General features: G+C 43.4%; 1 protein-coding gene across 1 annotated transcript; it reads left to right on the plus strand.

Moving 5' to 3' along the window:
* Positions 1–2,785: 2,785 nt before the first annotated feature.
* Positions 2,786–56,637, plus strand: LOC311103178 (rho GTPase-activating protein 5-like). The gene is made up of 7 exons (XM_084144728.1): positions 2,786–3,041; positions 4,976–8,865; positions 11,801–11,951; positions 40,536–40,613; positions 44,007–44,138; positions 55,150–55,255; positions 56,113–56,637. Exons 2-7 carry the CDS (start codon positions 5,167–5,169, stop codon positions 56,438–56,440), a joined length of 4,494 nt encoding a protein of 1,497 aa, XP_084000854.1. The 5' UTR covers positions 2,786–3,041; positions 4,976–5,166; the 3' UTR covers positions 56,441–56,637.
* Positions 56,638–72,089: the final 15,452 nt, after the last annotated feature.

Below are 72,089 nucleotides of genomic sequence, written 5' to 3' on the forward strand. Positions count from 1 at the left end.
TTAGTATCTCCCATAGCCAGCTGTTTCACGCCTTATGAAGGGCACCCTGTTTGCGCATGGAAAACCTCTCTCACACTGTGACCAACTAGTTTTCGCTCAAAGAGGAATTCATTCTTATGGTTCCTTATGATAACACCACTCTGCATCATTGACTTGAAGAGGGCCAAAAGCAGAATTAATGGTTATTTAAAGGGTATAGGACTTCATACATTTATAACCCACCATACCACATTCATAAGCAGTACATGAGCGTTTCATAACAACCACAAGACAACGAAAATGTTCACTTACTTATACAGTGCCTTCGGAAAGTATCCATACCCCTTGACTTATTCCACATTTTGTTGTGTTACAGCCTGAATTCAAAATGGATTAAATAGATTTTTTTCTACACACAATACCCCATAATGACAAAGTGAAAACATGTTTTTAGAATCTTTAGCAAATTTATTGAAAATGAAATACAGAAATATCTCATTTCCATAAGTATTCACAGCCCTTAGTCAGGGCGGCAGGCAGACTCAGACTGTATTGATTGTGCAGGGTAGCTGAAAGAGAAGGATATTCCCTTATTGCTCTAAGGAGAAGGAGGGTGTAAGGACCAATAGTTGAGATTCTCAACCAACACTTACATCAGATGAGAACACACTACTTGTCACTGTGCTTCTATGGCTATATGCACCATGCCACTGCCTACTTAATTTGTTCATTTAGCAAACAAGACAGCTCATAATCCAGTGCCTTTATCACAGTCATACTGGCTGTTGCTAGGAATCATCACATCTATTTCCAGGTTGTTCTTGTTTCATCACGAGCTTCACACTTACATGGCATGGCGACCTCACACATAGTCTGCTCTTGGAACTGATTTTTAATTAAACCATTGGCTAATAAATACGTTCCCTCCTCCTCTTTTTACTACATCACTTGTGACAACAATGACACTGATGACACTGTGTGAAAGTTATATTGATTGACCTTTGACATGTAAGCTGCAAAGCACTAAGAGAGAGAACGAGAGAGAGAAAAGAGAGAGAGAGAGAGAGAGAGAGAGAGAGAGAGAGAGAGAGAGAGAGAGAGAGAGAGAGAGAGAGAGAGAGAGAGAGAGAGAGAGAGGAGAGAGAGAGAGAGAGAGAGAGAGAGAGAGAGAGAGAGAGAGAGAGAGAGAAGCAGTGAGCCTTTTGGCTCTGAGTGTGTTAAGTTTGTAACTAAGGCTCTGATTCCAATGCCTTGTTCCTGTTCATATTGACAGATGGCAAAGTGCCAACCCAGAACACTGGGATCCTGTGTGAAACAACTCCCACTTTCTCTCCACCATTCAGCATTGGTTGGGAGAGAATGCCCACTCTTACTAGAATATCTACACTCTGTTTCAGTGTGCAATCATCACAACAACGGTGCATAGAACTATTAAAAACACAATTGTAGTTTGAAGGATAACATGAAAATATGAACACTAAAGCGACATAAACAATTGGACAAAGCTCCCTCAGCCTTCCTGCTGGTCCCTGGTGTTTTGTGTCGCAACAATTGCAGAGGAACAGCTGAGCCTGAGCCCAAAACAGACCCAGACAATGGAATTTAGACTCTCAGCTTCACTGTTAAAGGCTATTGCATTATGATGACTGACAATAAAACAACACAGCGATGGCTGGATTTCCAATTCAATGTAGAAAAGGCTTGTATAAAAGGGTTGATAACTTTGTGTCTGTCAGTTGTGAGGGACACACGTTCTTTGATACAATGATCAGTCTACTCATAAATGTACTTCCTATCACATTTTTGCATAAGATGCTTGATGCAGATATTTTACATGTACATTACAACATGTAAGTTGACCATCATCATGTACCATGACTGCTTATGCATAGTTTATCTACTAGGGCTCCGTCAATCCTCCTGGATAGAACCAAATCAGGTTGAAATGAATTCTACCTCCTGGATAGAACCAAATCAGGTTGAAATGAATTCTACCTCCTGGATAGAACCAAATCAGGTTGAAATGAATTCTACAATGAATTTCCACTTCAATGACAAATGAATCATCAACAGAAGACGTGTATAGAACAGTGTAAAAAATGTATAGTAATGTAGGCTATTATTGAGTGAGAGACAAGCTGTGGTGGATTCCCCCTCCCCTCCAAGTCAAGATAAAAGCAAGAGCTTAACAAATAAGGTTTTGCAAATCTGCTTAAAATCCACTAGCGGAGCATTGAAAGTAAAGGATTTAGGGTAAGCAGCATATTGCATAGTATTAAAAACCTGCCATTGCATTGCTCCAGATAGCTGTACACTATCCTTGAAAAAAAAAAAAACTAGCTTTGTCTGTAATATAAAACCCTCATGGAATATTATTGTAATTCACATGAATGTTATTGAAATTCTTCAGATTGCCTCTTTCAGATGTGCATATCCCTGTAAAGATCTTGTTATAACCATGTAATACCTTGGTTTGGCTCCACACTACAACATAACCACAAAGATGTGTCAGTAGCCTACTGTATTTGCAGAATCAGATTGGTTCAAGCTGATGCACTATTGAACAATGTAGGTTATTACATTCTCTATGTAGATGTTTATTCTGGTTGACAATGTGCCATCTCCTGGACATGATCCCTAGTCACTGGTCTCTAATCACTATCACAAAAATAAGCACACCAAATATTCAGGCATTAGCTAATACTATTTCAGACATATTAATTCACACAATTACATAGCAACCATGCACGAGCGTCGCGCCCCTGCTTTGAGCCCTAATGGAAAAGTTACTGGAGAGAGAGTGAGTGAGAGCAGGATGGATCAGTCGCCATTACTGACTGGGATGAGAGAGAGAGGGGGAGCAGGTCTCGGATTACACGCATTCCACCAATTAAACAAAATATATGAAAACAATCAAATGTGGAATAGAAAGAGGATACACGGAACGTTCCCCGTGAATTGAAGGGCACGAGCCGTTGAAAAATCGAATTTGCTGGAGTAAAATAATACACTTGGAATGCTACCTTTTTTCGTGGTCTCGGCGCTGGGAGCGACCATGTTAGGTAGGGGAATGTATTTGGAATGGACTGCATCTAATTTTTCATTAGCTACACTCTGGATAAAATTGTCTGTGTCAAATAAATTCAAATTATTTCAATTCAGGATCAAGGGAAGTAACGAAATATTCCGGCAAGGTCATTCGTTTGTATTTTGCGCTGAGTGAAATGTATTATTGTTCGACTCGCTACCACTATTTTGCTATATAACTAGGCAGCGTTAGCTACAGCTAGCTAGCAGGCTAAGCTCAGCCAGAGATGACTCTGGAAGCAAGCGATTTTAGCTTAGTGTCGGGGCAAGGCCCCTGAGCTGGCTGTACAAGTCATTCTTCCAACCAAATGCCATTGATGATTGTCAAGTTTCTGATTACAATTGCATAGCCAGACGTAACCTTTTATTGCATGGGTTATTATAATTGTAACCATATGCAGATAAAGCAAACCACGTTTGCTAGCAACCTAATTGGAAGTGTGACAGTTTAACTTGCTGGACGTTTCTTGGTTGTTAGTTCGCTAGCAGCTAATGTTAGCTAGCTAGGACAGGTCAATTAGCTAGTTAACTAATGAACCTCGGATTGTTGCAAAATGACAATTGTTACTGACAAGTTGTCCAGAACACCGTCCTGCTTTTCAATAACCTCTACATCTCCTGGTAGAGGATTGCTTTTTAGTTTTCATTGGTGTGCCTCCCTGGCTATGACATTCTTGGTTGCATGCCATTATCATTAATCAATGACTGGGGTTTAGAATGGCGCACCGTTCAGAACGTAGCACACCGGAAAGAAATGTAGCCACTGCCAGGTACTACAATGGTTTGCTAGTGATAGGCTACCTTCTCACATGGGCACTACTAGTTACACATCTCGATAATATCAAAAAATTGCAGTAGATAAGCAATAGCTAAATTCCTGTTTAATACTAGAAGCGTGGGACCGGTGTAATTACAGTATTATAAGTCAGACGTCAAAACCTGACTGAATTGCTAGTCTGTTTGCTTTGTAACATGTCATGATGGGGTGTGTTGCATGATTCTTAGGTGACGATCATGCAAAGCGCAACAAATATTAGCCAGTATTGTTGTCAAAGGGTTCAATAGATGGCAGGTGCAATAGTTCTCTAGTAACTTCTGCAACAATAGTGTTATTGGAGTAAACTGAAATGTAATCCATATTGAATGATGATGAATAGCAGGTTACTGGGATTTGATAAATAACTAAATGATGGTCTTGTGTCATTACTCTTTTTCATTATTTCTAGATCACTGCCTCCAAGTCTGAAGTTGCATAACATTTTTTATCTTCTGCACAAATTGGATGAAAGGAGTAAAAAAAAAAATTGAATGGCAAATGAAAAGAGTCACTGACACTGAAGGAGGAATTTAGTTGTTACACTCCTACAGACAGTACAGGGTTTTATCAACATTTACATTTCTACTGTAGCTGTTCATATTTTATCATTAGTCATGTGGACCTTGACAATGACTCACTGCAATTTTATTTTATTTTTATTTATTTTATTTCACCTTTATTTAACCAGGTAAGCCAGTTGAGAACAAGTTCTCATTTACAACTGCGACCTGGCCAAGATAAAGCAAAGCAGTGCGATAAAAACAACAACAACACAGAGTTACATATGGAATAAACAAAAACGTACAGTCAATAACACAATAGAAAATAGAAAATCTATATACAGTGTGTGCAAATGTAGTAAGTTATGGAGGTAAGGCAATAAATAGGCCATAGTGCAAGATAATTACAATGTAGTATTAATAACAACATCATGGCATCCCAAATGTCACCCTTTTCCCTTTATAGTGCAAAAGTTGTTCACTATATAGGGAATAGGGTGCCATTTGGTACGGAGACCATATTAGGCCTATACGATCTGTTGTTTGTGTTCCTATGTGTGTGTAGTTCAATTATACACTCTTTCTTTTTCAGGGAGGTCATAATAATGGAGAACCAGCTGCCCTATCCCAGCTCGAGGATCTAGGAGGATAGAGGGATTCACCACTAAAGGGAGAAATCCAGGAACGTGCACCACCACCCTATCTAACCAATTGGAGTGGAATGATAGCTGTGCTGGTGGAAACCTTTCCTGAAAGTGACAAAGCAATGAAAGGGGGAATATAATGGCCAAGAACAAGGAGGCACGCCCCCCAACATATGCTGTCAGTGTTGTCGGCCTCTCAGGGACAGAGAAGGAGAAGGGCAACTGTGGCGTGGGCAAGTCCTGCCTATGCAACAGATATGTGCGTTCCAACGCTGACGGCTACTACACTGAGCACACTTCTGTGTTGAGCACAATTGACTTTGGAGGTCGCGTGGTGAACAATGATCACTTCCTCTACTGGGGTGAAGTGCCACACCGAAGTGATGACGGGCTCGAGTGTAAAATTCAAATCATTGAACAAACAGAGTTCATTGATGATCAGACTTTCTTGCCCCATCGCAGCACAAACCTGCAGCCCTATAGTAAAAGGGCTGCATCCTCCAAGCTACAGTCTGCTGAGAAGCTGATGTACATTTGCACCGACCAGCTTGGGCTGGAACAGGATTTTGATCAGAAGCAGATGGCCGATGGGAAACTGAACATTGACGGTTTTTTATTGTGCATAGATGTGAGCAAAGGCTGTAATAGGAAATTTGAGGATCAGATGAAATTTGTCAACAGTCTCTATTCTCAAATGGTCAAATCGAAAAAGCCCATCGTCATTGCTGCAACTAAATGTGACGAGTGCATGGAGCAGTATCTAAGGGACCTTCAGGTGTTCGCTGCAAGCAAAAAGAACCTCCTGGTGGTAGAAACATCAGCTCGATCTAACGTAAATGTAGACCTCTGTTTTAACGCGTTGACCCAGCAGATGGACAAAACACGAGGCAAACCCAAAATCATTCCTTATTTGGAGGCCTACAAAGTTCAGAGACAGTTAGTAGCCACAGTGTCTGACAAGTTTGAAAAGAGGATTGTACAAACTGTCAGAGATTATCACACGAGTTGGAAAACAGTGAGTAACATGTTGAAAAACCACCCAGACTATGAGGAATACATAAACTTGGAAGGCACCCGAAAAGCTAGAAACACCCTCAACAAGCACATCGAACAGCTGAAGCAGGAACATATCAGGAAAAGGAGGGAAGAATACTTCTCGAGCCTGCCAAAAATTCTCAATAGCTTGCTCAACAACTTGGAAGAACTCGAGAACCTGAGCTGGTCAGAGGCTCAAAGTATCTTGAAGAGCAGGGCTGAGTTTCATTTCTGGTTTGTGGTGCTGGAGCACACCCCGTGGGATGAGACGGACCAAATTGACAAAGTCAACGACAGAAGAGTGCCCTTTGATCTCCTCAAAACGTCGGAAGGGGAAAATATTTTTCAGAACCATGTCCAGCATCTGTTCTCAGAGAAAATGCGGTTAGAAATGAAGGATAAATTCAAGAAGACGTTGGATCGAGTCCATTTCATCAGCCCTGGACAATCCTGGGAAGAGGTCATGTGTTTTGTCATGGAGGACGAGGCCTACAAGTATATCAGTGAATCTGATCACAGGGATGTTTATAGCCAACATCAGCAGGAAATAGTTGAAAGGGCCAAAGAGGAATTTCAGGAAATGCTTTTTGAACATGCAGAGCTGTTTTATGACCTTGATTTAAACGCCACCCCAAGCTGTGACAAAATGAGCGAGATCCACACTGTGCTCAACGAGGAGCCCAGATACAGAGCCCTGCAGAAACTGGCCCCGGACAGGGAGTCACTTCTTCTCAAGCACATCGGGTTCGTCTACCACCCCACGAAGGAGACGTGTCTGAGCGGACAGAGCTGCGTTGATATGAATGTCGAGCAAGTACTGGCTAACAGACTAGTTCAGCTGGACCATGGTCGCTCTAATCTGTACTATAACAGTGCCAACATTGATAAAGTCAATTTGTGTCTCTTGGGAAGGGAGGGTCTCGCACAAGAACTTGCAAATGAAATCCGAGCCCAGTCCACAGATGACGAGTACACCCTTGACGGGAAAATCTATGAACTGGAGCTTCTGCCTGTTGATGTCAACTCAACGTTGCTCTTCAGCCATACGTGGGCGTCGACCTTCAAACCTCACGGAATCTTCTGTGTTTTCAGCTCCATAGAGTCGCTAAATTGTGTTGGCGACTGCGTAGGGCGAATCAGGGCAGAGATTGCACAGAACAGGAGGGAGAGATACGCTCCGCCATTGCCATTCATTCTAATTCTAGCAAACCAGAGAGACATCGTTTGCAAAAATATGCCTATCTTGAGGCATCAAGGCCAACAGCTTGCAAATAAGCTACAGTGCACCTTTGTAGATATACCTTCTGCTACCTTTCCACGGAAGTTTAACGAGTTCCAAATTAAACAGGCACTCAGAGGAGTATTAGAAGGACTAAAGCACAACTTTGATGTGATGAGCCCTCTGCCGTCAATCAAAGACATGTCAGAGACCGACTTGAGGATCGTTATGTGTGCCATGTGTGGGGATCCATTTAGCGTGGACCTCATCCTCTCACCTTTCCTGGATTCACATTCCTGCAGCGCTGGGCAACCTGGCCAAAGTAACACTCTGATCCTCAACAAAATCATTGGCGACAGTCGCAGAAGAATACAGGTCACTGTCCTTTCCTACCACTCCTCCATTGGAATCAGGAAGGACGAGCTCGTCCATGGATACATCCTGGTCTACTCAGCAAAACGCAAGTCCTCCATGGCGATGCTCAGAGCTTTCCTGGCGGAGGTCCAAGATGTCATCCCTGTTCAAATGGTGGCCATTACAGACAGTCAAGCAGACTTCTTTGAGAATGATGCAATCAAAGAGCTCATGACTGAAGGGGAGCACATCGCTACAGAGATAACCGCCAAATTCACAGCTCTCTACTCTCTGTCTCAGTACCATCGTCAGACGGAAGTCTTCACACCGTTCTTCAACGAGGTGCTAGTGAAGAAGAGCAGCATCGAGAGTGCCTTCATGTTCGACAGCTCTCGAGACTGCACGGGTGCGAGTGAAGATGTCTTCCCCCAGTCTCCCCACAGCCATTCCCCTGCTTACAGTTACTACCCTGACTCAGAGGACGACACCGAGGCTCCTCCGCCTTACAGCCCCATCGGGGACGACGTGCAACTTCTTCCAACGAAGTGCAGGATCGATCTGGAGGGGAACGAGTACCCTGTCCATAGCACACTTATCGGTGACCAAGAGCGCAACCACAGAGTGCCTCCCCCTGTTAGGCCCAAGCCTATACTATCCAAGCCCAACGTCAAGAAGCTGGACCCCAATCTCCTGAAGACCATCGAGGCTGGGATGAGAAGCAACAGACGACAACGCGGCCCCATGGCCCACGGTGAGGACGTCGAGGCGTCCGACAATTACGCAGACCCCGTAGACACTCTCCTGAAATCAAAGGGCTTTACCGACAACATCTACGCTGTCCCGGAGGACACCCACAGCAGGATCATCAAAATGCGTAACTCGTTTGAGGGGCTTCACGTCTTACACGGTGAGGAGGAGAACGGCTTCGACCGCCATGCGCAGGCCAGCAGGAGGCCCTCCAAGTATAAGCACCGCTCAAAAATACTCTTCAGCAAAACCAAGATGTACCACAGACGTGTCCACTCCGACGTCAGCGATGATGAGTCTGGGCCGGCCATGCAGAGGAAGAAGAAGGGCAGGGCCCATCGGGGCAGTGAGGAGGACCCCCTGCTGTCCCCTGCTGACCCCTGGAAGGGAGGGATAGACAACCCTGCTATCACCTCCGATCCAGAGCAGGATGACATGAAGAAGAAAAAGAAGAAAACGCCAAAGACAAAGGAACCTAAAAAGGTAGGCGTTCTGATTCCTCATCTCCTGTGTAATAATGCGAGCTCTAGAATGCCAATCAGAAACGAGTATTCAACAATGCCATGGTATTATTTATTTTATAAACTCGGTGGTTCGAGCCCTGAATGCTGATTGACGAAACATTTATTTTTACTGCTCTAATTACGTTGGGAACCAGTTTATAATAGCAATAAGGCACCTCAGGGGTTTGTGGTATATGGCCAATATACCACGGCTAAGGGCTGTGTCCAGGCACTCCACGATGTGTTGTGCCTAAGAACAGCCCTCAGCCGTGGGATATTGGCCATATACCACACCCCCTCGTGCCGTATTGCTTAAATATTATTCTTTAATGTGGTTTTAATGCTGTACACAGAAATCAAATACACTGCTCAAAAAAATAAAGGGAACACTTAAACAACACAATGTAACTCCAAGTCAATCACACTTCTGTGAAATCAAGCTGTCCACTTAGGAAGCAACACTGATTATGTGTTATTATGTGTAATTACTAAATTTCACATGCTGTTGTGCAAATGGAATAGACAACAGGTGGAAATTATAGGCAATTAGCAAGACACCCCCAATAAAGGACTGGTTTTGCAGGTGGTGACCACAGACCACTTCTCAGTTCCTATGCTTCCTGGCTGATGTTTTGGTCACTTTTGAATGCTGGTGGTGCTTTCACTCTAGTGGTAGCATGAGACGGAGTCTACAACCCACACAAGTGGCTCAGGTAGTGCAGCTCATCCAGGATGGCACATCAATGCGAGCTGTGGCAAGAAGGTTTGCTGTGTCTGTCAGCGTAGTGTCCAGAGCATGGAGGCGCTACCAGGAGACAGGCCAGTACATCAGGAGACGTGGAGGAGGCCGTAGGAGGGCAACAACCCAGCAGCAGGACTGCTACCTCCACCTTTGTGCAAGGAGGAGCAGGAGGAGCACTGCCAGAGCCCTGCAAAATGACCTCCAGCAGGCCACAAATGTGCATGTGTCTGCTCAAACGGTCAGAAACAGACTCCATGAGGGTGGTATGAGGGCCCGACGTCCACAGGTGGGGGTTGTGCTTACAGCCCAACACCGTGCAGGACGTTTGGCATTTCGCCACTGGCGCCCTGTGCTCTTCACAGATGAAAGCAGGTTCACACTGAGCACATGTGACAGACGTGACAGAGTCTGGAGACGCCGTGGAGAACGTTCTGCTGCCTGCAACATCCTCCAGCATGACCGGTTTGGCGGTGGGTCAGTCATGGTGTGGGGTGGCATTTCTTTGGGGGGCCGCACAGCCCTCCATGTGCTCGCCAGAGGTAGCCTGACTGCCATTAGGTACCGAGATGAGATCCTCAGACCCCTTGTGAGACCATATGCTGGTGCGGTTGGCCCTGGGTTCCTCCTAATGCAAGACAATGCTAGACCTCATGTGGCTGGAGTGTGTCAGCAGTTCCTGCAAGAGGAAGGCATTGATGCTATGGACTGGCCCGCCCGTTCCCCAGACCTGAATCCAATTGAGCACATCTGGGACATCATGTCTCGTTCCATCCACCAACGCCACGTTGCACCACAGACTGTCCAGGAGTTGGCGGATGCTTTAATCCAGGTCTGGGAGGAGATCCCTCAGAAGACCATCCGCCACCTCATCAGGAGCATGCCCAGGCGTTGTAGGGAGGTCATACAGGCACGTGGAGGCCACACACTACTGAGCCTCATTTTGACTTGTTTTAAGGACATTACATCAAAGTTGGATCAGCCTGTAGTGTGGTTTTCCACTTTAATTTTGAGGGTGACTCCAAATCCAGACCTCCATGGGTTGATAAATTTGATTTCCATTGATAATTTTTGTGTGATTTTGTTGTCAGCACATTCAACTATGTAAAGAAAAAAGTATTTAATACGATTATTTCATTCATTCAGATCTAGGATGTGTTATTTTAGTGTTCCCGTTATTTTTTTGAGCAGTGTATATTATATGTAATTGCACATTGTCTAACAAGCTGGTCATACAATCCAGTGATATCAAGCATGATTACTATGACACAGATTCAGAATGGTCTGCTCTCGTACAGTGGAGAAAATCAATGTTTGGTCTATCACACTGAGAGAAAACGTGACTTGCAATTTCTGTTGAATATTGCAACATCACATACTCCTGGCCAAGCATGCACTCCCATTCCTTAGCAATTAAGACGGGATATAACACAAGCAATGACAACATAATCATGGTTAAATATGACCGCCATAGCTGATGAGTTAGAGGAGAATTTCTGGGCATCCCACTGTATTGTAGTCTGGTCTGTTAAAGGCATTTTGAGGCAGGCAGGGTTCCCAGGGTGTGGAGGAAGTGCACTGAGGCATGAATCAGTGGACAGCGTTTATGTCCCAAATGGCACCCTATTCCCAATATAGTGCACTACATTTGACCAAAGCCCTATGGTCCCTGGTCAAAAGTAGTACACTATATAGGAAATAGGGTGACATTTGGGACATAAACGCTGTCCACTTCATATTTTCACAACAATACTGTACAGTAGGTCCACACTCACAATGACGTTTCAAGGAGCTTGCTTCATTCTTCATTTTATAAAATGATTTTGTCTACACATAATAGGACAATCATATACAAATGTTTTGGCTAAAAGCCAAACTTCATATATTAGAATCATGAATTGATGACACTACAGTAGCACCACTGACATTAAGAATACTCTAATTGTTTCAACATTTTGCTGTCTTTGATAATCAGGCAACAGAACATTAACAAAAAAAACCTGAGAACAAAATGTTAGTTCTTGCAAGGTGTTTTACACTTTTCTTTTTCAATTAGAGCTTAACTATTGTGGGGGATGACAACTCTTTTGAAGAATTGAAATTGAAAGGATGAACTTTTTTGTTTTATGTAGTTTGTCTTGAAAACGATGCTATAATGTTTTCCTTCACTTCACAGCCAAAATCCAAGCCCACAAAGCCTTTGTACCCTCCCACACGGAGGAATTGGGAGAGCCACTACTTTGGTGTTCCCCTACAGAACCTGGTGACCATGGACCGGCCAATCCCCTTGTTCATTGAGAAGTGTGTGGACTACATTGAACGCACTGGTAGGTTTTTAAAAAAATCAGTTCTCCCTCATCCCTGATTTGAGTTGTTGTTACCATTTGACTGTGTGAGCATGATCCTGTAGTAGTGTGTGTGTGTGTGTGGGGGGGGGTTACGCACCTTCCATCTCTCTCTTGAACATAGGTTACCCCAAATATGTTTGCTATTTGGTCGGAATTCATTCATGATTTCAGTTGTGTGATAAAATGATAACCCCTCTGCTCCAACTGACTGGCATGACCTTTATGACAGAACATCATTGTGGTTTAGTTTACTGTAATTGCATTACAAATCACTGATTTCCAGAAAGAAGAGAGGATGTATGTATTACAGCTATAGTATGGGTCCTTTTTAGATTCCCCTCCTGTTTGTATCCACTTAACTTGCTTAAGCTCTTACTTAGCGCACTTGATCCTTTTAATTGTTGGATCTCATATAATGTTAGCGGTTAATCTAGTGATTAATTAATTCGGCACATGGGTTTTAAACAAGGTTATTCACTGAGATGCCCAGCAACATTTGTTCACAATCCTTTAGTAGTGAAATGTAGCATTGTAGCAAGATTGTTGCCCTTTGCAGTGAATCAAAGGGCTTGACTCGCCTTCATTTCTGCAAAGTGCATCAGTCGCCAGATGCAAGCCATGACTGGGGAGAGAAGACTCCGCTAACTGCTTACACACTCAATTGAGGATTTCATTAAACGTTTCCTTTTCCCCCAGTAATAAATTGTGTTTCAAGGGGGGCAGAAGAGGGGAGGGCGATGACTGGGCATGGTGAATGATTAAATGGAATTTGATGTTGATGCATTTGGAAATCTCATTGGCTATTATTCTCTCAGCACTTAGCCTAATGCTAACGCCGGGAAATATTTTGAATGAAGCTGCAGAAATCTCCCTCTAGGTTATTCGTAATGATATCTGATTTGTAAATATGCAGTTTACAGTAGTGTCTGAAACTGGAAATGATATCATCTCCGACTGCAGTGAACCCTCCATGCAGCATTATCTTTATGTATTTTCAAAAATCATTTTCAAAAAATGGGTTTTCCATTAATTTTTTGGGGGTTGAAAGTAATCTCAGAACATATGTTAAACCAAGCTGGGTAAAAAAGCAGATTATTTTTGTTTGCTTTGAAGTCAGTGGAATAGAGTAAAAATCGGAATGAATTCCAGTAGTAGTCATTGGAAAGCTCCTGCTTGCTAGGCTATTGGTATCAGGGGCATCGTGCCCTCCCCCCCTTCCACCCCTTCCCCTGCTTTGTAGTAGACCGCCATATTAATATTTTATTACTCTTTTATTCACTTACCTAGTTCGAGAGGTGAGCCTGCAAGTAAGCATTTCATTTCACTGTGTACCCCATGTATATCATGTGTATATATATATATATATATATATATGACAAATAAACAAACTTGAACATAACCGCCATGTTCAATGGAAACATTGACTGGTAGGCCTACTCATCAATACCCAGTGAGTGAGCAGCCTGAGCCTAGTAGTCGGTCTCAAACAAGCCAACGTGGTGAATTTCAAAGTGGTGAATTTCACACGGATCTGAGTAGCCTAGTTTGTGGCAGGTTTACATGCCTTTGAAGCAGTAGGCTGTGTGGCAATGAGACAAGCCCAGCACACTGCTGTGTGGTTGGAGGAAATAGTTCCTTTTTGTGGTGCCTGTGGTTGTTTGGAGATGGAAGTAGGGCACATTCTGGTGATGGGGAAATGGTACCAGACTGTAACCTGTGGTTATGTGGGATGTAGCTCAGTTGGTAGAGCATGGCGTTTGCAACCCCAGGGTTGTGGGTTCGATTCCCACGGGGGGCCAGTATGAAAAATAAATAATGTATGCACTCACTAACTGTAAGTCGCTCTGGATAAGAGCGTCTACTAAATGACTAAAATGTAAATGTAAATGTTATGTGGGATGGTGGGAGCCTATTTCTGTACTCAACGATTGGGGTCTGGTGTTCTGTGGTGGCGATGGTTATAGACTGGTGTGTGTGTTCTGTAGTGGCGATGGTTATAGACTGGTGTGTGTGTTCTGTGGTGGCGATGGCTATAGACTGGTGTGTGTGTTCTGTGGTGGCGATGGTTATAGACTGGTGTGTGTGTTCTGTAGTGGCGATGGTTATAGACTGGTGTGTGTGTTCTGTGGTGGCGATGGCTATAGACTGGTGTGTTTGTTCTGTGGTGGCAATGTTTATAGACTGGTGTGTGTGTTCTGTGGTGGCGATGGTTATAGACTGGTGTGTGTGTTCTGTGGTGGCGATGGTTATAGACTGGTGTGTGTGTTCTGTAGTGGCAATGGCTATAGACTGGTGTGTTTGTTCTGTGGTGGCAATGTTTATAGACTGGTGTGTGTGTTCTGTGGTGGCGATGGTTATAGACTGGTGTGTGTGTTCTGTAGTGGCAATGGCTATAGACTGGTGTGTGTGTTCTGTGGTGGCGATGGCTATAGACTGGTGTGTGTGTTCTGTGGTGGCAATGGTTATAGACTGGTGTGTGTGTTCTGTGGTGGCAATGGTTATAGACTGGTGTGTGTGTTCTGTAGTGGCAATGGTTATAGACTGGTGTGTGTGTTCTGTAGTGGCGATGGTTATAGACTGGTGTGTGTGTTCTGTGGTGGCGATGGTTATAGACTGGTGTGTGTGTTCTGTAGTGGCGATGGTTATAGACTGGTGTGTGTGTTCTGTGGTGGCAATGGTTATAGACTGGTGTGTGTGTTCTGTGGTGGCGATGGTTATAGACTGGTGTGTGTGTTCTGTAGTGGCGATGGTTATAGACTGGTGTGTGTGTTCTGTGGTGGCGATGGCTATAGACTGGTGTGTGTATGTGTGTTTCTCTCTTTTGACCATGTTGTGTGTGTGTATTTTTTCTTTGACCATGTGTGTACGTGTGCATGTGCGTGTGTGTTGAACCACAGAGTAGTTAACGGGTCATTTGCTCTGGGAGCCAGTTGTATCTGCCTGGGAGAGATTGCTGGCCACACCGTGTGTAGTTGCAAGCCAGGTCAGGGCTCCATGTTGCCCTTTGTGCATGCAGGGCTGTGCCAACAACCATCATGCGTCTCCGTCAGCCTTCAGAAATCATTACCATGCTTATCATCATCATCATCATACCAGTGTTGTTCACAAGCACATGGAGTACCCAGCCTAATAGAAAAAGTAGAGCCAGCCAGTTAAGATTTCTTTGCCGAACAAGCTCTATTTTGGTGGTCTCTGGTACGTTCTATTGCTTTGATTCCATCCGAAATAGAATGGAAAAATGTGTTGTGGTATTGTGTTTACAATTGAAATGACTGAAAATGTATGAATTCTGTGTATTGTTAGTTTTTTTTTTATATCATCTTGAACTAGGCCTATATGATCAGTACTATTTTCTAAGTAAGAGAACATTAAACCTTTAACATTTAACCCGTCTTCTCTTTAGATCAGGGGTGTCAAACTCGTTTTAGCTCAGGGGCCACATGGAGGAAAATCTATTCCCAAGTGGGCCGGACCGGAAAAATCATGGTATATATAACTTAAAAACAACAACTTCAGATTGTTTTCTTTGTTTTAATACGATCAACATACAACATAAAGCTGGAGCCTGAGGACAGTGTGTCCAAAATAGTACAAGCACAACATCACTATTAATCATAAAACACGTCAAGTTTATTTGAAAATTCTAAAGAAAAAGAACACACAAACACACAATGCCTCAGTGATTAACAGAACTGTTTCACAGATCACAGAACTATATCAGGGTGTCATTTCTCAGGCAGAAATGTAGATAAAAATAATGAAATCCTGTTCCCAAAACAAGTGCAAGAACCACAGAGTCAAGAATAGGTTAAATATACAAATAAAATAAAAACAATTAAAAACAATAGCACATCAACATAAAAACATATACATAAATCTGAAAGCGTTGCTCAAACTCCCGTAACAGTCCCGTTATTTTATCTTTGAACCGCTTCATGTCTGCCACATGTTGGGTCGCACACACATTTTTCAGACAGGGGAAGTGAGCTGCATCACCACCGGCAAGTTGCGTCTCCCACAATGACAGCTTCAACTTGAAAGAACGTATGCTGTCATAATACCGCGTGACAACTTTGTTGCGCCCTTGCAGCTGTTTGTTCAAGTTATTCAGGTGCTCTGTAACATCCACCATAAATGCAAGGTCCGGCATCCATTCTGCGGAAAGAAATTCTAACACTGGTTTGCCCTTTTCTTCCATGAACTGTTCAATTTCTTCTCGTAAATCAAAGAAATGACTCAGCACAGCACCTCAGCACAGCAACCATCTTACCTCAGTGTGGTATGGCAGGCCATAGATGTGGTCTTTCTCTCTGAGAAGGCTGTCAAACTGACGGTGATTCAGGCTTCTGGATCGGATGAAATTAACAGTTTGGATGACCACCTTCATGACGTTATCCATCTTTAATGACTTGCAACACAAAGCCTCCTGGTGCAAAATACAGTGAAAAGTCAAAAAATCACGTCCTCCATTTGCAGATTGCACTTTCTCTCTGAACTTTGTCACAACGCCTGCTTTTTTCCCGATCATTGAGGGCGCACCATCTGTAGCTAGGCTGACAGCGCGGGACCAGTCCACTCCGACCCTGTCCAGCGCGCCGACGAGTGCGGTAAAAATATCAGCTGCTGTCGTTGTATCTGTCATCGGCACCAACTCCACGAACTCCTCGGTGACGGTCAATGTGTCATCAACTCCGCGGATGAAAAAATTGCCAGTTGTGCAACATCTGTAATGTCCGTGCTTTCATCAATTGCAACCGAAAACGCAATAAATGACTTTACTTTTTGCTTTAACTGGCTGTCCAAATCCACTGAAAGATCGGAAATCCTGTCTGCAACTGTGTTTCTTGTCAGGCTGATATTTGCAAAAGCCTGCCGCTTTTCAGGGCACACAATCTCCGCTGCCTTCATCATGCATGTTTTTACAAATTCACCCTCACTAAATGGTTTTGAAGCCACTGCGATTTCATTAGCAATGAGGTAGCTAGCTTTCACTGCAGCGTCACTGATGTCTCGGCTGTGAGTAAACACAGACTGCTGTTTCTTCAGACCCGCCAACAGTTCATTCACCTTCTCTCATCTCCGCTGTCCTTGAAAGTTGTCATATTTGTCGGCATGAAGACTCACATAGTGGCGACGAAGGTTATATTCTTTCAGCACTGCAACATGCTCTGAACACACCAAACATACAGCTTTCCCATTCAATTCCGTGATTAAATAGGATGACCATTTTTCTTGGAACACTCTGCACTCTGTGTCCACTTTTCTCTTTTTTGACAGAGACATATTGGGGCAATGAGGGTGCCAAAGCACATAATGTTAAAAGTAGAAGCCGTAATAAATATTGCGGGCAAAACAAAGTAGCTCATTGGCTGCACGTGCTTGACCTACTTGCTCTGCCCCGGTATAAACAGTTTGCTTGCTTAACACAATTGCTATTGCGCTATCCAGTGGACGCAATTGGAACAGCAGTTTATTTTATTGAATAAAAAATAAAAAAATAAAAAATCTTTTTTTTTCTTTTTTTCTTTCAAAATCATCTCGCGGGCCGGATTAAACCCGTTTGCGGGCCTGATCCGGCCCGCGGGCCGTATGTTTGATACCCCTGCTTTAGATTAATGTATTTTACTGTAAGATATGAATTATGTTTGTTCTTCAAATTATGTTTTTTATTAAAACAGAAACATGTAAATAGCCCAAATGATCTTGAATAAATAAATACAAGGTTACATTTAAAATAAAACAAGTTGTGTGATGGGCACTTTTTCAAATAAAAAAATGTGTCTCTAAAATAACCGTTACAGATGCTCAATTAAGTTCCATACGTGTTAAGAGAAGATAGAACAATATCAGTTACATTAGTGAAAAAATTTCAACAAGGGTTTGCAACTCTCTTTGTGAATTGCAGTATGTCATTTATTCCAAAAAATACTTGTTTAACAACTGATCCACAGGTAACTTCTTAAAGAATATTGTAAGAGTCTGCTGACTTCCACAGGCTTCAAGCTTTCTTTGAAGAGGCATTTTCTCAGCTATCTGCAATACAGGTATGATTGAAGAATGAAGCAGGTGTTAATCATGGGCTTTGCTACACAGAAAGCAGCAGTTGACTACTCCATTGTCAACACTTTGATTAAATCAGTAGACCTACTTTATATCAATATCTTTGAAAAGACCATAGAAGTAACATTAACTTTTAATCAGTTTTATTTGATCATATTTTGGACCATAGTGAGGCTCTCTCCACTAGCCTACCCTTTGTTCCTGCAGTGAGGAGGATTCACCATCTTTATCCAATGTTTTCATCATTTATCTGCAGACAATCACCAAAAAGCCTACCAGTATGCAAATTAGGGAGCCAAATAAACGTCTCTCTTACCGATGCGATTCGGTAGACTACTGACGAGTCACTCACTTTAACGTCACTGTCTGGCAAGCAAACGAGGTCTTTAGTTCACTTGTCCCGATGCCATTCCATGGACATATAACTACGTTGTATGATTTATGAATGGCAAGGATATATGAGATCAACTTTATTCAGTCAGTTCGACACCATTTATAAACTAGTCAAGCTTACTGTTCGTCAATCAAAACACAGTAAGCCTACGTGCCAGCACATCGTGGCTACATATGAAACACGCGAAAGAAAATAAATGAATGTGCCAGAAAACAATAGGCTAAGTGGATTTCGACATTAAATGGGACATGCAAATTGACTCACATAGACGATGAAGGAGCATCATGCTCTCTCCCGCCGTGTAAAGACATGTGACTGCAACCACAGCATACACAACACACACTCCCAGGTACCGGGAGGCGGGACAGATGGCAGACTGTCAAACCAGCAGTGCTTTCCTGTCATCGCTCACTTTGTGACTGACAGACACCTGTCCTATCAATAGATCGCTAGAAGATGCATATCGTTCATTCTAGCGGGAGAGGGCTGTCTTTTTTTCTGACTTGTGAATTGTAAAAAAGTAACCTAGTTAATTTAAGTGAGAAAAGTACCCGGCTGAAAATGAGTGTGTAACCGGCGCTAGTGGAAAACACTGTCATACATTTTCACGTGTCAGTCATTGTGTCTAGCTTCTACATTTTTTATTTCTCAACCTGAAGATACTACTCATTCAACAAGTTTGCTTGTTTCTTGGTGTCTGTGTGACCCTGACCAGATTGTAGTGACTGGGGGATGAGGGGCTTTGCATGGTGTTGTGGACACTAGAACTGGTAGAATGGGGATGGAGACCTGAGAGAGAGGTCCTGCTGCTGCATCAATGTTTGTTTCCCTTCAGACAAGGCTCACCCAAAGAGTGGCTTCTATTAGTTTTAAATGACAAGGGCCTGGATTTAGCGCTGGGGGCCTTAGTTTCAACTGGACTGGAAGTTCTGTGCTATTATAAAATAGTTCTAATAGGTATCAGGCTATCATCGGATCACTGAACATAACATACAACAGCACAGTGCTGCAGAGTGCAGGAAGAGTGCTGGCTTCATCAAGAGCCTGAGGAATGCTGAAACAAAATGAGCGATCACATTCAATTAACAGACACCCATGGCAGCCCATTTTGTCTCTCCATGTCTCTCTCTTGCGCTTTCTCTTCTCCTGCCGCTATGGACTTTCTCATCTCTCCACATCACAAAATGGAGGAAAGGAAAAGAGAATGAAAGAATGACTGACTGCACATATGTGTGTAAAGAAGCATGTTCAGACTGGCACGCAGACTAGTAGTTAGGCTTGGGTCACACACACACAGACAGACAGAGAGAGAGAGAGAGAGAGAGAGAGAGAGAGAGAGAGAGAGAGAGAGAGAGAGAGATGCCAAAGGACGATTTCTTTCCCCAGGGATTCACATCAAAATACTAAGGAAGGAGAAAGAATAGCCTTCTGCCTTGATGCACTTTTTCATCTGTGAGGTCGTTGAAAGGAAGGGAGCTGAGGCTTTCAAAGGGGCTGGTTAGTGGTAATGGAGTGGTAATGGAGTGGTTATGTAGTGGCAATGTAATGGTAATTGGATAGTAATGGAGGCCTGGTTAGTGGTTATGTAGTGGTTATGGAGGCCTGGTTAGTAGTAATGTAGTGGTTATGTAGTGCTAATGGCGGTTTGGTCAGTGGTAATGTAGTGGTAATGGAGGCCTAGTTACTGGCAATGCTGTGGTAATGTAGTGGTAATGGAGGTCTGGTTCGTGGTTATGTAGAGGTAATGTAGTGATAATGGAGTAGTAATGGAGGCCTGGTTAGTGGTAATGGAGTGGTGATTGAGGCCTGGTTAGTGGTAATGTAGTGGTAATGCAGTAGTGATGGAGGCCTGGTTAGTGGTAATGGAGGCCTGCGATGCTCACAAACAGTCATGGGCAGATGAAGACATCTCCCCGGATCACAGAGGAAGTCAACGGTAAAGTCAAGTTAAAGGACTATTTTACCCATGTAATCCAGTGGTTTTGTTGTTTTCAGTAGTCCATAGTAGTAACATTCACAAAATATCTAATTTCAAAATGATGTCTGAGTCTAGATATCTAGGTTTGAATGTCCTGATCAGTCCCGGTGTTCCCAATTGCACGTTTGAGTCAATTCCTTCAACTCCAAAGATTCCCCTCTCTAACTGGGTGGAGTGGGCGGGGTGTGGGTTGAACGTGTGTCAAAAGGGCTTCAACCTCGTGAAATCAAATAAAAAACAAATAACATTTTATTGGTCGCATTCACATACAGTACCAGTCAAAAGTTTGGACACACCTACTCATTCCATGGTTTTTCTTTATTTTTACTATTTTCTACAATGTAGAATAATAGTGAAGACATCAAAACAATGAAATAACACATATGGAATCATGTAGTAACCAAAAAAGTGTTAAACAAATCAAAAGATATATTTGAAATTCTTCAAAGTAGCCACCCTTTGCCGTGATGACAGCTTTGCACACTCTTGGCATTCTCTCAACCAGCTTCATGAGGTAGTCACCTGGAATACATTTCAATTAACAGGTGTGCCTTGTTAAAAGTTAATTTGTGGAATGTCTTTCCTACTTAATGTGTTTGAGCCAATCAGTTGTGTTGTGACAAGGTAGGGGTGGTATACAGAAGATAGCCCTATTTGGTAAAATACCAAGTCCATATTATGGCAAGAACAGCTCAAATAAGCAAAGAAAAACGACAGTCCATCATTACTTTAAGAGATGAAGGTCAGTCAAGCCGGAAAATTTGAAGAACTGTGAAAGTTTCTTCAAGTGCAGTCGCAAAAACCATAAAGCGCTATGATGAAACTGGCTCTCATGAGGACCGCCACAGGAATGGAAGACCCAGAGTTACCTCTGCTGCAGAGGATAAGTTCATTAGAGTTAACTGCACCTCAGATTGCAGCCCAAATAAATGCTTAACGAAGTTCAAGTAACAGACACATCTCAACATCAACTATTCAGAGGAGACTGCGTGAATCAGGCCTTCATGGTCAAATTGCTGCAAAGAAACCACCACTAAAGGACACCAATAAGAAGAAGAGACTTGCTTGGGCCAAGAAACACGAGCAATGGACATTAGACTGATGGAAATCTGTTCTTTGGTTGGATGTGTCAAAATCTGAGATTTTTGGTTCCAACCGCCGTGTCTTTGTGAGACGCAGAGTAGGTGAACGGATGATCTCTGCATGTGTGGTTCCCACTGTGAAGCATGGAGGAGGAGGTGTGATGGTGTGGGGGTGCTTTGCTGGTGACACTGTCTGTGATTTATTTAGAATTCAAGGCACACTTAACCAGCATGGCTACCACAGCATTCCCATCTGGTTTGCACTTAGTGGGACTATCATTTGTTTTTCAACAGGACAATGACCCAAAACACACCTCCAGGCTGTGTAAGGGCTATTTTACCAAGGAGAGTGATGGAGTACTGCATCAGATGACCTGGCCTCCACAATCAGCTGGTTGAGAGAATGCCAAGAGTATGGAAAAGCTGTCATCAAGGCAAAGGGTGGCTACTTTGAAGAATCTCAAATATAAAAAAAAAAACTTGAATGAGTAGGTGTGTCCAAACCTTTGACTTGTACTGTAATTTTCCAAGCTGTTTAAAGGCACAGTCAACTTAGTGTATGTAAACTTCTGACCCACTGGAATTGTGATACAGTGAATTATAAGTGAAAAAATCTGTCTGTAAACAATTGTTGAAGAATTACTTGTGTCATGCACAAAGTAGATGTCCTAACCGACTTGCCAAAACTATAGATTGTTAACAAGAAATTTGTGGAGTGGTTGAAAAACGAGTTTTAATGACTCCAACCTAAGTTGTATGTAAACTTCCGACTTCAACTTCGAAAGTATTTGAAAGCCAAGTTAACAAACAGATCACCGACCATTTCGAATACCACCGTACCTTCTCCGCTATGCAATCCGGTTTCCGAGCTGGTCACGGGTGCACTTCAGCCACGCTCAAGGTCCTAAACGATATTATAACCGCGATTGATAATAGACAGTACTGTGCAGCCGTCTTCATCGACCTGGCCAAGGCTTTCGACTCTGTCAACCACCGCATTCTTATTGGCAGACTAAATAGCCTTGGTTTCTCAAATGACTGCCTCGCCTGGTTCACCAACTACTTCTCAGATAGAGTTCAGTGTGTCAAATCGGAGGGCCTGTTGTCTGGACCTATGGCAGTCTCTATGGGGGTGCCACAGGGTTCAATTCTTGGGCTGACACTTTTCTCCGTGTATATCAATGATGTCGCTCTTGCTGCTGGTGACTCTCAGATCCACCTCTACGCAGACGACACCATTTTGTATACATCTGGCCCTTCATTGGACACTGTGTTAACAAACCTCCAAACGAGCTTCAATGCCATACAACAATCCTTCAGTAGCCTCCAACTGCTCTTAAACACTAGTAAAACTAAATGCATGCTTTTCAATCGAACGCTGCTGGCACCCGCCCACCCGACTAGAATCACCACTCTCGACGGGTCTGACCTAGAGTATGTGGACAACTACAAATACCTAGGTGTTTGGTTAGACTGTAAACTCAACTTCCAGACTCACATAAAGAATCTCCAATCCAAAGATAAATCTAGAATCGGCTTCCTATTTCGCAACAAAGCCTCCTTCACTCATGCTGCCAAACATGCCCTCATAAAACTGACTATCCTACCGATCCTTGACTTCGGCGATGTCATTTACAAAATAGCCTCCAACACTCTACTCAGCAAATTGGATGTAGTCTATCACAGTGCCATCCGTTTTGTCTCCAAAGCCCCATACACTACCCACCACTGTGACCTGTACGCTCTTGTTGGCTGGTCCTCACTACATGTTCGTCGTCAAACCCACTGGCTCCAGGCCATCTATAAATCACTGCTAGGCAAATCCCCGCCTTATCTTAGCTCATTGGTCACCATAGCAGCACCCACCCGTAGTCTGCGCTCCAGCAGGTATATCTCACTGGTCATTCCCAAAGCCAACACCTCCTTTGGCCGCCATTCCTTCCAGTTCTCTGCTGCCAATGACTGGAACGAATTGCAAAAATCTCTGAAGCTGGAGACTCTTATCTCCCTCAATAACTTTAAGCATCAGTTGTCAGAGCACCTTACCGATCACTGCACCTGTACACAGCCCATCTGAAATTAGCCCACCCAACTACCTCATCCCTATATTGTTATTTATTTTGCTCTTTTGCACCCCAGTATCTCTATTTGCACATAATCTCTTGCACATCTAGCATTCCAGTGTTAATACTATTGTAATTCTTCTGCACTATAGCCTATTTATTGCCTTACCTCCATAACTTGCTACATTTGCACACACTGTATATATATTTTCTGTTGTATTTTTGACTTTATGTTTTTTACCCCATATGTAACTCTGTGTTGTTTTTATTGCACTGCTTTGCTTTATCTTGGCCAGGTCGCAGTTGTAAATGAGAACCTGTTCTCAACTGGCTTACCTGGTTAAATAAAGGTGAAATAAAAAAAATAAAAAAATATATATATGTGATGGGATGTATAGACATTATAGACATTATGGACAGTATGTGGATAGACCGCACCACCCTCTGGAGAGCTTTGCTGTTGCGGGCGGTGCAGTTGCCGTACCAGGCGGTGATACAGCCCGACAGGATGCTCTCAATGGTGCATCTGTAAAAGTTTTTGAGGGTCTTAGGGGGCCAAGCTGAATTTCTTCAGCCTCCTGACGTTGAAGAGGCGCTGTTGCACCTTCTTTACCACACTATCTGTGTGGGTGGGCCATTTCAGAATATCAGTGATGTGTACGCTGAGAAACTTGAAGCTTTTCACATTCTCCACTGCGGCCCCGTCGAAGTGGATGGGGCGTGCTCCCACCGCTGTCTCCTGAAGTCCACGATCAGCGCCTTCATTTTGTTGACGTGTAGGGAGAAGTTCTTTTTCTGGCACCACTCTGTCAGGGCCCTCACCTCCTCCCTGTAGGCTGTCTCGCCATTGTTGGTAATCAGGCCTACTGCTGTTGTGTCGTCTGCAAACTTGATGATTATGTTGGAGGCGTTCTTGGCCACGCGTTCATGGGTGAACAGGGAATACAGGAGGGGGTTGAGCACCCACCGGTGCTATAACGTTACTAACAGACACCAGGCAAGATGCTGATCAGTAGGGTCTCAGATTGGTCCACCGGTGCTGTAACGTTACTAACAGACACCAGGCAAGATGCTGATCAGTAGGGTCTCAGAATGGACCACCGGTGCTGTAACGTTACTAACAGACACCAGGCAAGATGCTGAGCAGAGAGAGGACACAGAGAAACTCACGGATAAATTATTAGACTGTAGTAGTGATTTAAATACATGGATGGCTCACAACTTCCTCCAGATAAATTTGACAAGACCGAGGTACTTATTGTTGGAGCCAAAGCATAGAGAGAGAATCTGCTGCACATTATACATTTCGAATCACACATTAGGAATGTGACCAAAATAGCTTTTAACCACCTGAGGAACATTGCCAAGGTGCAGCCGTTTCTCTCTCAGGCTGATACAGAGAGACTCATTTATGCTTTTATTACAAGCAGGCTTGACTACTGTAACGCTCTCCTGTCTGGTCTACTCAAGAAAGCCATTGGTCAACTGCAAAGCATACAGAATGCTGCAGCACCGGTACTGACTAAGACCAGATGGTGAGCACACATTGCACCATTTTAAGGTCTCTGCACTGGCAGCCTTTGAGTTTTAGAATTCATTTTAAGATTATTCTATTGGTTTTTAAATCAATCCACGGTTTTAGGCTGGGTTTCTGTACAGCACTTCGAGATATTAGCTGATGTAAGAAGGGCTATATAAAATAAAATTGATTGATTGATTGATTGCACTCCAATAAATTTTTTTATTTTTTTATTTAACCTTTATTTAACCAGGTAAGCCAGTTGAGAACAAGTTCTCATTTACAACTGCGACCTGGCCAAGATAAAGCAAAGCAGTGCGATAAAAACAACAACACAGAGTTACATATGGGGTAAAAAAACATATAGTCAAAAAATACAACAGAAAATATATATACAGTGTGTGCAAATGTAGCAAGTTATGGAGGTAAGGCAATAAATAGGCTATATAGTGCAACATAATTACAATTAGTATTAACACTGGAATGCTAGATGTGCAAGAGATTATGTGCAAATAGAGATACTGGGGTGCAAAAGAGCAAAATAAATAACAATACAGGGATGAGGTAGTTGGGTGGGCTAATTTCAGATGGGCTGTGTACAGGTGCAGTGATCGGTAAGGTGCTCTGACAACTGATGCTTAAAGTTAGTGAGGGAGATAAGAGTCTCCAGCTTCAGAGATTTTTGCAATTCGTTCCAGTCATTGGCAGCAGAGAACTGGAAGGAATGGCGGCCAAAGGAGGTGTTGGCTTTGGGGATGACCAGTGAGATATACCTGCTGGAGCGCAGAGTACGGGTGGGTGCTGCTATGGTGACCAATGAGCTAAGATAAGGCAGGGATTTGCCTAGCAGTGATTTATAGATGGCCTGGAGCCAGTGGGTTTGACGACGAACATGTAGTGAGGACCAGCCAACAAGAGCGTACAGGTCACAGTGGTGGGTAGTGTATGGGGCTTTGGAGACAAAACGGATGGCACTGTGATAGACTACATCCAATTTGCTGAGTAGAGTGTTGGAGGCTATTTTGTAAATGACATCGCCAAAGTCAAGGATCGGTAGGATAGTCAGTTTTACGAGGGCATGCTTTTAAGTTATGTACCCAGTAGGTCCCTCAGGTCCTCTGGCACTGGCCTTTTAACTATCCCAAAGCCTAGGACCAAGAGGCATGGAGAGACAGCCTTTAGTTATTATGCCCCCAGCCTCTGGAATAGCCTGCCAGAGGACCTGAGGGGGGACGAAACTGTGGACATATTTAAAAGAGATCTTAAAACACATCTTTTTAGCTTTGCTTTTCCTCAGGGGGCTTTTTAGTCGTTCATTTTGTGTCATTCTTTTGTTTTTTATCGTATGTTTGTTGTGTAGTAAATATTTCAGCTTTTATTTTCATAGTTTTTTATTTGCGTTGCATTCCATTTCTGAAATGTGCTGTATAAATAAAGCTTGATTTTATTTGATGCAGTTAAAATGACCATAAGTGACTTTATGCTGAGTGGAAAAGCATCAGTCAGCTCTTTCACAATAGTGTATGCATGAGTGCGTGCACGCTTAGCCCCTGGATCTGAAGATGGGGGGTGGCGACTGGGCTGCGGCCTCCTGTTTAGCATTCTCCTCAGCCTCAGGGATTACTCTGCTCCACAATGGGCCAATGATTGTCAGGCTAGCCTCTGAGTTACTCACGCTAGCCGTCAATGTCAAACAAGACAAGAGGGAAGAGATTTCGCCATCAAGATTACTCACTGTACACAATATTGAATTGGAAATAGTAAAATCTTTAAAATATATATTCTAACTTTCATTATTCTTATCTAGGTTTATTATATTTGTTTTGTTAGTTTTCTTCTGTCTCTCTCTCTCTCTCAATTCAATTCAAGGGCATGTGAAACGTATGTTAACCTCTCTCTCTCTCTCTCTCTCTCTCTCTCTCTCTCTCTCTCTCTCTCTCTCTCTCTCTCTCTCTCTCTCTCTCTCTCTCTCTCTCTCTCTCTCTCTCTCTCTCTCTCTCTCTCTCTCTCTCTCTCTCTCTCTCTCTCTCTCTATCTATCTATCTATCTATAATGCCCTGCAGCGCGTTGCCGTTGCGCCTCTGTGGAATTACATGTTCAGGTGATTTGTTACGGCCCATCCAGGCAGGAGTTTTCAGGCAGGGCCTCAGTAAGCCAGGCCCAGGGGGAGAGCTCAGAGCTGGGGAGAGGGAGGAGCTGTAGAGCCATATTTCCTGGTTGGTGGTGAGCCAGGCCCAGGGGGAGAGAGCTGGGTGGAGGGAGGAGCACTAGTAGGGCCCTGATCAGATCTATTAGCCAAGCCTCCCTTCGATCCAGCTCCAGCAGTAGCCTCTGGGGCTTGTTGAGCGTCATTGCAGGCCTCTGTACTACTGGTACTGAGGCTGGGCTCTGCTCTGTGGGGCTGGTCTCTGCTCTGTGGGGCTGGTCCCTTCTCTTTCGGGCTGGTCCCTGCTCTGTGGGGCTGGTCTCTGCTCTGTGGGGCTGGTCTCTGCTCTGTGGGGCTGGTCCCTGCTGTGTGGGGCTGGTCCCTGCTCTGTGGGGCTGGTCTCTGCTCTGTGGGGCTGGTCTCTGCTCTGTGGGGCTGGTCCCTGCTGTGTGGGGCTGGTCCCTGCTCTGTGGGGCTGGTCTCTGCTCTGTGGGGCTGGTCCCTCCCTCCCTCCCTCCCTCCCTCCCTCCCTCCCTCCCTCCCTCCTGACCTCTGCTTTGCTGCTGTTGTGTTGTCTCTTCTCTTCCCCTGACGGTTGTGACTCAAGCACCTTGCTGCAGGCCAGCTGCAGCTGTAGAAGTTTGTGATGACGCGGCAGTCTGCTTTATCAAGGTCTTGGCGGACAGGGCGAACGCTTAGCAGTCCATGTTGAACAAGACAATCTCCTGTTATTCCCTTTGGCAGCGTACTCTGCTCTGCTCTGCTTTCTCCCCTCAGTGTGGGGCCAGGGGATGTCACAGAGGGAACTTGAGTGAGTTGGATATGACAGAGCTGTCAACTCGACACACATCAGGTCTTGTTCTTCTCTAGCTGTGGCTGCAAGCAGGCTGGGCTGGCTGGTGATAAGCACTCTTCCACCTCCTCCTGCACCTCTTGCTCTTCCTCTCCTCCTCTTCCTCCTCCTCATCCTCCTCCACCTCCTCTAGCCTGGTGCTGGCCCTAGGATGCCCCGGTGTATAACAGCAGGCATGGGTCTTGTTCAGTAGAACACACAACGCAAAACAAAAATCTGTATTCTTTTTGGACAAGATCAAGTGGTGCCTCCCAGTTTCACTCCCATTCAAAACATTTTCTCCCTACGGAACACGACCCTGTTCTGTTCTAAGTTGCCTGCCAGTGCCACGACCCTCCCTAGTCAGTCCCCACCACAGGCACCGGGGGGCCTCCGCTGCCTCTTCTGCTGCACGTTACGTCAGCCTCACAATAGCAGAACAACACAATACTGCCTGAACAAAATACTCCCTGCCAACAGGCGCTAAACACGGAATGTGTCCCAAAATGGCACCATATTCCCTACATAGTGTACTAATTTTAAAAGTAGTGCACTACATATGGAATAGGGTGCCATTTGGGACGCAATCACTGTTCTGTAGTGGCTCCATCAGCCATCGGCCAGCCCTACCCACCCCATAGCACAGAGTTCAGTAGAGTTCCAGTTCTCTGTTCTTCAACACTCAACTGTTGGTATGTCAGCCAGGGCCAAATAACCCTGAGCAATGTACTGACATGCGCGCCCACACACTGTTACACCATAGAACATTTATTTTAAGTAACAGTTTTCATGGCTCTATGCTTGTAGTTGAGGGGCCCTGGCATAGTGGCTTGACTTGTAGTCGTCCCCATATCACACAGTTAGCCAGCATAGCTACTGCATCCCAGGTATGAATGCTTCTATGGGCTGCTGGAGTGAAGGGTTTGAATGTGCGGATCATTGTGTTATACGCCTCTCTAACACTCCTAGCGTGATTAGCGTTAGACCTCTGTGTGTGTGTGTGTGTGTGTGTGTGAGAGAGAGAGTGTGTGTGTGTGTGTGTGTGTGTGTGTGTGTGTGTGTGTGTGTGTGAGTGTGTGTGTGTGTGTGTGTGTGTGTGTGTGTGTGTGTGTGTGAGAGAGAGAGAGTGTGTGTGTGTGTGTGTGTGTGTGTGTGTGTGTGTGAGTGAGTGATTGAGTGAGTGACTGAGTGAGTGAGTGAGTGAAAACATTTGGCACTTTTCAAACAAATCCACCCAAACTCCTCTTACTTTCTAGGCTGCCAGCAAAAAAAAAAAGTATTGAGAAAGTTTAATGAATCAAAAGAATGTACCTAGCTGTTGATCGGAAAGTCATTCTGTCAATGTGCCGTCACCATCAATATCTATGGCTAATGTCATCAAAGCGTGAAAAAATATATTCCCAAGTAGATTATCAGCAAGGCCTTATCATACACTGTGTTCCTATTAGTTCAACTTGAATAAACTGAACTGTTTAGAAGAATTTTGATTTTTCTTATTACAAGCCTTTTTTGTTGCTAGCAAAATCCATCACATTTTATCTAATTATATCTAGGACAGGATTTTTAATGGGCCATACAGCTGTTAAGCTTTTACATTAAGACAACTAATGTAGCTTTGCTCTGCTACTGCTGGTCCCTGGTGAGAGAAGAGAGGGAGAGAGAGAGAGAGAGAGAGAGAGAGAGTGAGAGAGAGAGAGAGAGTGAGAGAGAGAGAGAGAGAGAGAGGGAGAGAGAGAGAGAGAGAGAGAGAGAGAGAGAGAGAGAGAGAGAGAGAGAGAGAGAGAGAGAGATAGAGAGAGGGAGAGAGAGAGAGATAGAGAGAGGGAGAGAGAGAGAGAGAGAGGGAGAGAGGGAAGGGAGAGAGAGAGAGAGAGAGAGGGAAGGGAGAGAGAGAGAGAGAGAGAGAGAGAGGGAGAGAGAGAGAGGGAGAGAGGGAGAGAGGGAAGGGAGAGAGAGAGAGGGAAGAGAGAGAGGGGAGAGAGAGAGAGAGAGGGAGAGAGGGAAGGGAGAGAGAGAGAGGGAGAGAGGGAAGGGAGAGAGAGAGAGAGGGAGAGAGGGAAGGGAGAGAGAGAGAGAGGGAAAGAGAGGGAGAGAGCGGGAGAGAGAGAGAGAGAGGGAAGGGAGAGAGAGAGAGAGGAAAGAGAGGGAGAGAGAGGGAAGGGAGAGAGAGAGAGTGAGAGAGAGCGAGAAAGAGAGAGAGAGAGGGAGAGAGAAAGAGAGAGAGGGAGAGGGGGGTGTAAGGAAAGTGGAACAGTGATGTACATCTTTCTCATTTACTGTCACACGCACAGAGACACATATAGTTGAGCGTACACACACACACACACACACAAATTATTATGCAATTGCTACAGTTTGAGAGGTAAAGGTTCTATTTTAAAAATGTGTCCCATCTGTTCATGATACATTTGAGATTAGTTGAATCAAATGATGCGATGGTGGTTGTGTCAGTGTGGCTCAGAGAGGGACAGATGTCCACCACTACACAGTCTGTGACAGTGTGACAGGAGGAGCAGGAGCTGTCTGACTGGATACATCTTAAATGGCACCCTATTCCCTACATAGTGCACTCATTACTTTTGACCATAATCAAAAGTAGTGCACTATGTAGGGAATAGGGTGCCGTTTGGGACGGACACTCTGACTGACCATAGTCTCACTTGAGGATTGGTCCCAGGCTAACACCTTAGACAAGCTCCAGTGATCACAACAACAACACACACACAACAAGCCACCGGAAAACTCAATGAACACTTAGCTGTATATTAGGCTTTGTGGTAGAGATCATTTTGCCATCAATATCAGTCTTGACAATTTGTGGTTATTATGGCTCTGTTAATACTAAGGGTTTTAGTTGATTGAAAGACTATGCATTAATCCCAAATGGCACCCTATACTCTACATCAGGGCTGCCCAACCCAGTTCCTGGAGAGCTACCGTCCTGTAGGTTTTCGCTCCAACCCTAATCTAGCACACTTGATGCTAATAATTAGCTGGTTGATAAACTGAATCATGTTAGTTACAACTGGGGTTGGAGCGAAAACCTACAGGATGGTATCTCTCCAGGAACAGGGTTGGAGAACCCGGCCCTACATAGGACACTAGCCCTATGACTCAGCCTGTATAGCAACTAGAAGATGATTGGACACTGACGGCAGGCTTGGAGCTCAACAGTTCTCTCAGTTCTTTACCCTGTTCACTGTACGTCAGTGGTGGCCTTAGGTAACATGGTCAGGTTGCCAAACTTGTCATTATGGATTCCAATACCCATCTCTCTTCCTTCCTCTCATGTTTAGCCAGTCTCTGCCCAGGTTTCCTGTATAGCTGAGTCAGTCCAGACAGCCCTGTATCATCCCTGACTGAGAGAGGGAGGGAGAGAGAGAAAAAGAGGGAGGAGGAGAGAGAGAGAGAGACAAGTAGAGGTAGAGGGATAGAGGGAGAGAGAAACAGAGAGAGGGAGGGAGAGAGAAAGGGAGACAGGGTGAGAGAGATGAAGAGAGGATGGGGGAGAGAGGGAGAGAGAAGAAGTTGATGATAATGACTGCCTCCTCTCCTCTAGTTGGAGCAGTAGCAGCATGAGGGACAGCACTGTGCTGCAGGCCCCAGATAAGAGCTGCTGTGCCTCCTCTCCTCCCTCCATCCCTCCCTCTGCTTAATCTTCTCCAGTGCCAGTGGAGCTGCTTTTGTAAAGTCTGCTCTGCTGTAGCTGTACACATTCCTGTGTGATAACACCTTACGTCCACAGACAGACAGACAGCGCTCTGCTCCACTCTGGCAACTGGGCTTGACGTCTATGAGCTCATCCTTCACTCTTTTACTCTGGTGCTGCCTCCCAAATGGCTCTGGACATAAGTAGTGCACTATATAGGGAATAGGGTGCCATATGGGATGCAAACTGGATCAGGGAGCGCTCACTCAGCCCCAGCAAGGAGAAGAGCAGTCATGTGTCTTGTCTATCCAAGATTGTGGTCCAAGTTTATAATTGTTTCAACCCTGGCCTGCTGGGTTATTTGACCATTTTACTACAAACGGTAGAGACCAAATTACATTTGATAAGGGAATCAATGATGAGGTAATCTTGTTCAATCTTACCTCACTCGAATGACAACAAGGCCTAGTTTAATCAAAAAAGACTCCAGGTAGGCCGCTTAGTTCTAATTGTGCCTACAAGAAGCGTCCTAGAAGGCGTATTGTCTGGCTGATCCTGGATATTGAGTCAGTGTGGCTTTAGTGGAGTTGAAGGCTTATTTACATTTACATTTACGTCATTTAGCAGACGCTCTTATCCAGAGCGACTTACAAATTGGTGCATTCACCTTATAGCCAGTGGGATAACCACTTTACAATATGTCTTTTTATTTTATTTATTTTTTTAAAGAGGGTGGGGTAAGGGGGGGTAGAAGGATTACTTTATCCTATCCCAGGTATTCCTTAAAGAGGTGGGGTTTCAAGTGTCTCCGGAAGGTGGTGAGTGACTCCGCTGTCCTGGCGTCGTATTGTCTGGCTGGTCCTGGATATTGAGTCAGTGTGGCTTTAGTGGAGTTGAAGGCGTATTGTCTGGCTGATCCTGGCTATTGAGTCAGTGTGGCTTTAGTGAAGTTGGAAGCCAACTGTATGGATATGTCCCAAATGGCACCCTATTCCCTTTAAAATGCACTACTTTTGACCAAAGCCCTAGTACTACGTTTGCCCAGGGCCCATAGGGCTGTGGTCAAAAGTAGTGCTCTATATAGGGAATAGGGTGCCATTTGGGACACAGATTAGTTCTCCCCCTACATTCCATCTTGGGCTGATGATTTATGGGCACAGAGGGCTGCAAGGAAGGACAATTATTAACGCACTAGGCTGGAAATTGATGAGTCGGCTAGGACACTCTGGTCTCTTGACACAGCGCAGTTACTGTTACTGCTGTTGGAGGATGGGCTACTACTGTAATTATGTCTGCCAGCTCCATTGGTCCTGGTCAAAAGTAGTGCACTATATATGAAATAGGGTGCCATTTAGGATGCATCCAAGCCTGGGCCTCTCAGTAGGATAGATGACAGAGTAGATACTAGCTACAAACGACCAGAGAATGGCAGTAGATTTGGCTGTGGTGGTTGGGTTCAGTCACCACCACAACAGTCAAGGTCATTTGGGTGATAGTAGCTTCCTTGTTTTATTTCTCTGACTGAATTAGTTGAGGCCTTGTGATGAATGGGTTTAATAAAACACTGTTTATTTTTTCAACCTTTTTCCTGTGGAATGTGGATGGGAATCTGTGGCCTGCTGTAGCTGCTGGTGTAGGATAGCATTAGATCAGGAGGATAGGGAAGGTGGGCAGTGATAGTGAAGACCCCAATTTGCTCAGCCCTGCCTCTGACTGGTTTAACACAGCATATTTCTCATACCATTGTTGCCTAGAAGAGTTTGGCTTCTATTTGGTTTCAATTTACAGTTTAGATTCCAGAGGGGCCACACTGTTGTTTGGCCTGAAATTTAAACTAGGGGAATTATTCATGATACATTTGAGATTAGTTGAATCAAATGATGCGATGGTGGTTGTGTCAGTGTGGCTCAGAGAGGGACAGATGTCCACCACTACACAGTCTGTGACAGTGTGACAGGAGGAGCAGGAGCTGTCTGACTGGATACATCTTAAATGGCACCCTATTCCCTACATAGTGCACTCATTACTTTTGACCATAATCAAAAGTAGTGCACTATGTAGGGAATAGGGTGCCGTTTGGGACGGACACTCTGACTGACCATAGTCTCACTTGAGGATTGGTCCCAGGCTAACACCTTAGACAAGCTCCAGTGATCACAACAACAACACACACACAACAAGCCACCGGAAAACTCAATGAACACTTAGCTGTATATTAGGCTTTGTGGTAGAGATCATTTTGCCATCAATATCAGTCTTGACAATTTGTGGTTATTATGGCTCTGTTAATACTAAGGGTTTTAGTTGATTGAAAGACTATGCATTAATCCCAAATGGCACCCTATACTCTACATCAGGGCTGCCCAACCCAGTTCCTGGAGAGCTACCGTCCTGTAGGTTTTCGCTCCAACCCTAATCTAGCACACTTGATGCTAATAATTAGCTGGTTGATAAACTGAATCATGTTAGTTACAACTGGGGTTGGAGCGAAAACCTACAGGATGGTATCTCTCCAGGAACAGGGTTGGAGAACCCGGCCCTACATAGGACACTAGCCCTATGACTCAGCCTGTATAGCAACTAGAAGATGATTGGACACTGACGGCAGGCTTGGAGCTCAACAGTTCTCTCAGTTCTTTACCCTGTTCACTGTACGTCAGTGGTGGCCTTAGGTAACATGGTCAGGTTGCCAAACTTGTCATTATGGATTCCAATACCCATCTCTCTTCCTTCCTCTCATGTTTAGCCAGTCTCTGCCCAGGTTTCCTGTATAGCTGAGTCAGTCCAGACAGCCCTGTATCATCCCTGACTGAGAGAGGGAGGGAGAGAGAGAAAAAGAGGGAGGAGGAGAGAGAGAGAGAGACAAGTAGAGGTAGAGGGATAGAGGGAGAGAGAAACAGAGAGAGGGAGGGAGAGAGAAAGGGAGACAGGGTGAGAGAGATGAAGAGAGGATGGGGGAGAGAGGGAGAGAGAAGAAGTTGATGATAATGACTGCCTCCTCTCCTCTAGTTGGAGCAGTAGCAGCATGAGGGACAGCACTGTGCTGCAGGCCCCAGATAAGAGCTGCTGTGCCTCCTCTCCTCCCTCCATCCCTCCCTCTGCTTAATCTTCTCCAGTGCCAGTGGAGCTGCTTTTGTAAAGTCTGCTCTGCTGTAGCTGTACACATTCCTGTGTGATAACACCTTACGTCCACAGACAGACAGACAGCGCTCTGCTCCACTCTGGCAACTGGGCTTGACGTCTATGAGCTCATCCTTCACTCTTTTACTCTGGTGCTGCCTCCCAAATGGCTCTGGACATAAGTAGTGCACTATATAGGGAATAGGGTGCCATATGGGATGCAAACTGGATCAGGGAGCGCTCACTCAGCCCCAGCAAGGAGAAGAGCAGTCATGTGTCTTGTCTATCCAAGATTGTGGTCCAAGTTTATAATTGTTTCAACCCTGGCCTGCTGGGTTATTTGACCATTTTACTACAAACGGTAGAGACCAAATTACATTTGATAAGGGAATCAATGATGAGGTAATCTTGTTCAATCTTACCTCACTCGAATGACAACAAGGCCTAGTTTAATCAAAAAAGACTCCAGGTAGGCCGCTTAGTTCTAATTGTGCCTACAAGAAGCGTCCTAGAAGGCGTATTGTCTGGCTGATCCTGGATATTGAGTCAGTGTGGCTTTAGTGGAGTTGAAGGCTTATTTACATTTACATTTACGTCATTTAGCAGACGCTCTTATCCAGAGCGACTTACAAATTGGTGCATTCACCTTATAGCCAGTGGGATAACCACTTTACAATATGTCTTTTTATTTTATTTATTTTTTTAAAGAGGGTGGGGTAAGGGGGGGTAGAAGGATTACTTTATCCTATCCCAGGTATTCCTTAAAGAGGTGGGGTTTCAAGTGTCTCCGGAAGGTGGTGAGTGACTCCGCTGTCCTGGCGTCGTATTGTCTGGCTGGTCCTGGATATTGAGTCAGTGTGGCTTTAGTGGAGTTGAAGGCGTATTGTCTGGCTGATCCTGGCTATTGAGTCAGTGTGGCTTTAGTGAAGTTGGAAGCCAACTGTATGGATATGTCCCAAATGGCACCCTATTCCCTTTAAAATGCACTACTTTTGACCAAAGCCCTAGTACTACGTTTGCCCAGGGCCCATAGGGCTGTGGTCAAAAGTAGTGCTCTATATAGGGAATAGGGTGCCATTTGGGACACAGATTAGTTCTCCCCCTACATTCCATCTTGGGCTGATGATTTATGGGCACAGAGGGCTGCAAGGAAGGACAATTATTAACGCACTAGGCTGGAAATTGATGAGTCGGCTAGGACACTCTGGTCTCTTGACACAGCGCAGTTACTGTTACTGCTGTTGGAGGATGGGCTACTACTGTAATTATGTCTGCCAGCTCCATTGGTCCTGGTCAAAAGTAGTGCACTATATATGAAATAGGGTGCCATTTAGGATGCATCCAAGCCTGGGCCTCTCAGTAGGATAGATGACAGAGTAGATACTAGCTACAAACGACCAGAGAATGGCAGTAGATTTGGCTGTGGTGGTTGGGTTCAGTCACCACCACAACAGTCAAGGTCATTTGGGTGATAGTAGCTTCCTTGTTTTATTTCTCTGACTGAATTAGTTGAGGCCTTGTGATGAATGGGTTTAATAAAACACTGTTTATTTTTTCAACCTTTTTCCTGTGGAATGTGGATGGGAATCTGTGGCCTGCTGTAGCTGCTGGTGTAGGATAGCATTAGATCAGGAGGATAGGGAAGGTGGGCAGTGATAGTGAAGACCCCAATTTGCTCAGCCCTGCCTCTGACTGGTTTAACACAGCATATTTCTCATACCATTGTTGCCTAGAAGAGTTTGGCTTCTATTTGGTTTCAATTTACAGTTTAGATTCCAGAGGGGCCACACTGTTGTTTGGCCTGAAATTTAAACTAGGGGAATTACTGACTGCCTACAGGCTACAATATCTAAGCCTAAACTCTATATATATATTTGTGTTCAACAACATTGTGGAAGCAGTGGTAGTGTACATCTGATAACTCTAGCTAACTGCTGACCTTTTGTACTATCATCATATGACAAGCAGAGGCCAGGTTTAAAAAGGTTTTTATTCAGTTAGTGGATTTTATTGTTTCTGTTGCAGCAGATCAAAGTTAGTCATAAAACGATCCAGGCAGCCGCCGGCAGTTAAACTAAACGCTTTAGTGGATTGTTCCACTGTTTCTACGACGATATGACGTCGTGAGGAACTACCGGTCACACCCATCCAAAAGGATATCAGAAGTTTATCTACTGCTGGAGGTCAGATTTAGTCTGAGTTTGAAATGCAAAGATTCTAGAGCTGCGGTCTGTCTGCTAGACTATTTCTGGAAGTTGTACTTGTAAAGAGAGATTATGTTCTGTACTAACCTGGTCCCAGATCTGTTTGTGCTGTCTTGCACCTGCCAGCTCCTGACAATGACCATAGGAGTTGGCATTGGTAAGATGGCAAAAACAGATCTGTGACCAGGCTAGCTTTGCATAGTGATATGTAGAACATGATGCTAATCACGTTATCAAGTTCTCTTACTCCCAGACACAGACAGAATGGGAGTAGTAGTATTGGTAGTGGTAGTGGTAGTGGTGGAGGTGGAGTTGGTGTTGAGTTAATGTGTAGTTAGGGAGGAGGACAATGGAACATCCGGCTTGTAGAACACGTCTAAATTCGGATCACTTCCCTATAGCGCTTCCCTCCCTCAGTGGAGTTCATTTTGTTCTTGATGTCTTTGGCTGCAACCTTCTTCCCAGTTATTTGACTAAAGTGCAGGCAGGGTCACTTCCAGTCAAAAACCTCGGCCCATCGGCATCAACACACACACACACACAAAATAAACGGTTTTGTTTCAGCAATGTCATGACAACGGTCGGAGAAGTCATGATGTGGGGTGGAACTAACAGGTGCTGTGACCATAGAAATAGAATGAGTGGAACAAGATTAGGCTAGATATATTCTATGGCTGTGACCTGCATGTCTGTATGTAGAGTAAGTCGTTAGACTGGGGTATTTAGACTGGGGTATTTAGCCCTAGCGCTGTCTTAGTATGGTGCCTTCGGTCGCTTCTCAGAGTAGACCCTAACAAACATTGAATGGCTTTTTAGTTGCTTCTAATGAAATAGTGGTTACAGGAAACATAGCTTAACTGGCTTCTAATGAAATAGTGGTTACAGGAAATATGAACAGAAGTCATGAATGATGGCATTAAGAGTGAGTCAGTGTTAAAAAAGTAGAAGCTCTTATGTCTATCTTATCATGCCATGGAAATTTCCCCAGTGCCTCTCGTAAAGCAGCTGCTCTTGTGTTTTCTGTGTGTCAGGAGGGGCCTAACACCACACACACACTTTCAAACAAATTGCACAAGGGCCATTTGGGAAAGGAAATGTACGCTTCCCCTTCCCATGAGACACTGCTGTTCATTTCATAACTAAGCTAGGGTTGTTTCCCAAATGATCAAAAGTAGTGCACTATATAGAGAACAGGGAGTGTGTGATTCACCTGGATTACCACCTGCCATTTATCTACCTGTACCTCTGTTCTTCAGTATATATTACATTCATCTCTACCTGTACCTCTGTTCTTCAGTATATATTACATTCATCTCTACCTGTACCCCTGTTCTTCAGTATATATTACATTCATCTCTACCTGTACCCCTGTTCTTCAGTATATATTACATTCATCTCTACCTGTACCCCTGTTCTTCAGTATATATTACATTCATCTCTACCTGTACCCCTGTTCTTCAGTATATATTACATTCATCTCTACCTGTACCCCTGTTCTTCAGTATATATTACATTCATCTCTACCTGTACCCCTGTTCTTCAGTATATATTACATTCATCTCTACCTGTACCCCTGTTCTTCAGTATATATTACATTCATCTCTACCTGTACCCCTGTTCTTCATATATATTACATTCATCTCTACCTGTACCCCTGTTCTTCAGTATATATTACATTCATCTCTACCTGTACCCCTGTTCTTCAGTATATATTACATTCATTTCTACCTGTACCTCTGTTCTTCAGTATATATTACATTCATCTCTACCTGTACCCCTGTTCTTCAGTATATATTACATTCATCTCTACCTGTACCCCTGTTCTTCAGTATATATTACATTCATCTCTACCTTTACCCCTGTTCTTCAGTATATATTACATTCATCTCTACCTGTACCCCTGTTCTTCAGTATATATTACATTCATCTCTACCTGTACCCCTGTTCTTCAGTATATATTACATTCATCTCTACCTGTACCCCTGTTCTTCAGTATATATTACATTCATCTCTACCTGTACCCCTGTTCTTCAGTATATATTACATTCATCTCTACCTGTACCCCTGTTCTTCAGTATATATTACATTCATCTCTACCTGTACCCCTGTTCTTCAGTATATATTACATTCATCTCTATTATATAAACACACTGTGCCATCACATCAGTGCTCTAAGAGAGGACCTGCTCTGACATGTTACAGCATCTCAGGAATGTGTACTGTAGCTAGCTAGTCCCACACTGTGTATGTATGTGTGTGTGTGTGTGTGTGTGTGTGTGTGTGTGTGTGTGTGTGTGTGTGTGTGTGTGTGTGTGTGTGTGTGTGCACTATAAAATGCTCAGCTCTGTGTCTGTGCTGCAAAGTCACACACACTGCAGTCTGTCATTACAGCGGGCCCAAACAGACAGAGCTCACCCCCGACCACAAACACACTGTGCCTGCATTATTTTGCTGGTTAGATGCTCCCCAAGCGCTGTCCCCAGATCAGCTGGTGTGACTGACAACCATCCAACCGGCAAACTGATTAGGCTAACCACTAGGCCGCTCACTGCTGCGTGTGGTGTGTGTGTGTGTGTGTGTGTGTGTGTGTGTGTGTGTGTGTGTCAACATGGTGGGAGAAGTCTGTCAGTGTCCCTCAACTGAGATGTTCAGAGATTCTATTGTGTCTCGTCATGCAATGATGAATAGAAACATGAACCATGAATATATTGTCTATGGACAATGTGAGGGGAGCTCAGATTGTATAGACAGGGTAGCTGACAACGTCACGAAAACCATGTGCACGCTTAAGTGGGGCAGAAGGCTGTGTGTTGTTGTGATTCTGGATGGCCAGATAGCTAGCAACAAAGACAAGAAGCTGCCATGTGGGGAATCGTAAGTGGCTCTTTTCAGTTAGTTTTATCTTGTTCTTGATTCATTGTCTTGTTTACAATAAACGTTGGAGACTAAATATAATTTACATGTCAACAATCTAAGCCAACCCCTTCTGTTTTGCCCCATATTTGCGCATGCGTCGGTTTTGTTGCTAACCAACCAACCAACCTGTCTCTAAATGATGCAAGGACAATGCCTCATCATGTTTAATAAGAATAATATTCTAAACAGGCCTGGCTATTGGGATGGTTTGTAAGTAGGTTAGGTTAGGTTGAGGTAGTGCTTACTGTATCCCAGAGCCAGGGCCTGTTTTTCCTCTACCTCTCAACACTCACAGCCTCTTCCTCCACCTCCTCCACACTGTGTGTGTGTGTGTGTGTGTGTGTGTGTGTGTGTGTGTGTGTGTGTGTGTGTGTGTGAGAGAGTGTGTAAAAGATGGCCTGGCCATGCTTAATGTCACTGTGGCTGTGTCTGTGTTTTATTTTTCTCTGATCTGAAATTATTGCAAAATGGAAAACTGGCTTTAAACTTCTCCTACCCTTTTCACAGTGGAAATCAAACCATGTTAATAGCAGGTCAAGTAGTAGATTCGCACTGCCTGTACTTATGCTCTAAATATATGTCTGTTCTTTTTTCTTCCAGGACTTACAACAGAGGGCCTGTATCGCGTGAGTGGAAACAAGACTGATCAAGACAATATTCAGAAGCAGTTTGATCAAGGTAAAACACAGCTGCAACTGTCAACTCACTATTTTACTTGCGATCCTCTCTTCTCTTCTAAATGTATTTTCTCTTTACAAGCTCACTTTTTCCTTCTTGTCTTTAAAAGCTCCGTGTTCTTTCTCCTCTTTTTTCTAAACTGAACAGGTGGTTAAATCACACCGGTTCATTAAGATGTCAGAGAGGGAAAGTGACTGGTTGGGAAAACCAATAATGACTGTTCCCAAGGACTCTATTAATTTCCCTCCTAATTGTTTAAATTCAGACACAAATAATATATGAATTACTGTGAATGGGAGTCTTATAACACACAGGGGATGGCTGATTGTAGTAACCTGCCAATGCGGGAGGGATGGGTATGTCCTAGAATATGATTTAGACATTGATATAGTCACCACTCGGCTGCATATGGATCCTTCCCTCGCTTGCTTGCTTGAAAAACGTATAAATACTGCTTGCGGTGTAGTGCAATAAATATTGTCTCTATATAAGCCCGGACCAAGTCAAAATGACTCCAATTTGCCGTATAGCTTGACTTACACAAGCAATCAATTTTATGTTATTTTATTTAGCCTTGAATTGAATTACTGTGTAAGCTCACCGGTTGGCTGTATTTCCCTGGGGGGAGCCATCGAGCTGTGCAAAGGGGCTGGGTGGAAAAATCTTCCTTCCATCGAGTGGCCAAATGACTTCCTATCCATGAGACACTGTTTACTGAAAAGAGCCACTATGGGCATCAATCTGCCTGCTGGCCCGGAACCATTAGTCCTCCCTCTCTTCCTCTCTTCTCTCTCTCTCTCTTCCCCATCTTTCTCGCTCGCTCTTCTCTCCCTCTCTCTTCTTTCACCACCGGAATTTGGGAATGAAGTGCATTTTTCTCTCTTTCCCTTTCTATCTCTGGGAGAAAGATCTACTCTGACAGCTGTCAGTTCACCTTAGGCCCTGTCCTGCTCCCACTAGCTCCTTCTCTCTCTCTCAGCATCTTCCTCCTCTCACCTCTCTTTATCTTACTCTCTCACCACTCTCTCTCCCTCTTACTCTCCCCCGCTCTCCTTCTCTAACTCCCTCTTACTCTCCCCCGCTCTCCTTCTCTAACTCCCTCTTACTCTCCCCCGCTCTCCTTCTCTAACTCCCTCTTACTCTCACCCCTCTCTCCCTCCTCCCTCTTACTCTCACCCATCTCTCCCTCCTCCCTCTTACTCTCTCCCCTCTCTCCCTCCTCCCTCTTACTCTCACCCCTCTCTCCCTCCTCCCTCTTACTCTCTCCCCTCTCTCTCTCCTCCCTCTTACTCTCACCCCTTTCTCCCTCCTCCCTCTTACTCTCACCCCTCTCTCCCTCCTCCCTCTTACTCTCACCCGCTCTCCTTCTCTAACTCCCTCTTACTCTCACCCCTCTCTCCCTCCTCCCTCTTACTCTCACCCCTCTCTCCCTCCTCCCTCTTACTCTCTCCCCTCTCTCCCTCCTCCCTCTTACTCTCACCCCTCTCTCCCTCCTCCCTCTTACTCTCTCCCCTCTCTCCCTCCTCCCTCTTACTCTCACCCCTCTCTCCCTCCTCCCTCTTACTCTCACCCCTCTCTCCCTCCTCCCTCTTACTCTCACCCCTCTCTCCCTCCTCCCTCTTACTCTCACCCCTCTCTCCCTCCTCCCTCTTACTCTCTCCCCTCTCTCCCTCCTCCCTCTTACTCTCACCCCTCTCTCCCTCCTCCCTCTTACTCTCACCCCTCTCTCCCTCCTCCCTCTTACTCTCTCCCCTCTCTCCCTCCTCCCTCTTACTCTCACCCCTCTCTCCCTCCTCCCTCTTACTCTCTCCCCTCTCTCCCTCCTCCCTCTTACTCTCACCCCTCTCTCCCTCCTCCCTCTTACTCTCACCCCTCTCTCCCTCCTCCCTCTTACTCTCTCCCCTCTCTCCCTCCTCCCTCTTACTCTCACCCCTCTCTCCCTCCTCCCTCTTACTCTCACCCCTCTCTCCCTCCTCCCTCTTACTCTCACCCCTCTCTCCCTCCTCCCTCTTACTCTCACCCCTCTCTCCCTCCTCCCTCTTACTCTCTCCCCTCTCTCCCTCCTCCCTCTTACTCTCACCCCTCTCTCCCTCCTCCCTCTTACTCTCTCCCCTCTCTCCCTCCTCCCTCTTACTCTCACCCCTCTCTCCCTCCTCCCTCTTACTCTCACCCCTCTCTCCCTCCTCCCTCTTACTCTCTCCCCTCTCTCCCTCCTCCCTCTTACTCTCACCCCTCTCTCCCTCCTCCCTCTTACTCTCACCCCTCTCTCCCTCCTCCCTCTTACTCTCACCCCTCTCTCCCTCCTCCCTCTTACTCTCACCCCTCTCTCCCTCCTCCCTCTTACTCTCACCCCTCTCTCCCTCCTCCCTCTTACTCTCACCCCTCTCTCCCTCCTCCCTCTTACTCTCTCCCCTCTCTCCCTCCTCCCTCTTACTCTCTCCCCTCTCTCCCTCCTCCCTCTTACTCTCTCCCCTCTCTCCCTCCTCCCTCTTACTCTCTCCCCTCTCTCCCTCCTCCCTCTTACTCTCTCCCCTCTCTCCCTCATCCCTCTTACTCTCACCCCTCTCTCCCTCCTCCCTCTTACTCTCACCCCTCTCTCCCTCCTCCCTCTTACTCTCTCCCCTCTCTCCCTCCTCCCTCTTACTCTCTCCCCTCTCTCCCTCCTCCCTCTTACTCTCACCCCTCTCTCCCTCCTCCCTCTTACTCTCACCCCTCTCTCCCTCCTCCCTCTTACTCTCTCCCCTCTCTCCCTCCTCCCTCTTACTCTCTCCCCTCTCTCCCTCCTCCCTCTTACTCTCTCCCCTCTCTCCCTCCTCCCTCTTACTCTCACCCCTCTCTCCCTCCTCCCTCTTACTCTCTCCCCTCTCTCCCTCCTCCCTCTTACTCTCACCCCTCTCTCCCTCCTCCCTCTTACTCTCACCCCTCTCTCCCTCCTCCCTCTTACTCTCACCCCTCTCTCCCTCCTCCCTCTTACTCTCACCCCTCTCTCCCTCCTCCCTCTTACTCTCTCCCCTCTCTCCCTCCTCCCTCTTACTCTCACCCCTCTCTCCCTCCTCCCTCTTACTCTCACCCCTCTCTCCCTCCTCCCTCTTACTCTCACCCCTCTCTCCCTCCTCCCTCTTACTCTCACCCCTCTCTCCCTCCTCCCTCTTACTCTCACCCCTCTCTCCCTCCTCCCTCTTACTCTCACCTCTCTCTCCCTCCTCCCTCTTACTCTCTCCCCTCTCTCCCTCCTCCCTCTTACTCTCACCCCTCTCTCCCTCATCCCTCTTACTCTCTCCCCTCTCTCCCTCCTCCCTCTTACTCTCTCCCCTCTCTCCCTCATCCCTCTTACTCTCCTCCCCTCTCTCCCCCCCCTCCAATCTAACCATGTCCCCCTCTCGCTCCCTGCAGACCACAGTATGGACCTGATAGTGATGGATGTGGCTGTGAATGCTGTGGCGGGGGCTCTGAAGGCCTTTTTCGCTGACCTACCTGACCCTCTCATCCCCTACACCCTGCACCCAGAGCTGGTGGAGGCAGCCAGTGAGTACTATACTGTACTGTTAGCTACACATGCTCTGGAGGGCTGACCTGGGTTCAGATAGTATTGTGTCTCTTTCAAATGCTTTTAGCTATGCTTGGTTAAGCTTGCCTAGTGCAATACTCCCAACAGTGGCAGTGCAAACCCTGCCCATCTGGCACTCTCAGGCAGGCTCAATGAAATGCTTTTGAAAGAAAACAAATCTTATATCAACCCATGTCTGGTCTGTAGAGGCCAGTGTCCTAACTCACTAACTACTAGCTGTGGGGAGGGTTGACACCCAGCGCCTCAGCCCTCCCCCCTAAAATCACACCCAGCAGCTAGAGAAGAGGAGTTCAACCAGTTCTCTCTCTCTCTCTCTCTCTCCCTCTCTCTCTCTCCAAAGTACTGCTAAATAGATGGTAAATAGTCTGTCCTTCTTCTTTTCCTGCTCGGTTCATTTCTGTGTCATTTATTTTACTGTAGGGCTGACCTCATTTAGTCGACTGGTCGATTGTTTAGTCGATATGCTGTTGGTCGACCGAGATTTCTTTAGTCGAGCAGTAGCAAACAAAATATAAAATAAAATGAATGGTGTACCTGTATGATTGGCGCCTGTCTGAATGGACTGATCCATTGTGGAGGCCGTGGGGATGGCACAGTCCATCAATCTAAGACGTGCTACTGAAATTCTATATGGTTATATTACATAAGAACAATGGTGCAACACTAATAAAAATAATATTATTTTATAACAAATGCGCTTTCTCCCGCGTTGGATAGCGGTCGCTGTTCGCGGTTCTGAAACACATCAGTGCGGTGTTGAATTGGCACCTTTCCTAGACCATGTTGCTATGTGCATAATAGCAAAGTTAACCAGCATATTGGTGTTGAGAACAATGTGGCGGAGGCAGCAGCAGAATGAGGAGATGAGAAAACAGCCCTCGCCTTATTGTCTAAGGAAAGTGAGGAGAGCAGAAACCCCAACTTAATTAGGTCTATAATCAATAGCCTAACTGTTCAATGTGCCTGGCTTTATAAATAATCAATATATCTACAGAAATAAGACAGATCCTGCTTCTGTTGCCTGTTTGAGTGTTTGTTTAATAGCCTACTGGTTCCATGAGCACCAAGCCTCACGCAACCACATGTCAAGTAAACAATTTCACAAATTCTGCAGTTTTTTGCTTTACTGTAAAAAATGAATTTTTTCGTTAGAACAGCCTCTCTGGTATTATTTATAATTTATTTAGTGTTGTTTACACTGTTCCAAATTGTCCCAAAAATAATAATAACAATAACTCTCCTTTTTCGTAATCTCCTTATTGTTATTATTGTTATTATTATTATTATGATTATCATTATCATTAGTAGGCTTAGTATAGCAGCCTTTTATAACCGCCATTGAGCTGTAGGCCTAAGAGAGCATCCTGTTTAGTCTTAATACCGTAACTTACTTAGGCCTATATTTCAATACTTACAGTGCATTCGGAAAGTATTCAGACCCCTTGAATTTTCCCACATTTTGTTACGTTACAGCTTTATTCTAAAATTGATTAAATAATTTTTTTCACTCATCAATCTACACACAATACCCCATAATGACAAAACAAAAACAGGTTTTTGGAAATGTTTGCTAAAAAAACACAAATATACACTACCGTTCAAAAGTTTGGGGTCACTTAGAAATGTCCTTGTTTTCAAAAGAAAAGCAATTGTTTTGTCCATTAAAATAACATCAAATTGATCAGAAATACAGTGTAGACATTGTTAATGTTGTAAATGGCTATTGTAGCTGGAAACGGCAGATTTTTTATGGAATATCTACATAGGCATGCAGAGGCCCATTATCAGCAACCATCAGTCCTGTGTTTCAATGGCACGTTGTGTTTGCTAATCCAAGTTTATCATTTTAAAAGGCTAATTGATCATTCGAAAACCTTTTTGCTATTATGTTAGCGCAGCTGAAAACTGTTGTGCTGATTAAAGAAGCAATAAAACTGGCCTTCTTGAGACTAGTTGAGTATCTGGAGCATCAGCAATTGTGGGTTCGATTACAGGCTCAACATGGCCAGAAACAAAGAACTTTCTTCTGAAACTCGTCAGTCTATTCTTGTTCTGAGAAATGAAGGCTATTCCATGAGAGAAATTGCCAAGAAACAGAAGATCTCGTACAACGCTGTGTACTACTCCCTTCACAGAACAGCGCAAACTGGCTCTAACCAGAAAGAGGAGTGGGAGGCCCCGGTGCACAACTGAGCAAGAGGACAAATACATTAGAGTGTCTAGTTTGAGAAACAGACGCCTCACAGGTCGTCAACTGGCAGCTTCATTAAATAGTACCCGCAAAACACCAGTCTCAGAAAAATTACAGCACCTGTTTGGCACACATAATATGAATGCAGCGCTTGCTCCTTACCTTACAATTACATTACATTTTAGTCATTTAGCAGACGCTCTTATCCAGAGCGACTTACAGTTAGTGAATACATATTTTTTTTATACTGGCCCCCCGTGGGAAACGAACCCACAACCCTGGCGTTGCAAACGCCATGCTCTATCAACTGAGCTACATCCCTGCCGGCCATTCCCTCCCCTACCCTGGACGACGCTGGGCCAATTGTGCGCCGCCCATGAGTCTCCCGGTCGCGGCCGGCTTCTTGATCTCCAGTATTTTCCACAACTAGTCAAATGTATTACACATATCTGACATATCCGATGCATACATGTGTCACGTAAAGAGAGCAAGGGTTGAGGGAATAGGGAATGTTTTTCCTAAACAAATGAGGGATTTCGGTAACAGAACCTTTCAGTCAGAAATGGCTGTAATTATGTTGCAGCTTCAGCAACACGGACAGCTCGATAAACACTTTGATGTTCTGTGGTGGTCGCTGCAGCAGGGAGGAGAGAGAGACAACGGGTGCTAGTCACAGTCACTCGCTGTCTTTTCTTTTTAACAGCGCAGCAAGTCTAAGCCAGGGCCGGCACAATCAAATCAATTGCTGGTCGGACTCCCTCTAGTAATTTGTGTGTCTTAATTATTTAATCAAACAGTGTGCATAAAGCATCAGACAAGCTCAGTGAATATAGTTGATTTGATTAAAACACATAGGATGTGTCAATATATGGAAAAATACACATTTAAAAATTTTGACCAATCGATTGGTCGAAAGAACAGACAACTCTTGGTCGACCAAGATTTTTTTTTGTTGGGGACAGCCCTATTTTACTATCACATTTCAGGTGCAGTCTGTTCTTGTTTTCACCTCAAGTGTTCTTTAGCTAGTAGAATGTGGCAAATATTCATGATGTTGGATGTATGCCAGGAAGGGTGATGGTGCTATATTCCACAGTGTTTAACTGCAAGCAGATGTGAAAGAATGTTATTATTACCCCTTGGCTTGTCTGCTCTATGTTGAGTTGTATTGTTACAGGCATTGTTTCTCCTTCCATTGTATATCTACCATATATATACTGTATATATATTAGGATTAGCTTTGCTCCCTCCTCCCCCCATCTAAAAGCTTTTGGCTTTAGTTACACATTTTGCTTGAACAAGCCTTTGCGCCCTGTTAGGAAAATAATGAAAGGGCAAAACTGGTATCAGGGGTAGGAAACACAGTGCCTCTAGTAGGCTACTTGGTGAGAGGGTGCTGTTTCCTCCATGCCCCTCATAGTGCCTCCCTTAGTACCAGCCAGTCAGTCACCTTCTCCTCTCATGAAGTCAGCTGGAAGGAAAGCAAGAGGGGAATAACATGAGATACTCGCCCTTTCCTGTCAGTACAAACCTCTCCCTCTCTCTGTATGTGTACACACTTCTCTCTCTCTGTATGTATACACACTTCTCTCTCTCTGTATGTGTACACACTTCTCTCTCTCTGTATGTATACACACTTCTCTCTCTCTGTATGTATACACACTTCTCTCTCTCTGTATGTATACACACTTCTCTCTCTCTGTATGTATACACACTTCTCTCTCTGTATGTATACACACTTCTCTCTCTCTGTATGTGTACACACTTCTCTCTCTCTGTATGTATACACACTTCTCTCTCTCTGTATGTATACACACTTCTCTCTCTGTATGTATACACACTTCTCTCTCTCTGTATGTATACACACTTCTCTCTCTCTGTATGTATACACACTTCTCTCTCTCTGTATGTATACACACTTCTCTCTCTCTGTATGTATACACACTTCTCTCTCTCTGTATGTATACACACTTCTCTCTCTCTGTATGTATACACACTTCTCTCTCTCTGTATGTGTACACACTTCTCTCTCTGTATGTATACACACTTCTCTCTCTCTGTATGTATACACACTTCTCTCTCTCTGTATGTATACACACTTCTCTCTCTCTGTATGTATACACACTTCTCTCTCTGTATGTGTACACACTTCTCTCTCTGTATGTATACACACTTCTCTCTCTGTATGTGTACACACTTCTCTCTCTCTGTATGTATACACACTTCTCTCTCTCTGTATGTATACACACTTCTCTCTCTGTATGTGTACACACTTCTCTCTCTCTGTATGTATACACACTTCTCTCTCTGTATGTGTACACACTTCTCTCTCTGTATGTATACACACTTCTCTCTCTCTGTATGTGTATACACTTCTATCTCTGTATGTGTACACACTTCTCTCTCTGTATGTATACACACTTCTCTCTCTGTATGTATACACACTTCTCTCTCTGTATGTATACACACTTCTCTCTCTGTATGTATACACACTTCTCTCTCTGTATGTATACACACTTCTCTCTCTGTATGTATACACACTTCTCTCTCTGTATGTATACACACTTCTCTCTCTGTATGTATACACACTTCTCTCTCTGTATGTATACACACTTCTCTCTCTGTATGTATACACACTTCTCTCTCTGTATGTATACACACTTCTCTCTCTGTATGTATACACACTTCTCTCTCTGTATGTATACACACTTCTCTCTCTGTATGTATACACACTTCTCTCTCTGTATGTATACACACTTCTCTCTCTCTGTATGTATACACACTTCTCTCTCTCTGTATGTGTATACACTTCTCTCTCTCTGTATGTGTACACACTTCTCTCTCTCTGTATGTATACACACTTCTCTCTCTGTATGTATACACACTTCTCTCTCTGTGTATGTATACACACTTCTCTCTCTGTATGTATACACACTTCTCTCTCTCTGTATGTATACACACTTCTCTCTCTGTATGTATACACACTTCTCTCTCTCTGTATGTGTACACACTTCTCTCTCTGTATGTATACACACTTCTCTCTCTGTATGTATACACACTTCTCTCTCTCTGTATGTATACACACTTCTCTCTCTGTATGTATACACACTTATCTCTCTCTGTATGTATACACACGTCTCTCTCTGTATGTATACACACTTCTCTCTCTCTGTATGTGTACACACTTCTCTCTCTGTATGTATACACACTTCTCTCTCTGTATGTATACACACTTCTCTCTCTGTATGTGTACACACTTCTCTCTCACTCTGTATGTATACACACTTATCCCTCTGTATGTGTATACACTTCTCTCTCTGTATGTATACACACTTCTCTCTCTCTGTTTGTATACACTTCTCTCTCTGTATGTATACACACTTCTCTCTCTGTATGTATACACACTTCTCTCTCTGTATGTATATACACTTCTCTCTCTCTGTATGTGTACACACCTCTCTCTGTATGTATACACACTTCTCTCTCTCTGTATGTATACACACTTCTCTCTCTGTATGTATACACACTTCTCTCTCTCTGTATGTATACACACCTCTCTCTCTGTATGTATACACACTTCTCTCTCTGTATGTGTACACACTTCTCTCTCTGTATGTATCCACACTTCTCTCTCTCTGTATGTATACACACTTCTCTCTCTCTGTATGTATACACACTTCTCTCTCTCTGTATGTATACACACTTCTCTCTCTGTATGTGTACACACTTCTCTCTCTCTGTATGTGTACACACTTCTCTCTCTGTATGTGTACACACTTCTCTCTCTGTATGTATACACACTTCTCTCTCTGTATGTGTACACACTTCTCTCTCTCTGTATGTGTACACACTTCTCTCTCTGTATGTGTACACACTTCTCTCTCTGTATGTGTACACACTTATCTCTCTCTGTATGTATACACACTTCTCTCTCTGTATGTATACACACTTCTCTCTCTCTGTATGTGTACACACTTCTCTCTCTGTATGTGTACACACTTCTCTCTCTGTATGTGTACACACTTCTCTCTCTCTGTATGTATACACACTTCTCTCTCTGTATGTACACACACTTCTCTCTCTGTATGTGTATACGCTTCTCTCTCTGTATGTATACACACTTCTCTCTCTGTATGTATACACACTTCTCTCTCTGTATGTATACACACTTCTCTCTCTGTATGTGTACACACTTCTCTCTCTCTCTGTATGTATACACACTTCTCCCTCTGTATGTGTATACACTTCTCTCTCTGTATGTATACACACTTCTCTCTCTCTCTGTATGTATACACACTTCTCTCTCTGTATGTATACACACTTCTCTCTCTCTGTATGTGTACACACTTCTCTCTCTCTGTATGTATACACTTCTCTCTGTATGTATACACACTTCTCTCTCTCTGTATGTGTACACACTTCTCTCTCTCTGTATGTGTACACACTTCTCTCTCTCTGTATGTGTACACACTTATCTCTCTCTGTATGTGTACACACTTCTCTCTCTCTGTATGTATACACACTTCTCTCTCTGTATGTATACACACTTCTCTCTCTGTATGTATACACACTTATCTCTCTCTGTATGTATACACACCTCTCTCTCTGTATGTATACACACTTCTCTCTCTGTATGTATACACACTTATCTCTCTCTGTATGTATACACACTTCTCTCTCTCTGTATGTATACACACTTCTCTCTCTGTATGTGTACACACTTCTCTCTCTGTATGTGTACACACTTCTCTCTCTGTATGTGTACACACTTCTCTCTCTGTATGTGTACACACTTCTCTCTCTCTGTATGTGTACACACTTCTCTCTCTCTGTATGTGTACACACTTCTCTCTCTGTATGTATACACACTTCTCTCTCTCTCTGTATGTATACCCACTTCTCTCTCTCTCTCTCTCTCTCTCTCTCTCTGTATGTATACACACTTCTCTCTCTGTATGTGTACACACTTCTCTCTCTCTGTATGTATACACACTTCTCTCTCTCTGTATGTGTACACACTTCTCTCTCTGTATGTGTACACACTTCTCTCTCTGTATGTGTACACACTTCTCTCTCTCTTTGTATGTATACACACTTCTCTCTCTCTGTATGTATACACACTTCTCTCTCTGTATGTGTACACACTTCTCTCTCTGTATGTGTACACACTTCTCTCTCTGTATGTATACACACTTCTCTCTCTCTCTGTATGTATACCCACTTCTCTCTCTCTCTCTCTCTCTCTGTATGTATACACACTTCTCTCTCTGTATGTGTACACACTTCTCTCTCTCTGTATGTGTACACACTTCTCTCTCTCTGTATGTGTACACACTTCTATCTCTGTATGTGTACACACTTCTCTCTCTGTATGTATACACACTTCTCTCTCTCTTTGTATGTATACACACTTCTCTCTCTCTCTGTATGTATGTATACACACTTCTCTCTCTCTCTGTATGTATACCCACTTCTCTCTCTCTCTGTATGTATACACACTTCTCTCGCTCTCTGTATGTGTACACACTTCTCTCTCTCTGTATGTATACACACTTCTCTCTCTCTGTATGTGTACACACTTCTCTCTCTCTGTATGTATACACACTTCTCCCTCTGTATGTGTACACACTTCTCTCTCTGTATGTATACACACTTCTCTCTCTCTCTGTATGTATACCCACTTCTCTCTCTCTCTCTCTCTGTATGTATACACACTTCTCTCTCTGTATGTATACACACTTCTCTCTCTGTATGTGTACACACTTCTCTCTCTCTGTATGTGTACAAACGTATCTCTCTCTGTATGTGTACAAACTTATCTCTCTCTGTATGTATACACGTCTCTCTCTGTATGTATACACACTTCTCTTTCTTTGTATGTATACACACTTCTCTCTCTCTGTATGTACAGTGGGGGAAAAAAGTATTTAGTCAGCCACCAATTGTGCAAGTTCTCCCACTTAAAAAGATGAGAGAGGCCTGTAATTTTCATCATAGGTACACGTCAACTATGACAGACAAATTGACATTTTTTTTCTCTAGAAAATCACATTGTAGGATTTTTAATTAATTTATTTGCAAATTATGGTGGAAAATAAGTATTTGGTCACCTACAAACAAGCAAGATTTCAGGCTCTCACAGACCTGTAACTTCTTCTTTAAGAGGCTCCTCTGTCCTCCACTCGTTACCTGTATTAATGGCACCTGTTTGAACTTGTTATCAGTATAAAAGACACCTGTCCACAACCTCAAACAGTCACACTCCAAACTCCACTATGGCCAAGACCAAAGAGCTGTCAAAGGACACCAGAAACAAAATTGTAGACCTGCACCAGGCTGGGAAGACTGAATCTGCAATAGGTAAGCAGCTTGGTTTGAAGAAATCAACTGTGGGAGCAATTTTTAGGAAATGGAAGACATACAAGACCACTGATAATCTCCCTCGATCTGGGGCTCCACGCAAGATCTCACCCTGTGGGGTCAAAATGATCACAAGAACGGTGAGCAAAAATCCCAGAACCACACGGGGGGACCTAGTGAATGACCTGCAGAGAGCTGGGACTAAAGTAACAAAGCCTACCATCAGTAACACACTCCGCCGCCAGGGACTAAAATCCTGCTGTGCGAGACGTGTCCCCCTGCTTAAGCCAGTACATGTCCAGGCCCGTCTGAAGTTTGCTAGAGTGCATTTGGATGATCCAGAAGAGGATTGGGAGAATGTCATATGGTCAGATGAAACCAAAATATAACTTTTTGGTAAAAACTCAACTCGTCGTGTTTGGAGGACAAAGAATGCTGAGTTGCATCCAAAGAACACCATACCTACTGTGAAGCATGGGGGTGGAAACATCATGCTTTGGGGCTGTTTTTCTGCAAAGGGACCAGGACGACTGATCCGTGTAAAGGAAAGAATGAATGGGGCCATGTATCGTGAGATTTTGAGTGAAAACACACTTCTCTCTCTCTGTATGTATACACACTTCTCTCTCTGTATGTATACACACTTCTCGCTCTCTGTATGTATACACACTTCTCTCTGTATGTGTACACAGTTCTCTCTCTCTCTGTGTGTACACACTTCTCTCTCTCCATATGTGTACACACTTCTCTCTCTCCATATGTGTACACACTTCTCTCTCTCCATATGTATACACACACTTCTCTCTCTCCGTATGTATACACACACACTTCTCTCTCCGTATGTATACACACACACTTCTCTCTCCATATGTATACACACTTCTCTCTCCATATGTATACACATTATTCTCTCTGTATGTATACACATTTCTCTTTGTGTTTCTGCTGTAGAACTACAAGCCTGCAGTAATATTCCAACCCCAGTTATAATTCACACCTCTAAGTCACATCACACTCGGCTCACAGCCGTCTTCCTGAAAGACAAATTCCTGTCCAAGGATGCCAACCGATTTTCATGCATCTGCATTATTTCCCCCCTGGCTGTCTCTTTCTGTGTCCCAAATGGCACCCTTTTCCTTATATAGTGCACTACTTTTTACCAGGGCCCATAGGGCTCTTGTCAAAAGTAGTGCACTATATAGGGAATAGGGTGCCATTTGGGAAGCAGCCTGGGTGTTTCTGTATGATCTCCTAGCTGGAGTCATGTGATCCTGGGTCTGCAGTAATGTATTTCTGATCACTGTTGAAACCAACCCAGCCAGCGGGCTCCTCTCTGGCTCACTGCTGCAGATTAAAGTCCCAGAAATATGTCTCCTTCTACTCTCCTGGATGGAGGGAAGGAAGGGGAGAGAGGGGGAGGGAGAGAGTGAGGGGGAGGGAGAGGGGTAGAGAAAGAGAGACTCCTGGAGCTTGTCTCTCAGGGGTTGGAGCAGCTCTGCAGAAATTATAATTGTGCAAGCAGCGTAATGTGGAGGTGTTTGGACGAGGACCTCCAAGTGTCAGGATGCGTCCCAACTAGCACCCTATTCCCTATGTAGTGTAGTACTTTGGTCAAAAGTAGTGCACTATAAAGGGAATAGGGTGCCATTTGGGATTCACCCTTAGTCTCAGTCCGGGCCAGCCTTGGTGCACAGGGCTCTGCTCTGGGACACATAGCACAAACATTCCTCTGATGACGTTCTAACTATTGATTAGCCTAGTAGTCTCAGCCAGGTGACCTCCACAATAGCACTGTGGTCAGAGTTAATTGGCAGGCTGTGATAAAATATATCTGATGATATGTTAAATGTCTTGAAAGAGTTGATGTGCTAAAGCATGGTTTGTCCATACGTCTGTTATTACTTGGCAATCTTACGTGGAGTTAGGCCTAAACATCCAAGACAAGAGTGCAAATTGATGCTATTATTAATTAGAGAAAGAGTGACAAGAAAATCACTAAGAGACATTGTGCCCCCAGATGATACAGACAGCCTAAATCTGGTGGTCTGGGTCATGGACTATATAGTTTGGCATGTAGTACTGTCAACATAGTGGTCTGGTGTTGTATCTGCTGAAGGTCTAGCTAGTGTTTGAATGTGTTTGTTGTGTGGGAGGTCATTGGCAGCCCCGTCGCCTTCGTGATATTCCATTCATTTTATCTTCTTCTCCCAAGGGAAGGAATGAGTAAAAAGCTAACTCTGTTCTCCTCCTCCTCCTTTCTGTTCTCCTTCTCCTCCTCCTTTCTGTTCTCCTCCTCCTCCTCTCTGTTCTCCTCCTCCTCCTCCTCTCTGTTCTCCTCCTCCTCCTCCTCCTCCTCCTCTCTGTTCTCCTCCTCCTCTCTGTTCTCCTCCTCCTCTCTGTTCTCCTCCTCCTTTCAGAAATTGTGGACCACATAGAAAGACTCAAAGTGCTGAAAGAAATAGTGAGGAAGTTCCCTGCTGTGAATTACGAGGTGTTTAAATACGTCATCACTCACCTGAACAGGTAAGAGACAACGCTGTGAAACTAACTGGATCAGAAAAAGTCACAGGCCTTCAGCTGACTGATAATGGGTGCAATCTGAAGTAAGCTGCAAAGTATACATGATGTTTGTTAGGTGACAGTAGTCATAGAAACAAGCATGTCATACAGTCCTGTAGTTGGACCGGGTCGTGTTCAATAGGGAGAAAACGTTTTGAAACAAAGTGATACGGGGAGATGCTAAATGAACATAATTCTGTTTTCCGTTGTGATATACACTTTGTATACAGACATTAAGAACACCTACTCTTTCCATGACATAGACTGACCAGGTGAATCCAGGTGAAAGCTATGATCCCTTATTGATGTCACTTGTTAAATCCACATCAATCAGTGTAGATGAAGGGGAGGAGACAGGTTAAAGAAGGATTTTTAAGCCTTGAGACAATTGAGACATGGATTGTGTATGTGTGCCATTCAGAGGATGAATGGGCAAGACAAAATATTTTAGTGCCTTTAAACAGGGTATGGTAGTAGGTGCCAGGTGCACCGGTTTGTATCAAGAACTGCAACGCTGCTGGGTTTTTCACACTCAACAGTTTCCCGTGTGTATCAAGAATGGTCCACCACCCAAAGGACATCCAGCCAACTTGACACAACTGTGGGAAGCAATGGAGTCAACATGGGCCAGCATCCCTGTGGAATGCTTTCGAAACCTTGTAGAGACCATGCCCCGACAAATTGAGGCTGTTCTGAGGGCAAAGGATTCACTTCTTTTACTTATCTGCACCCCCTTAATTCGGTACCTGATTCTGTATTCCTAAATAAAGTACAAAATAAGTATGGTTGGAATAAATCAATTAAATTGCGTCTTTCCCCAGGGTGAGCCAGCAGAGTAAGACCACCCTGATGACGGCTGATAATCTATCCATCTGCTTCTGGCCCACGCTGATGCGTCCCGACTTTGAGAACAAGGACACCCTCTCCACCACCAAGCTTAACCAGTCTGTCATCGAGTCCTTCATCCACCAGAGCCACTACTTCTTCTACGGCGGAGACATCCAGGAGAGCTCCAGCACAGAGAGCACCCCACCACCCCACCACTGTCACAGCATGGTGGAGGCCCTGAGGCCCCTACAGCTGCCCCCTCCTCTTCAGCCCCAGCAGATTCAGCATAGTATGTCCCTGCAGCCTGACCCACTCATATAGACCCCCCCTGGGCTGGGAGTTACGCTGCGTGGTGGGGTGGCATAGGGTGATGTGATGTGTCCTCCCTTTGGAGTCCCTCTGAACGCAAAACAAAAAAAACAACATTACTAAATGACCAACTTTGTTCTCTGCTCCCCTTTCTGGTTGACTGACTGGATTCAGGGTGACTGACTCGTCGAGCTATCCCCCAGTAACACAAAACAACAAAACAAAAGCATTTGTCTTCATTCAGTGCCATACCTTTACCCTGTTTCAGACAGAACTGACTGTCCTCCCATAGCTCTCATGATGAACACAGTCATAAAGACGCTGTATGCCTCCAGAAGGGGGACAAAAACATGCGATGCGAAAAGTATTTGCTAAATTCTACAACACCTCGCAAAATATAAGGAAAATATATTTATACTAGTTTTTTTTTTTTTTTTTTAGAAAGAAAAAAAGACTGACTGTCTAAAACTCTTTATTCATTCAAGTGAACTTGACGTTACATGATGCACGATCTGTTATGATACTTCTACCAGCGTAGATATTCTTCTGCTTGTTTATTTTTGTATGATTTGGTGATGATGATGATGATGATGATGATGATGGATTCTAGTATTTTTACCAGTATGATTTAAATTTTTATCTCAAGGGTTTGAGGGACAGAAAGACAGTGAAAGTTTGCAGGCTTTGTCTCTCTACCTACTCCCAACGCCTCGCACTGTTTGGGAGGGAGAGGACTGATGCTGCACTGCACCAGACCGGGACATAAAACAGACAGACTGCCTGGCCTCCTATCTCCTATTGGAGCAGAACTCATGCAATTCCTGAAGCTTATGAAGGGAGCATCCCACTACTAGAACCCTAATGGCACATCTCTGCGTTAACTCTGAAATGTACGCATTGCAAAGCAGTCTTTGTCTCTCTTGTTCTGTTCTGTTCTTTTCTACGTTTTTTGTTTAATTGATGAAATGTCTCGGCAGTGGTGCTACTGACCAATAAGAGACGTTTGTGTTGTTCTTCTGTTTGTTTAACTACATTTGCATGATGATGAACAATTAAAAAAGAAAAAAGACTGAATTTACAACTCAAGATTAACCGCTTTCATTCAGATCATATTTTTTTATCTAACTTGGTTAAGGGAACGTTGAAACAGGGGTGAAATTGTATCTATTGTTCATTCATAATTTTTTCCATGCAAGTTAACTCTTAATATCATATTTTGGTTATCTGTCTTAATTGTTTCCCTTAAATAGAGGGAAAAAATTATATATATATATTTATCAGCAGATAAGATTGCTGATATAGCAAAATACCGTGGGGTACTGAAATTCTGTATAATCTTGTAAAACCTGCTATAATCAGATTTCTTTGTGGTATGATGTACAAAGATTTTGGGTTAGATTAATTGACTGTACTTAATTCCATTCATTTTATGAATAAAGACCCATTGCTTCTTTGTAGATGGTACTGCATTTTGTTTTGCTGTAAGTAAAAGATGCTGCTTAGAAAGTTCTGGAAAGGAAAAGTGTAAGTCTTGTTGGATTGGAGGACAGGGTAAAGGGAGAGAGGAGCTTGGTGGGATGAAGGGGGAAACAGATTGACAGATCGAAGACATCTTTAAGCCTTTCAAGACTATGCTTGTGACTTAAATGGCACCCTATTCCCTACGTAGTTCACTACATTTCACCAGAGCCCTATGGGGGAATAGGGTGCCATTTCAGACAACCTATTATCATTGTTATTTTTCTCTATAGAGACACCCCAGATAATGTGGTTGTGGTTGGGGGAAACAAGTGTGCAGCTGCTAGGTAGAATATACCTTTTGTGTAGTTTCAATAAAACGCAACCTTATTTTGTTCATAAGATCTGCCTCATTCAAGCCGGTGTACAAACTCTTAAGATTTGAACATAATCTGCTATGTATTATAGTAAATAAATGATTTTGAGAAAGAAAAAAACTCGAAAGAGTTTGGTTTACTCCATACTTTTTTTGCTAATAACGTTTTTTTTTTTATTCTCCAAGCTTAAGTCTAAATGGTGTTGAAATATGCTCTCATTTCTTATACAGCTGGGAATATGATTACAGGGTTTGGTCATTGTTGGACTGCATTGACATCAGTGGAGGCTGGTGGGAGGAGCAATAGGAGGACGAGCTCATTGCAATGGCTGGAATGGAATAAATGGAATGATATCAAACACATGAAACATATGGAAACATGTTTGACTCTGTTCCATTCATACCATCCCAGCCAATACAATGAGCCTGTGCTCCTATAGCTCCTCCCACCAGCCTCCTCTGATTGACATGGTATAGTATGAACCTCAAATAGGGTAGCTAAAGAGCAATGCAACACAATCAACATTTCATGTGACAGGACTAGAATCTATTTCTCACATTCATTCATTATTTAAGCTGATATCTGCTTGAAACTCAAAAAGCATGATCTGTAGAAGTTGAGTACAGCTGCTTCAGCTTAATTCATATGATGTCCCAGACACACAACCCCCCTCAGGCGAGAAGTGAAAAAGTGAAAGTACACCACCTGCTGGGGAAACATGTCCTAGCAGCAACATGAAAATATGTATTTTTATATTCATGAAAATGTATTACAGCCTGGCCTGCTCATGTTTGTAGAACGTTTTTCTTTTCTTTCTGTTTTTTTTGTTCAAAATGTGTAATGATATTTGCACAGATGTATCTTTTTTTTATGTCTGTATTTCAATAGAATTGTCCCAAAAAAATATGCACCAAAAGGAAAAGTCTAGTGCTATCCGGGATCCTTGGAACCCTAACCTTAAACCATTTTAAATTTCAACTTCAATGGGGTGACATCAGATTTGGGACGTCCCAAGGATCCCGTATAGAAAGCCCCCCAAAAAAATCCTAACAGCAACAATAATAACATCTATTGTAGACGTGTCTTTCTGTCAGGTAAACATATGGAATGGTAATTTGTCGGAGTCCAGTCAGAGGACACCCAGGTACAGGTAAGGATGGTTGATACAAAAGGTTACAGTTAGCCTTAGGGGAATACAATGCAACTGGACATATTTCATCAACACTTTCAAAGTCACCTCCACTTTTGAAATATAAACCATGAACGACAAGCAGGATGATGGAAGTGTCTCTGCAGTTGTCCCCCATGATATTCCTTGACGATAGCACATGTCCGCCATCTTGTGTATTGGCCTGGTAGTGCCTCATTAGGGTAGAAAAGTGTCCCACTGGGCAGACGTCAATTCAACGTCTATTCCACATTGGTTCAACGTAATTTCATTAATTCAACCAGAATGCCCAGTGGGTTGATGCTTTTGGGATGATTAGAACAGAATATAGAATACATGTAGAGTAGACTAAAATAGATTTGTGATAATATTGCAATTAGTAAATGTTTTACTCTTTATGTCAATTATCACAGAATATGGTATTGTACAAATGAATCCTACCAACATTAGCAAGGAGATACAGAAAATAAAAATATTGAACACATTTTTATAAGATAGGCTTTGACTGGGTACTTTGAATTAGAGGCCAATCATGAGGCAGTTCATTAAAATGCAGCCAATTTGCGCTGTTCTGTGAAGGGAGTAGTACACAGCGTTGTACGAGATCTTCAGTTTCTTGGCAATTTCTCGCATAGAATAGCCTTCATGTCTCAGAGCAACAAGTTTCAGAATAAAGTTATTTGTTTCTGGCCATTTTGAGCCTGTAATCGAACCCACAATTGCTGATGCTCCAGATACTCAACTAGTCTCAAGAAGGCCAGTTTTATTGCTTCTTTAAATCAGCACAACAGTTTTCAGCTGTTCTAACATAATTGCAAAATAGTTTTCTAATGATCAATTAGCCTTTTAAAATGATAAACTTGGATTAGCAAACACAACGTGCCATTGGAACACAGGACTGATGGTTGCTGATAATGGGCCTCTGTACACCTATGTAGATATTCCATAAAAAAATCAGCCGTTTCCAGCTACAATAGCCATTTACAACATTATCAATGTCTACACTGTATTTCTGATCAATTTGATGTTATTTTAATGGACAAAAAAATGGCTTTTCTTTCGAAAACAAGGACATTTCTAAGTGACCCCAAACCTTTGAACGGTAGTGCATTCGGAAAGTATTCAGACCCTTTGACTTTTTCCACATTTTGTTATGTTACAGCCTTATTCTAAAATGGATGAAATTGTTTTCCCCCCCCCCCCTCAATCTACACACAATACCCTATAATGACAAAGCAAAAACAGGTTTTTAGAAATTTTTGCAAATGTATTAAAAATATAATCACTGAAATATCACATTTACCTAAGTATTCAGACCCTTTAATCAGTACTTTGTTGAAGCACCTTTGGCAGCGATTACAGTTTTGAGTCTTCTTGGGTATGATGCTACTTGCTTGGCACACCTGTATTTGGGGAGTTTCTCCCATTCTTCTCTGCAGATCCTCTCAAGATCTGTCAGGTTGGATGGGGAGCGTCGCTGCACAGCTATTTTCAGGTCTCTCCAGAGATGTTCAATCGGGTTTAAGTCCGGGCTCTGGTTGGACCACTCAAGGACATTCAGAGACTTGTCCCGAAACCAATCCTGCGTTGTCTTGGCTGTGTGCTTAGGGTCGTTGTCCTGTTGGAAGGTGAACCTTCGCCCCAGTCTGAGGTCCTGAGCGCTCTTGAGCAGGTTTTCCTCAAGGATCTCGCTGTACTTTGCTCTGTTCATCTTTCCCTCGATCCTGACTAGTCTCCCAGTCCCTGCCTCTGAAAACGATACCCACAGCATGATGTTGCCACCACCATGCTTCACCGTAGGGATGGTGCCAGGTTTCCTCCAGATGTGACGCTTGGTATTCAGGCCAAAGACTTCAATCTTGGTTTCATCAGACCAGAGAATCTTGTTTCTCATAGTCTGAGAGTCTTTAGGTGCCTTTTGGCAAACTCCAAGCGGCCTGTCATGTGCCTTTTACTGAGGAGTGGCTTCCATCTGGCCACTACCTTAAAGGCCTGATTGGTGGAGTGCTGCAGAGATGATTGATTTTCTGGAAGGTTCTCCCATCTCCACAGAGGAACTCTGGAGCTCTGTCAGAGTGACCATGGGGTTCTTGGTCACCTCCCTGACCAAGGCCCTTCTCCCCCGATTGCTCAGTTTGGCCGGGCGGCCAGCTCTAGGAAGAGTCTTGGTGGTTCCAAACTTCTTCCATTTAAGAATGGAGGCCACTGTGTTCTTGGGGACCTTCAATGCTGCAGAAATCTTTCTGAGCTATACAGACAATTCCTTCGACCTCATGGCTTAGTTTTTGCTCTGACATGCAATGTCAACTGTGGGACCTTATATAGACAGGTGTGTGCCTTTCCAAATCATGTCCAATCAATTGAATTTACCACAGGCGGCCTCCAATCAAATTGTAGAAACATCTCAAGGATGATCATTGGAAACAGGATGCACCTGAGTTCAATTTCTAGTCTCATAGCAAAGGGTCTGAATACTTATGTAAATAAGTTAATTTAATCCATTTTAGAATAAGGCTGTAACGTAACAAAATGTGGAAAAAGTCAAGGGGTCTGAATACTTTCCAAATACACTATATATAACAGTACCAGTCAAAAGTTTGGACACACCTACTCATTGAAGGGTTTTTCTTAATTTTTACTATTTCCTACATTGTAGAATAATAGTGAAGACTATTATCCTCTGTAGCTCAATTGGTAGAGCATGGCGCTTGTAACGCCAGAGTAGTGGGTTCGATCCCTGGGACCACCCATACGTAAAAATGTATGCACACATGACTGTAAGTCGCTTTGGATAAAAGCATCTGCTAAATGACATATTATTATATTAAAACTATGAAATAACACATATGGAATCATGTAGTAATCAAAAAGTGTTAAACAAATCAAAATATATTTTATATTTGCGATTCTTCAAAGTAGCCACCCTTTGCCTTGATGACAGCTTTGCACACTCTTGGTATTCTCTCAACCAGCTTCACCTGGAATGCTTTTCCAACAGTCTTGAAGGAGTTCCCACATATGCTGAGCACTTGTTGGCTGCTTTTCCTTCACTCTGCGGTCCAACTCATCCCAAACCATCTCAATTGGGTTAAGGTCGGTTGATTGTGGAGGCCAGGTCATCTGATGCAGCACTCCATCACTCTCCTTCTTGGTTTAATAGCCCTTACACAGCCTGGATGTGTGTTGGGTCATTGTCCTGTTGAAAAACAAATGATAGTCCCACTAAGTGCAAACCAGATGGGATGGCGTATCGCTGCAGAATGCTGTGGTAGCCATGCTGGTTAAGTGTGCCTTGAATTCTAAGTAAATCACAGAGAGTGTCACCAGCAAAGCACCCCCACACCATCACACCTCCTCCTCCATGCTTCATGGTTGGAACCACACACGTAGAGATAATCTGTTCACCTACTCTGCGTCTCACAAAGACATGGCGGTTGGAACCAAAAATCTCAAATTTGGACTCATCAGACCAAAGGACAGATTTCCACAGGTCTAATGTCCATTGCTCGTGTTTCTTGGCCCAAGCACGTCTATTCTTCTTATTCGTGTCCTTTAGTAGTGGTTTCTTTGCAGCAATTCGACCATGAAGGCCTGATTCACACAGTCTCCTCTGAACAGTTGATGTTGAAGCATTTATTTGGCCTGCAATTTCTGAGGCTGGTAACTCTAATGAACTTATCCTCTGCAGCAGAGGTAACTCTGGGTCTTCCTTTCCGTGGCAGTCCTCATGAGAACCAGTTTCATCATAGCACTTGATGGTTTTTGCGACTGCACTTGAAGAAACTTTCAAAGTTTTTGAAATGTTCCGGATTGACTGACCTTCATGTCTTAAAGTAATGATTGACTGTCATTTCTCTTTGCTTATTTGAGCTGTTCTTGCCATAATATAGAGTTGGTCTATCACCAAATAGGGCTATCTTCTGTATACCACCCCTATCTTGTCACAACAAAACTGATTGGCTCAAATGCATTAAGAAGGAACAAAATTCCCCAAATTAACTTTTAACAAGGCACACCTGTTAATTGAAATGCATTCCAGGTGACTACTTCATGAAGCTGGTTGAGAGAATGCCAAGAGTGTGCAAAGCTGTCATCAAGGCAAAGGGTGGCTATTTGAAGAATCTCAAATATAAAATATATTTTGATTTGTTTAACACTTTTTTGATTACTACATGACTCCATATGTGTTATTTCATAGTTTTGATGTCTTCATTATTATTATTATACAATGTAGAAAATATTAAAAATAAAGACAACCCTTGAATGAGTAGGTGTGTCCAAACCTTTGACTGGTACTGTATGTAAATAAGTTATTTATCTTTATTATTTTTTTTATAAATGTGCAAACATTTCTAAAAACCTGTTTTCGCTTTGTCATTATGGGGTATTGTGTGTAGATTGATGAGGGAAAAAAAGTATTTAATCAATTTTAGAGTAAGGCTGTAAAGTAACAACATTTGGAAAAAGTCAAGGGGTCTGAATACTTTCCGAATGCACTGTAGTTCATACACACCCACTAGGCTCCCAGAATAAGTTTTGCTTGTATTTATATCTGTGATATTCAAATTATTTCTTACCCCGTGTCTTACTTGCTGAAGGCCCCAGTCATCCCTGCCTGTACCTGATATTCTTGAAAAACAAGTGAACAATGAATAAAGATCATACACAATCAATAGGCTCCTAGAATAGGTTATAATATAGGTTGTAATATTATTACATTTAAGTTTTGCTCAAAGCAGCCAACTAAAGTAATGTAGTTAGGGTAAGTTCAATCAAAAAGGCTGGTCTGAGTACATCTCAGTTTCATTCAGTAGTACAACAATTCACATTGCACGTTATCATGGGCACAGTGGGAATTAATATCTGTGATGTTTAAATGATGTCTTACCCCCAGAGTGAGAGAGATAGTACATCACTTCCAGCAGATCTCCTTGCTGAGGGTGGCGTTGATCATGCACTGCTTCTCGTAGGGTGAGCCTGATGTTCTGCATGTCACGCCTCATGTCTAAAATATGGGGAAAAATGCATTTCAATGCATCTACAAATTCAATGTTTTACACAATATTGTATCATATTTGATGAGTTACTGACCTGTCTGTCCACAGGCTCGATGTGCTGTAGTCTCCACAACTGGATGCTCGCGCTCGGATCACACTGGCACAGGATGTCCATGCACTGGATGGTCTGAGGGATGCACTCCTGTTGGACTGAAAAACAAAGAGACATTTGGTCAGTGGTGGGTCTTTTACAATGCTGTATCACCATCTTTATCTATACAGAAAACACATTGTTTATCATAAAACAAACCCACCTTGGACAATGTGACAAGTGGTCCCTCAACACCCAATCCTCATACCTCATTGTTTGTTCTGGTTTCCCAATCAACAGTCTGGATCTTCCTCTACTGCCATGGTGTATGAGCTACCTTTCTGGTAAATACAGGGCCATTTCTCTTTCCTAACAGAAGCTACAGACCCGAGTGTTGTCACTGGGTTTCCGGTCCGCCCATCTGAAAGACCCAAAACATTTTTTAAACTTTTACTAGCTAGCTAAGTTGATTACTAAAATGCTAACATCTATATTAAAATACCATAACCCACAGACTTCACTATAGTAACTGTAAAAGGACTGGGCTTTCGTGTATTTGAGTAAAGCCAATGTGTCTATGTATGCGGATGACTCAACACTATACACGTCAGCTACTACAGCGACTGAAATGACTGCAACACTTAACAAAGAGCTGCATTTAGTTTCAGAATGGGTGGCATGGAATAAGTTAGTCCTAAATATTTCAAAAACTAAAAGCATTGTATTTGGGACAAATCCTTCACTAAACCCTAAACCTCAACTAAATCTTGTAATGAATAATGTGGAAATTGAGCAAGTTGAGGTGATTAAACTGCTTGGAGTAACCCTGGATTGTAAACTGTCATGGTCAAAACATATTGATACAACAGTAGCTAAGATGGGGAGAAGTCTGTCCATAATAAAGTGTTGCTCTGCCTTCTTAACAACACTATCAACAAGGCAGGTCCTACAGGCCATAGTCTTGTCGCACCTGGACTGCTGTTCAGTAGTGTGGTCAGGTGCCCCAAAGTGGGACTTAGGAAAATTACAATTGGCTCAGAACAGTGCAGCACGACTGGCCCTTAAAAGTACACGGGGAACTAACATTAATGATATGCATATCAATCTCTCATGGCTCAAAGTGGAAAAGAGATTGACTTCATCACTACTTGTTTTTGTAAGAAGTGTTGACAAGCTGAATGTTTGTTTAAACTACTAGCACACAGCTCGGACACCCATGCATAACCCACAAGACATGCCACCAGACGTCTCTTCACAATCCCCAAGTCCAGAACAGACTATGGGAGGCGCACATTACTACATAGAGCCATGACTACATGGAACGCTATTCCACATCAGGTAACTGATGCAAGCAGTAGAATCAGATTTTAAAAAACAGGTAAAAATACACCTTATGGAACAACGGGGACTGTGAAGAGACACACAGGTACAGACACACCACACGCATACGCACACGCACTCTACACATATGGTAATATTTTATGTATCATTAAGGAAAATGTTGGGAAATGTCAAAGATAAAATATAGTAAACATGATTGACATTTTATAAGTCCAGATACATGTCTAAATAAGGAATATAGTCAATACAATGTGTAAACATGCTTTGATGAATGTATGTATTTTATTTTTAAAAAGTGTTTGTGCCATGCCACCAATATAATGAGATAAGGGAAAGAGGCAAAAGTGCCCATGGCCTTTTTGGAGTAAACAACATGTGTTATTGGACTTTCAAAGATAATAGTGGCGTGGCAGTTAAAGATGTTAATCAGTGATCTTAAGGGGAGTAGCTTTGTAAACTATGTATACATGACTGTGCATTTGTGTGTGTATATAAGAGATCTCTAAGCCAAAGAGAGACAGTTGTTCCATGGAACAAGCTCGGCTTTGTTATGCAATAAAGTCTAATTCTTGGATTCACAAGCTCCGGTCTCTTGAGAGATATTTTTGAGTTGACAATTTTTTAGTCAAATATTTCTACGACATAATTGGCGAGCTTGCCAGGAGTTGAAAAAAGGGTCCAGAGACGGTGTACATCTGCAGTTGTGAAACTGCTTGGACGGACCATACAAACAAAAGCGGCTGCTTTTAAAAGGTAAGCCAAGTTCTTACTTATATAGTATAATGTTTGTGTGGTCCGATCCGGGGCACGGCATCAGCTGCAGAAATACCAAGTAGGTCTCTCCAAATTTAAGAACCAGAAAATTAGAGACTAGGAGCTTTTGAATTTAAGAATACATGTCGATGTCACTCTGTTGTTCGTCTGAACCGTCTGTTCAATTGATTTGATTCATTTGATTCATTTGATTCATCCAGCTGATCGCTTTGTCTGGGTCATTTCGGCACGGGCGGTTGTCCATCTGGTTGAGCGATCAGACAATAACATGTTAAGTCCTACGAATACCGCTATAGACGTGTAGAGGAAGTGTATCGTTTATAGGCTGCTTAGGTAGGCGAAATCCTGTGCAATACTGCTTATTTTCTTTGTAGAGGAAGTGAATCAGAGAAGAAGGGAAGAATGTACAGGTCGCTTAGGAAAGCATAGTAAAAGTCCAGGTGTGTAGAGGAAGTGTATCACCTAGGGGGCTAAATAAATAGAAATCCTGTGGATACCACTTTGGAGAGCTAAATTTAGCGCTCCAGAGGGCTGAACGGGCAGGTGGCTAGCTAAATTTGGGACCTACGGTTACCGCTCTAATGAGGAATTCATTGTTGGAGGTCTGCTCGGGTAGGTGGGGCATCATCCTGTGTTGTGGTGATGCCAAAGTTAGGCAGGGTCGATCAGGTAAAAAAGTTAGGTCATCCGGCGTAGGTGACACCATAAATTGGAGTAACACCGGTCATCCTGAGTAGGTGAACGGGTCAAATAGTCACAAGGGCTTCAAAATATAGAGAAAGTGTTAAATAGAGTAGGTCTGCTCATCTTGTGTGGGTGAGTGGTTTGCTTGGGCGGCTGTGAGTCATTCAACTGTCTGATTCATTTGGGCACAAGTGGCTGCTCATCTGTGTGAGTGAGAATAATAAGAAATCCTGCAAGTAAATAGCCGTTCTGTAAGGAAAGGAAATATATTTGAGGTCGTTTGAAGCTTCTGTCTGATGGAGAAAGGACGTGCCCAATCTCACATTAGGAAAGAGAAGAATAAATGGTGCGTGGATATTCATTGACCAACTGAGTGTAGAAAATTCACGTTACCAGGAGGGGTAGAATAAAACCTGTTGGAGGAACAGGTCACGTGTACCGGTGTGATCATATGACGTCTATGCATTGTATTTTGATCAATCTTTTAGGGTATGTTTCTGACATTATATTTAGAAACTTTAGAGGTGATGTAGTATTATGATAAATTGACTACAGTAAAATAATAACTAGGATAGGGTTAACATTCCAAATTTGGGCCCTTTGATAGAATAAAATATTCCTGTAGGTTATACAAATAGTAATTAAGTGCGTTTGAGAACAACATTGTATAAATATGGAATAAAAGTGGTATAATGGTGTAAATTAGTCGCATTCTGAAGTTTGAATGATGAGATATAGAGGTGTGTATGATAATTATATATATGTTGGAATAATAAGCTTTTCTTGTAAATGATATCTTGGAGTTTCATACAACAATGCCTGTCATAGAATTTCGTAAGATCAGTGAATAGTGACCAGCATATACGATTCTGGGAGGATTCTATGACTGAGAGGAAGGATTTGGGTAATTTGTTGTTCGTTCCGCTGAGACTAGATTGTGATTAACTGATTTGTGGCAATAAAGAATCATTAGAAACATGAATGGTTTGGTTGATGTGAATATATTAGAATAGAATGAATTTTATGGGAGTGTAATTTATTACAAGTCATTGGATAAAATTATAGGTGTTGACTTGTCCAAACACGTAGACGTACGTGGGGATGGGAGAAAGTACATAGGGCATGTGGTAGAATTAAGCATTATAATAAACTATCTATTATTTCAGAAGCAGAGGTGATATAGTCAAGGAATTTTAGTATATTAGGGGGGAAATATAATTCATTTGGTTAGGTCGTTAGATCTGGTTCCAAATCAATGAATGTGGGGTTTGACTCGTTGATTGTTAAATTGTTTACGTTGAGCGTGTGAGATCTGTGTCCTTCAAAGCTATTTTCTGATAAAGTGTGGTATGTGCCAGATACTAAAACTACTGACCATTATCATTGAAATAAAGGAGGATTAACTTGTCTTTTCAATAAAGCATATATTCTGCATCGCTGAACAGAGTCTAGGTTTTCTAAGTATAGTTTAACTATAGTTGTGGGTTGTTTAGATTGAAGGAACATTCAGGATAAGACTGGACGATCTAGCAGCCTGCGTCTTTTCAGACTGAAGGACTCACTTATTCAACGGGAAAGAAGGAGGAGTGACTATAGTCAGAAAGGACAGTTACATACATTTGAATAGCGGACTGGCAATTTGGATAAGAGATTTGGCCATAATTTGAATTGTTTAGGTAGACTGGAATGAAAGTAAGGTATTTTAATAATATGAATATAAATATATTATTAGTTATTGTTGGGATGTGAATAGACTTTACTAATGCCATGAACTAGTTTCCGGGTAAAAGAGAGTCGTACTTGCTTGACTGTATCGAGCTGAAAGAGATATTTGAAGCAAGTTTGAATAGCTGGATGGAAAACATTTATTTGACAAAATTCAAATTGTTATTACTTTATTCTATGGTTTGCGTGACACCAGTAATGTATGCGAATAGTTGGTGAATTGTAGAATGATAATGTATTTTCGTTACGTAAACCAGGGGATGCAAGGAGCTTTGGCTATTATGCTGATGGAATAGCACCAATTTATAGTGGGTTCTAGATTTGTTGAATAAACAAACTTACATTTTAAACTAAAGTAATGCAATAGGCTACAATTATAACATTATCAGAAAAAGGCACTATACGCTCACCTGTGGTCCTCTGTAGCTCAGTTGGTAGAGCACGGTGCTTGCAACGCCAGGGTTGGGTGTTCGATTCCCAAAGGGGGCTAGTATAAGTATAATAATGTATGAGCTCACTAATTGTGCGTTGCTTGGAATAAGAGCATCTGCTAAATGACTAAAATGTTAACGGAGAGTACATGGTAGTAATTTTTTAGTCATTGAATAAGGTTTTGCTAGATTAAACGAGTGACAATGGTGGAATATGTCTATAAATAAATTGGATTGTGATAAATGGATGATTTCAATATATGATGGTAAACTACAGCAAGTGTTTGGTGTTACTTGTAGCTTACTTAGAAAGGATAGATTAATAGATCTCATTCATTCTGTAATGGCGGGGTGATGGTTTAATTGCGTGGCTATGATTTTAGTTGATTACAAGAGAAATAGGATATAGTTTACGACGCATGGAGAAGTGAATGTCTTATATGGTAATAGATCAACTGAACCAAACATGACGTTACTATGGAAATTTAGCATGGTTAATGTTGTTAAGTTCGTTTTTAAACCCTATGATAGAGGTAAATGCAGAACGCTGTTTGAAAGTGTGTTTTATTAGTTCTGCTAGTAAAAATGGAAGAATTTCCATTTTTGTCTGTGGGTGTTAACCATTGGGGCTTGCTGAAACGCAAGAGCGCTATAAGGGACATTATGGGTTACGTTAGGTGTACAAGGATCGCGTTTTTGTAGGAAGTCGTAGGTGGTTGAATATTATCGGCAGGAAATTGCTAGCTAGTTAGCGGTGAGAGCTGGTGCGGTTTTCGTTGGGTGACGTCACTTGCTCTATGAACTGGAAGTAGTTGCTTTGCGGGGGCCGTGGCTTTTGTGGAACGACGGGTAACGGTGCTTCGATGGTGAATGTTGTGGATGTGTGCAGAGGGTCCCTGGTTCGAATCCAGTAAGGGACAGAAAGCAAATCTTTTACATTGATGCTATTGACGTGAATTACTGGTTTCATTGATAACATTATAGGAAAGATGTTGTCCTACCAATCCATGTCGGATAGGATAACATAGTAATTAAAATTGCATATTGGTGAATTGGATGTTTTATTGGTTTTTACTATAAATATAAAATAATTTGTCATCTGTTGGGGTACCGTTATGAGGGAAATTAGCGGTAGAGTATGATAGATATTGTAGAGGGTTTAAAAAAAAAAAAAAATTGTAAGTTAATTGGGTGATGAGACAGGTTGACTTGATGTTGAATGGGATTGTTTAATAGAAGTAATTATTTCTATTTAGGAGAATGAGAATATGTTATTAGGTAGTATTGCTTTGTGGAGACGATTTACTAATGAAGAACATGTCTCGATAGTTGAATAAGGAACGATATTTGATAATTGATCATTTTATTATGACATTATATAGTTTGGTTAAACAGCGGTGAGTTATGAGGATGGTTTATTACTTCAGATAACGATAATTTGTTTATAGTACGTTGAACGATGAGAGTAGTTCTGAGGAGTGAGATTGATACGAATGATTGTTGATGAGATAGGACTGGGGATATATGTATGATGTTTTGTGTGTAATTACTATCTTTGTGTCACGCTCTGGCTCCGGGACTGTGTATTTTGAGCCAGGGTGTGTTCATTTGGTTGTGTTTGGTATTGGTTGTGTTGTATTTGGTTGTGTTTCCTTGTTTGGTCGTGTGACTCCCAATCAGTGGTAACGAGTGTCAGCTGTCGGCTCGTTATCTCTGATTGGGAGCCATATTTAAACTGTCAGTGTTCACCTTAGTGTTGTGGGTTTTTGTTCCTTGTCAGTCATTGTAACTGAGGACTTCACGATTCGTCATTGTTTGTTGTTTTTTGTAGTGAGTACTTTAATTTAATAAAGTCATGTTCGCTCAACGCGCTGCGCTTTGGTCTCCCTCATTAGACGATCGTGACAGAAAAACCCACCTTAACCAGATCAAGCAGCATGAAGAAGAGAGAGGATGGACTTGGGAGCAGTTGAGTAGGAGTCTCGACTGGGCCAAGCCAAGAGAAGAGGAGAGAGGTTGGACTTTGGAGCAGTGGGGTGATAGTCTGGCGAGAACGATGGAGGCCTGGTCCACGAAGAGGAGAGAACCCCAGAAAATGTTTAGGGGGGGGCTCACGACGTCGGACCAGCAGGAGGCCGCGATAGAGCGGTCCAGTGGGTTGCCGGAGGAGGCCGTCGGGTTACGGGGGCCACTGGTCGAAGAGGGGATGGAGGAAGTAGAGGCACGGCGAGAGGTACTGGCGTGTGTTGCCAGTCCGGTCCGGCCCGTTCCAGATCCCGGTGTAGGGCCAGTGGTGTGTGTCCCCAGTACAGTCCGGCCCATCCAAGCTCCCCGCACCAAGCCAGTGGTGTGCGTCGTCAGCCCTGTCCGGCCCGTTCCTGCTCTCCGCGCCAAGTCTGTGGTGCGCGTCGCCAGCCCTGTCAGACCCGTGCCTGCTCTCCGCACCAAGTCTATGGTGCGTTTCGTCAGCCCTGTCCGGCCCGTTCCTGCTCTCCGCACCAGGTCTGTGGTGCGCGTCGCCAGCCCAGTCCGGCCCATCCAAGCTCCCCGCACCAGGTCAGTGGTGCGCGTCGCCAGCCCTGTCCGGCCCGTGCCTGCTCTCCGCACCAAGTCTA

Source organism: Coregonus lavaretus (assembly GCF_964263955.1).
Source record: "Coregonus lavaretus genome assembly, chromosome: 27".
In the NCBI taxonomy this organism is placed as follows: Eukaryota; Metazoa; Chordata; class Actinopteri; order Salmoniformes; family Salmonidae; genus Coregonus; species Coregonus lavaretus.

Bases quoted from the DNA above. Each gene is read 5' to 3' on its own strand.
- LOC311103178 (XM_084144728.1), top strand. From the start codon at position 5,167: ATGGCCAAGAACAAGGAGGCACGCCCCCCAACATATGCTGTCAGTGTT. The intron at 8,866-11,800 runs GTAGGCGTTCTG...TTCACTTCACAG, and splicing joins AGACAAAGGAACCTAAAAAG to CCAAAATCCAAGCCCACAAA. The intron at 40,614-44,006 runs GTAAAACACAGC...CGCTCCCTGCAG, and splicing joins TCAGAAGCAGTTTGATCAAG to ACCACAGTATGGACCTGATA.